The sequence below is a fragment of the Mytilus trossulus genome, chromosome 5 (assembly GCF_036588685.1).
Source record: "Mytilus trossulus isolate FHL-02 chromosome 5, PNRI_Mtr1.1.1.hap1, whole genome shotgun sequence".
NCBI classification, from domain to species: Eukaryota; Metazoa; Mollusca; class Bivalvia; order Mytilida; family Mytilidae; genus Mytilus; species Mytilus trossulus.
The window spans coordinates 59,901,616-59,973,704 of record NC_086377.1 but is presented as its reverse complement, the minus strand read 5'-3'; the positions used below and the strand labels follow the sequence as shown (position 1 = coordinate 59,973,704).

At 32.2% G+C, this 72,089-nt stretch overlaps 1 protein-coding gene and 2 long non-coding RNA genes across 3 annotated transcripts; 2 read left to right on the top strand and 1 right to left on the bottom strand.

The window, feature by feature from the left end:
• Nucleotides 1-33,708: 33,708 nt before the first annotated feature.
• On the top strand, nt 33,709-52,164 carry LOC134719766 (growth hormone secretagogue receptor type 1-like). The gene is made up of 3 exons (XM_063582724.1): nt 33,709-33,808; nt 48,649-48,717; nt 51,144-52,164. Exons 2-3 carry the CDS (start codon nt 48,678-48,680, stop codon nt 52,109-52,111), a joined length of 1,008 nt encoding a protein of 335 aa, XP_063438794.1. The 5' UTR covers nt 33,709-33,808; nt 48,649-48,677; the 3' UTR covers nt 52,112-52,164.
• Nucleotides 52,165-53,097: 933 nt separating this feature from the next.
• On the bottom strand, nt 53,098-57,231 carry LOC134719765 (uncharacterized). Its single transcript, XR_010107694.1, has 3 exons — nt 57,214-57,231; nt 55,145-55,232; nt 53,098-53,586 (listed from the first exon to the last, which is right to left on the bottom strand). It is a non-coding gene; the product is annotated as an uncharacterized LOC134719765 (long non-coding RNA).
• A 6,365-nt stretch (nt 57,232-63,596) lies between these two features.
• LOC134719764 (uncharacterized) lies at nt 63,597-68,449 on the top strand. The gene is made up of 3 exons (XR_010107693.1): nt 63,597-63,691; nt 66,510-66,706; nt 68,120-68,449. It is a non-coding gene; the product is annotated as an uncharacterized LOC134719764 (long non-coding RNA).
• Nucleotides 68,450-72,089: the final 3,640 nt, after the last annotated feature.

Sequence of the window (72,089 nt, the reverse complement as noted above, 5' to 3'; positions counted from 1 at the left end):
AGAGAACGGCAAGATAATAAAAGAATACCGACCCTCGTTAATATAAAACAAATAACTGCTCCTCTTTTTCATTAATGACATAGATTTGCAGCTTTAGTGTCTGAGCAAAGGCATTGCTACGGAAGCCGGTTAATGTCAGGGTTGAGTTTTATATTTAAGTGGTTTTAACGACTTAGCTAAGTTGTTATAACGACTTCGTTAAGTTGTTAAAACGACTTTAAAGCTAACTAAATATTACTAGTATGTTATATACATATCCATTTTCATGGATCTACAATCTGTCGATACCTGTAACTTGGCATTGCACGAGGTCATGTTTTTCTCTGGCTGTTTATGACGTCTTTACACTAAATCCATTGTATGTTGGATGTGTACGGATTGATTGTTTAGTCTAAGAGGCATGATTTTTTTATTAGTTGTTAGTGGCTTTGAACTAGCTGTCAGATAACTGCGAGTACTCTCAGATCTGTTTATTGTGTCTTTTTGTGTCGGGATGTATAAGTACCCGGCCACGTCCACTTGTATTTTTTGTCTATCTGATGAGTTAAGCCTTTTTCAACTGACTTTTATAGTTCGTTCTTATGTTGTACTGGTATACCACTGTCCCAGGTTAGAGGACGGGTTGGTATCCCGCTAACATGTTTAACCCCGCCACATTATTTATGTAAGTGCCTGTCCCAAGTCAGGAGCCTGTAATTCAGTGGTTGTCGTTTGTTTATGTGCTACATATTTGTTTTTCGTTCATTTTTTTTACATAAATAAGGCCGTTAGTTTTCTCGTTTGAATTGTTTTACATTGTCTTATCGGGGCCTTTTATAGCTGACTATGCGGTATGGGCTTTGCTCATTGTTGAAGACCGTACGGTGACCTATAGTTGTTAATGTTTGTGTCAATTTGGTCTTTTGTAGATAGTTGTATCTTTGGCAATCATACCACATGTTCTTTTTTATATTAGCATATTCATCTTGTTATAACAACTTAGCTTATTTGTTTTAACGAATAAGCTTACTTGCTTAAACGACATAGCTAACTTGTTAAAACAACTTAGCTAACTTGTTTAAACCACTTAGCTAACTTGTTCAAACAACTTAGCTAAGTTGTTTAAACAACTTAGCTAAGTTGTTTAAACGACTTAGCTAATTTGTTATAACGACTAAGCTAATCTAACTCGTTATAACAAGTTAGCTAAGTTGTTTAAACAGTAAGCGTAGTTAACAAGTAAGCTAAGTTGTATAAACGAGCTAGCTTAGTCATTTAAACATCTTACCTAAGTTGCTTAAACGAGATAGGTAAGTTGTTTAAACGACTTAGCTAAGTCGTTATAACGGGTAAGCTAAGTTGTTATAACAAGTTATATTAGCTAAGTCGTTATTACAAGTTAACTGAGTTGTTTAAACAAGTAAGCTAAGTTGTTAAAACAAGTTAGCAAAGTTGTTATAACCAGATAAATATGCTAAGTCGTTTAAACAAGTTAGCTAAGTCGTTATAAAGACTTAAAAATAAATCTCTACCCTGACACTAACCGGCTTCCGTACATTGCAATTGCCCAAATTTATAACTTCATTCGTAAAAAATCGTACTACTTTAACTGAAATTGAAACTTGAAATGGGGACTGTGTCAAAGAGACAACAAACAGCTCAACAAAAAGCAGACAACAGCTGAAGGTCGCCAATGGGTCTTCAATGCAGCGATAAACTGACGCACCCGAAGGCGTGCTTCAGCTAGCCCCTAAACAAAACATACTTTAGTAGTTTAGTCGCAATGGACATTAATATATACAAGAAACTAAAACTAAAAAGCATACAAGACTATCAAAGGCCGTAGCCTTCATTACATGTATACCAAATATTTCAAAATCGAGAGACCGACATTTGATTCTACCACATAATTACACTCATTTATTCGAAACATTTCAAAGTCTTACTTGCAATAGTGAATTAACATTTAAGTGCAAAAGTATAACCATTGCTTCCTATCATAACAAATTTATCATCACAGAATACAACTATCATAGTTATATATTAATATGTAAAGATATGAAACTATATGAGATCTGTTTTTATGTAATTGCATAATTTCATAATGAGAGACTTATGAGCTGCTTGAGGTAAATATAAAAAGTTAACGATTATTGGGCTAAGAGCAATAATACTTTTAATAGTAAATATACAGTCAGTAATTAAGGAAAGTGTTATAGAATATACAGTGAAACCTTGCTAAACCGAATCCTGCATAAACCGAAAACCTGTATAAACCAAACATGTTCTTAAGCACCGTAATATCAAATTGTATGCGTTGTGAACCTGATTTAACAGAACATCGACCAAAACCGAACAAAATCTGAAGTCCGAAGAGGGTTTGGTTTAAATAGGTTTCATTGTATTTCTCTTATGCTTTAGGGAAAGATGCCAAGTGCCGTGTTCCGAATAAGATATCGCGACAAATAATAATTTGATAATGAGAAACCTATAAATTATTAGACACTTGAGGTATATACAAACGTTTCCGATAATTAGGCTAAGAGCAATAACACTTTTGTGAATAAAAACTGTGAGTAATTAAGTAAAGAGTTATATACAATAAATATGTCTCTTGTGCATTAGAGGAAAATGCCAAATCGTTGTTCTAAAGATATATGGCAGGGAAAACATTCGCGCAAAATTTAGTACACGGGTGTATAAAAAAATTAATAAACTGGGCAGAAACGAGATTAATTGATTGATTGTTGGTTGCTTAATGTCCAGTGGCAGAAAAGAGAAGAACAGGTTAAAAGTGGTTCCCATCCCAAACACCTCGACTAACATTTGATTTCCATAAAATGATGACAAAATATTTACTTCAAAAAATTGACAAAAATGTAAAAAAAAAATCAAGAAATTTGAACTACACAATTTATAGGAACAATTTCATAGGGTATATAGCCATCTTGGCATACATTAATAATTATAACATATATTATGTGATTTAAACATTCCATGATCAGATTTTTAAAAAGTTGTCTCCCTTAGGTGATCTGTACCCCTTTAAATCAATATAATATCATATGAATCTTGCTTATATTCTAACAAGAACACTTAGTACTTTATTTTGGATATTTCAAAATGACATATGTTAAAATGTGTTGTTACTTATAACAGCTGTGTGTTATTACTTGTAATACCTCTTTTGACATTAGTATGTCAAAGACAATAGTAGTTAACTGCAGCTGCACACACTTGGTCGTAACAATAAATTTATATAAACATGTCAGCATCTACAAAGCCATGAAGAAATGACAAAGAATATATATTTAATTTGCACTTTGGTTCCATGAGATTTGTTACGTATTTTAGAGGTCAACACGTATGAGCTATCACAAGAAGACATGTGTTTGAAGGATGTTGGCTCCTTTTGTTTTTGAATTTCTACCAGTTATTCGGAATCTTCTGGTTTTATCTATAGAGTGCCGCTTACCACTACTGTTTTTTTCATACTTTTATTACGAACAGTTTTTTAAAGCATTTTTTGAAATAACTTCTAATTTTTGTTATTTTTTCATATTTTTTAAGAAAAAAGGTTGACAGTGTTAAAGGTAGAAAATGTGAAGAGAGAATTATTTCCCGCCAAATTTCATAGAATATATCTCGCAAGCACAGTGACCCTTCATATTGTTCTGCTTTTTAAATCCTAGCTTTGTTTATACACTATCAATAATTTTATAAACGTCTTTTTAAAAGCTTGCTATTTTGAAACAGAGTAGCGCACAATCCTTAGTTAACAATACCCAAAATAGGGGAAAAAATGTTACTTACAACATGTATAAAAATCCTGTTATGCTCAATTCTTATATAGTGACCTGGATTCGCGCAATTACAAATCACCACAGTATACTTTCCGACTTTTCATAATATATTCTCTATAAATTATTAACATTCAATAGAATACTAGTATGCACAAATTAAAACCTTACATATTCTAAACGTATATTCACAAACTAGTTAATATGTGTTTCTTTCTATGTGAGAAAAAAAACATACAAAACAGCCATTGTAAATTTTGTGCGTCCAAGGCGCTTTTCTGGATCTACCTACTAGATCAAGAATGATCAAAATAGAAAAAAAATGAAAGCCAATGATGATAGTCTACACTTTTGCAATCATTGAGTGCACGCAAAACAGAGATAAAATGTGTTGCTAAGAAGCTTAGAATGCATATATGAATTTAATAATTGATTTACAAGAGTTGTGTCCCTTAATTTATGTTTAAAATCGAATGTATGACCCATATGACCTACATGTAACAATATAGCACCTAGTATGTTCTATACTGTATTTCTGTCTTGTAAACAACATCTGCTTATCCACATTATTGTTTATTTGACCAATACGAACTAACAGTAAAATACATACATACATTCCTTTCTCAATTTTATTTTAAGTATGTTTTCATGTTTAACAACGTATGATTAAACTTATTATTGCATGCATGACCTATATGACCCAAAAATAAGTTACATGTGTGTATTTAGAATAACAATAAATAAAGGAATAGGTCAAAGAGACATCAACAATGCAAATAGAAAAATAAACAGTACAAGCCACAGATGGAATCGTCAATGAAACTAGAACATTCCACACCCGGAGGCGGGCTTGAACTGGCTCCTTAATAATAATGTACTTTAGTATACTGAAATATGGTTGTCACAAAAGGACAAAATTTAGTTGTGTCCAATAATCGATGTTTAAAATCGAATATTTGACACCCATATGACCTACACGTTACCGTAAAGCACCTATTTGATCTATAATGTATTTCCGTTTTCTTCGGACAACATCTGCTTACACATATTACCGCTTGTATGACCAATAATAACTAACAGTAAAATACGTATGTTTTCATGTTTTACAACGTATGATTAAACTCATTTGTGCATGCACGAACTATTTATGACAACTAAGCTAACTTGTTATAACGACTAAGTTAATTTAACTCGGTATAACAACTTAGCTAACTCGGTATAACAACTTAGCTAACTCGGTATAACGACTAAGCTAAGTCGTTTAAACAGCTTAGCTAAGTCGTTTAAACAGCTTAGATATCTCGTTAAAACAACTTTGCTAAGTTGTTAAAACGACTTAGCTAACTTGTTAAAACCACTTAGCTAACTTGTTCAAACAACTTAGCTAAGTTGTTTAAACAACTTAGCTAAGTTGTTTAAACGACTTAGCTAATTTGTTATAACGACTAAGCTAATCTAACTCGTTATAACAAGTTAGCTAAGTTGTTTAAACAGTAAGCGTAGTTAACAAGTAAGCTAAGTTGTATAAACGAGCTAGCTTAGTCATTTAAACATCTTACCTAAGTTGCTTAAACGAGATAGGTAAGTTGTTTAAACGACTTAGCTAAGTCGTTATAACGGGTAAGCTAAGTTGTTAAAACAAGTTATATTAGCTAAGTCGTTATTACAAGTTAACTGAGTTGTTTAAACAAGTAAGCTAAGTTGTTAAAACAAGTTAGCAAAGTTGTTATAACCAGATAAATATGCTAAGTCGTTTAAACAAGTTAGCTAAGTCGTTATAAAGACTTAAAAATAAATCTCTACCCTGACACTAACCGGCTTCCGTACATTGCAATTGCCCAAATTTATAACTTCATTCGTAAAAAATCGTACTACTTTAACTGAAATTGAAACTTGAAATGGGGACTGTGTCAAAGAGACAACAAACAGCTCACCAAAAAGCAGACAACAGCTGAAGGTCGCCAATGGGTCTTCAATGCAGCGATAAACTGACGCACCCGAAGGCGTGCTTCAGCTAGCCCCTAAACAAAACATACTTTAGTAGTTTAGTCGCAATGGACATTAATATATACAAGAAACTAAAACTAAAAAGCATACAAGACTATCAAAGGCCGTAGCCTTCATTACATGTATACCAAATATTTCAAAATCGAGAGACCGACATTTGATTCTACCACATAATTACACTCATTTATTCGAAACATTTCAAAGTCTTACTTGCAATAGTGAATTAACATTTAAGTGCAAAAGTATAACCATTGCTTCCTATCATAACAAATTTATCATCACAGAATACAATTATCATAGTTATATATTAATATGTAAAGATATGAAACTATATGAGATCTGTTTTTATGTAATTGCATAATTTCATAATGAGAGACTTATGAGCTGCTTGAGGTAAATATAAAAAGTTAACGATTATTGGGCTAAGAGCAATATACTTTTAATAGTAAATATACAGTCAGTAATTAAGGAAAGTGTTATAGAATATACAGTGAAACCTTGCTAAACCGAATCCTGCATAAACCGAAAACCTGTATAAACCAAACATGTTCTTAAGCACCGTAATATCAAATTGTATGCGTTGTGAACCTGATTTAACAGAACATCGACCAAAACCGAACAAAATCTGAAGTCCGAAGAGGGTTTGGTTTAAATAGGTTTCATTGTATTTCTCTTATGCTTTAGGGAAAGATGCCAAGTGCCGTGTTCCGAATAAGATATCGCGACAAATAATAATTTGATAATGAGAAACCTATAAATTATTAGACACTTGAGGTATATACTAACGTTTCCGATAATTAGGCTAAGAGCAATAACACTTTTGTGAATAAAAACTGTGAGTAATTAAGTAAAGAGTTATATACAATAAATATTTCTCTTGTGCATTAGAGGAAAATGCCAAATCGTTGTTCTAAAGATATATGGCGGGGAAAACATTCGCGCAAAATTTAGTACACGGGTGTATAAAAAAATTAATAAACTGGGCAGAAACGAGATTAATTGATTGATTGTTGGTTGCTTAATGTCCAGTGGCAGAAAAGAAAAGAACAGGTTAAAAGTGGTTCCCATCCCAAACACCTCGACTAACATTTGATTTCCATAAAATGATGACAAAATATTTACTTTAACAAATTGACAAAAATGTAAAAAAAAAAAATCAAGAAATTTGAACTACACAATTTATAGGAACAATTTCATAGGTTATATAGCCATCTTGGCATACATTAATAATTATAACATATATTATGTGATTTAAACATTCCATGATCAGATTTTTAAAAAGTTGTCTCCCTTAGGTGATCTGTACCCCTTTAAATCAATATAATATCATATGAATCTTGCTTATATTCTAACAAGAACACTTAGTACTTTATTTTGGCTATTTCAAAATGACATATGTTAAAATGTGTTGTTACTTATAACAGCTGTGTGTTATTACTTGTAATACCTCTTTTGACATTAGTATGTCAAAGACAATAGTAGTTAACTGCAGCTGCACACACTTGGTCGTAACAATAAATTTATATAAACATGTCAGCATCTACAAAGCCATGTAGAAATGACAAAGAATATATATTGAATTTGCACTTTGGTTCCATGAGATTTGTTACGTATTTTAGAGGTCAACACGTATGAGCTATCACAAGAAGACATGTGTTTGAAGGATGTTGGCTCCTTTTGTTTTTGAATTTCTACCAGTTATTCGGAATCTTCTGGTTTTATCTATAGAGTGCCGCTTACCACTACTGTTTTTTCATACTTTTATTACGAACAGTTTTTTAAAGCATTTTTTGAAATAACTTCTAATTTTTGTTATTTTTTCATATTTTTTAAGAAAAAAGGTTGACAGTGTTAAAGGTAGAAAATGTGAAGAGAAAATTATTTGCCGCCAAATTTCATAGAATATATCTCGCAAGCACACTGACCCTTCATATTGTTCTGTTTTTTAAAATCCTAGCTTTGTTTATACACTATCAATAATTTTATAAACGTCTTTTTAAAAGCTTGCTCTTTTGAAACAGAGTAGCGCACAATCCTTGGTTAACAATTATAATACCCAAAATAGGAAAACAAATGTTAATTACAACATGTATCAAAATCCTGTTATGCTCAATTCTCAAATAGTGACCTGGATTCGCGCAATTACAAATCAGCACAGTATACTTTCCGACTTTTCATAATATATTCTATATAAATTATTAACATTCAATACAATACTAGTATGCACAAATCAAAACCTTACACATTTAAAACGTATATTCACAGACTAGTTATGTGTTTCTTTCTATGTGAGAAAAAAAAAACAAATACAGAACAACCATTGTAAATTTCGTGCGTCCGATGCGCTTTTCTAGATCTACCTGCTACATCAAGAATGATCAAAATAGAAAAAAAATGAAAAAAAATGATGATAGTCTACACTTTTGCAATCATTGAGTGCACGCAAAACAGAGATAAAATGTGTTGCTAAGAAGCTTAGAATGCATATATGAATTTAATAATTGATTTACAAGAGTTGTGTCCCTTAATTTAGGTTTAAAACCCATATGACCTACATATAACAATATAGCACCTATATGTTTCATACTGTATTTCTGTCTTCTAAACAACATCTGCTTACCCACATAATTATTGTTTATTTGACCAATACGAACTAACAGTAAAATACATACATACATTCCTTTCTCAATTTTATTTTAAGTATGTTTTCATGTTTAACAACGTATGATTAAACTCATTATTGCATGCATGACCTATATGACCCAAAAATAAGTTACATGTGTGTATTTAGAATAACAATAAATAAAGGAATAGGTTAAAGAGACATAAACTATGCAAATAGAAAAATAAACAGTACAAGCCACAGATGGAATCGTCAATGAAACTAGAACATTCCACACCCGGAGGCGGGCTTGAACTGGCTCCTTAATAATAATGTACTTTAGTTTACTGAAATATGGTTGTCACAAAAGGACAAAATTTAGTTGTGTCCAATAATCGATGTTTAAAATCGAATATTTGACACCCATATGACCTACACGTTACCGTAAAGCACCTATTTGATCTATAATGTATTTCCGTTTTCTTCGGACAACATCTGCTTACACCCATTACCGCTTGTATGACCAATAATAACTAACAGTAAAATACGTATGTTTTCATGCTTTACAACGTATGATTAAACTCATTATTGTATGCTTGAACTATATGACCCAAAAACATGAATGCACACAACTGTATTTAAAATTATGAATTTACAACATATGCTTCAACTTATTCGTGCATGTATCTACCACCCATAAGACCTAGTATCTACGTAGAATTGAGATTAAAAATCGTGAATGTGCCAAAGAGACAACATCCCGCTCAAAACGTAGAAAACAGCCAAAGACCACCAATGCGTTTTCAACACCACGAGCAAATTTAAATCACAGAGGCATACTTCAGCTTGCTGCTAACAATATATTTCAACAAATCGCCCGACACATATTAAAATGAACCAAAATAAAAAAAAAAAAAAACAAACAAGACGAACTAAGGCCAGAGTTTCCTGACTTGAGATAGGGGGAAAATGTGGCGGGAATAAATAAGTTTTGAGAGATCTTAACACCCCCCCCCCCCCCCCCCTTATACTCTGTGGAATAAACAAACACAGCTATACGCAGAGTAAAATGGGTACATCGTAAGTTTATGTTGTAATATACTGTATTTTATTTTTATATACTTTTAGAGACGCTCTGGTATACAAAGGGGTAGGTTTGTGTGCATGAGAAACTTGTTTAATCCTACCACCATAGTATAACCCATTGCCAAGTCTGGTTATCTGGTCTATGTGTTGTTCGTTGTTGTTTGTTATAAAAAAAAATCGGTGAGTTGGTTGTAAGTGGAAGGTGTGTTTTCTTTTAACATTAAAACGTTAAATCTCACTTCAAATGTTTGCACCTGTCCTATGTCAGGAGTCGGATGTATAGTAGTTGTAGTCTGTTTATGTAGTTCATACGAGTTTCTCGTTTCTCGCAACATTATTTATGTAAGTGCCTGTCCCAAGTCAGGAAACTGTAATTCAGTGGTTTTCGTTTGTTTATGTGTCACATATGTGTGTTTCGTTAATTTTTTTACATTAATAAGGCCGTTAGTTTTCTCGTTTGAATTGTTTTACGTTGTCTTATCGGGGCCTTCTATAGCTGACTAAGCGGTATGGGCCTTGCTCATTGTTGAAGGCCGTACGATGACCTATAGTTGTTAATGTTTGTGTCATTTTGGTCTTTTGTGGATAGTTGTCTCATTGGCAATCATACCACATCTCCTTTTTTATATAGACCGTTGGTTTTCTTGTTTGGATGGTTTTACACTAGTATTTTTTGGGCCCTATATAGCTTGCTGTTCGGTGTGAGCCAATGCTCCGTGTTGAAATCCTAATGTATGGGATTAAAGCCCGGATGTACATGTATGTATGGGATTTAATTTGCACGGCTCGTGTGACCCTTTAACCCGAACTCCTACGTCGTTCGGGTTAATTAGGTTAAAAGCCGTGCAGATTAAATCCCATATTCCGACTTGCTTGGTCAATAACTATAACTTAATTGGCATGCAAAAGTTGAATATAATAGATTATTATTTCGTTTCCAAAAGGTTATACGCAAATATTAACCTTATAACATACTATTTTTGCCCTTCGACATAAACCCGTTTGACACATGAATGATTTACATGTAGCAGATTAACAAAATACAACTGAATCTGTGCGCATGTTAAGTTGTAAAATTGACGTAAAATATCATGTGTATAACCCTTTGATCTTAGCTTAGAAATGCATACATATTTTCAGTCAGTCAAACATTTCCACTTTGTTTTGAGTCTTAAATGTATTAAATGTATTAAATGTATTAAATGCTGTTGTTCAATACAGCTGTGCACACTTTAATGTTTCACTTAAACTGACTTGCATGCATTTTTTAACATTAATTTTTTTTACGAAACTAATCGGAAAATCAGCGAGAAATTTTAGTTTTATAGTATTAACTAATTTTATTTTTCATTTTTTTCTTATTTTCCACAAACGACATATTTCAAGAATTTGAGATAAAATATTATTTTCAACCCTTGTCATGCGGGCCGTTATATTACAGCCGTACATAGACCATCGTTATTTGGCACCAATGGCGCTCCATACATTTGGAGGTCATCTTAATGCCATTTAATTCGAAGTGTATGCGCGTTTTCTCATCTGACACTACTGATTGTCATGTTTCTCACTTTTAATATTCATTTGAGCTTAAACATGTTAAATACGAACTTCAAAAATTGAAATCGGACATTATTTTTTTTTTAGGGCTGGGCTTACCTTCAAGGTCTGAAACACGGAGTCATGAGGACTGAAACCTTGACAAATAATGTAAACCCGAAGGCATATAACAACTGATCGTTTCATTATTAAAATGTGCCCAGAAAACATCTACTTCCGGTTGCAAGTCTAGCTAAAGTTCAAAATCGGAAAAAAAATCGGATTTTTCTAAAATTTGGTGCATATGACCTTCTTTAAAATGATAGTTTCACTCCCACCTAACAACAGCTGTGATAAATGTGTTCACCGGGGTCCACTCTACATGGAAAATACAGTTGAATGCTTCTATTAGCTTCCCTTGGTCTCCCAGGTCGAGAAAAAGAACGAAAAAACGTCAAAATTGACGATTTTTGCACCTGAGGACAACTTTAACCCTGGGGAAAATTCCCGCCCACCCTTTTGAATTTATGCTTTTTTGTAAACTAATCCAGGGATGCAGAGCCAGACAGTGCCAAACATATATGAAATGGAAGTTAGGGCAATGACCTAAGCTCCCCATGTTTGTGTTTCCTATGACAAGCGATCAACGGCGGGATTGGAAAGTGAAATAACTAAGAAAAATCAGTTAAATGCTTTCTTTTAAACATATCAAAAATTAACTCAATCGAGGATCAAAGAAAAAAGGGCTTTTCATGTTACAACATGTTGATATAATGTTACTTTAAACAAAGTGTTGTTATATTATATAATACTGTACTTTATTGTACATAACATTGAGAATGGAAATGGGGAATGTATCAGAGAGACAACAAACCGACCATAGAAAAAACAACAGCAGAAGGTGACCAACAGGTCTTCAATGTAACGAGAAATTCCCGCACCCGGAGGCGTCTTTCAGCTGCCCCCTAAACAAATATTAACTAGTTCAGTAATAATGCATGTACTTGAAATGAAGTCTACACGTAGATAGTTCACCTTTTCCGGACAATTCTTAAAGTTTCAGACTTCTAGAGTTTCCTCTTATTCTTGAAGCCTGTGTAGTTGAGAAGCAATAAAATTATTACTCATTTTAAAATTTTGTTAAATTGTACGAGAGGCTATAATGATTCATACCCGGGAAAATACAGATGACGTAGTTAAATAAAACGAAAACAAGTTATAAGCTCGTGGATTCTTTTTTTAGAATTATTTTCAAAATTTTGAAATGTCAACTAATAATGCACTTGTAGTACTAAGACATGTTGTGTACATGAAGAAGGTGTAAAATTTTCGTCATCCTTTATTTCTTGATTCTTTTTAACCCAGATTTATGAACGTTGTTGTGCGTTTTTGTTTCGATTTTTGTCGGTTTATGGTCAGACCCTATATCTTCTAGAAGCTTTATTTTGATGTGTTGTTTGTCTTACGTCATAACTTCCCTTCAGTGATCAATTAAAAAAATAATGGCAAATGGCATTTAATACCGTTTTTCGTAATTTCAATATAATTAATAGCGTGTATTGCGATTCAGTTTCATAATTTTGGTTGCTAATCTTAAGGTAAAATCACCTATTTTTTACAGTTTCAAACTACAAAAACTTTCTTCTTTGAACATGTTGAAATTGCCCAAATACTAAACAGTAAAAAAAAGAGTTCTTTTTTTTCTTTTTCATTTTGAAAAAAATCAAAGTACAGTAAAACCTGACTTAACCTAACCCTTTCCTGACATGAGATGTTGTTCGGTTTCATCAGGTTCAAAATGCATAAAATGTGACATGATTGGTCTTCAGAACAAGTTTGGATTAGACAGGTTTCCGGTTTATTCAGGGTTCGGTTTAATCAGGTTTAACTGTACTTGTGAGTTTGAGGTTGCTTTAAATACAAAGGTATTACAATGTAGTAAGTAAAGTTTACTCGGTCAATATGTAGTTTCCTGTCTGTAAAACCGACATAAAACTTACGTTTTAATGGATCTTTATTTAATCTCACTTGTTGGTATTTCGTTGATCCGATTAGAACTGCGAAACTGCACGGAGTTAGAACATTATATACGTCAGAAAAGTTTAAGAGACTATCAAAATCCAAAAACGAAGGAAACCTAACCATACATGTAGCCATGCATTGTATTAAGAAATGAAAACCAGCTGTTACAATTCGCTTGGACAGAAACAGATTAAGCAATACGAGCATGACGCCAAAAACTTGGACAGAAACAGATTAAGTAATATGCCAGCTATGCTGGCACTTATGGTAGAAGCATCGTTTTGGGACAAAGAACGATAACTCTTGCTAGACGACCCATCTGAAAAGTTTCGTCACTCTCGTTAAATCTCGTACGATTATTTTTTTTTAATGGCTGCCATAATTCTCGTTTCAACGCGATCTTGAAAAAACGGGACGGATCGGAATAATTTCGATGTTAATTACGTCATGAATTTTTATTTGTTTGCAAAAACAAGAATTCAGAAATTTTGGTAACTTTTGTAGTTTATTTAAATTTTATCGTACCACGGAAATTACCGAAGTTAGGACAACAACATCTGACGCCATGTTTCGTCTGCTACAAGTCATTATCAGTGAGGTCAAATCAAGTCACCTAAATAATAACAGGTACTGCATTTAAAAGTCACAAAATCATAGTAAACGATAACATATTTAGTGTAAAAGTTCCGTCCAGTCATGGGAACACAGTAAAAAACTCTGCAAGTAATACATTTCGGATTTTTTTTTATAATGGCCATGCGGCATGCGGGGTAGACTCCAGTGCACCGGTTGTGGTTGACCATGACTACCTATGTTCACCTGCCACATAATTCCCCATACCAAAGAACAGTGATAATGACGTTGGTTATACTGTTGATCACGGTAAGTCATGAAACCCACAGACTAATTCAAAACTAATGATTACCCCCCCCCCCCCCATAATTCACAATCTGTCTGGTTGTTTTTTTTAAGTTGGTTAAAAAACTAACAATAAATGTGCAATTTGGGTACTCTCATGTTAGCAACTTCACAGCTACAAATTTATTTTCATAACTTCCTTTGGCAAACTCTCAACAAATCTTTTCAATGATTATGTCACATAGATCCCTTTATAACTCAAAATTAAATTGGTGACCGTGCAACTATATTGTAAACAAGAATATTCTAAAAAATAAGCACAAAATAAACTTTTGTCTGGTTCATAGAAAAAGTTGGTGAAAAAAACTCACAATATAGATGCAATTTGTGTACTTTCATGTTAGCAACTTCACAACAGAACTGCAAATTTATTTTGTATGACCAAAACAAACAAAAAAGTACAAACTTAAAGGCAATAAAATGCTTTGCCATGCACAGCCTGATACGACCGCATATGTATATTGAGCATATAAGGGAGTCAACATCAAAAGATCAATGAAGGATAAAAAACTGAATTCAAATAGTTTGGGGGTGGGGGGTTAAACTTGCTGCAAGTTTTGTTTAACCTACATTGATTTTACATATATTCATATGGGTCAATCAATTTTTACCAAATTAAGTTAAGAGGGGGGATGGGGGGTCAGTAAATAAAACTATTTTTACCAAATTAAGTTAAGAGGGGGGATGGGGGGTCAGTAAATAAAACTATCTGAATTAAGTTTTTTATCCTACATTAAACTTTTGATGTTGTCCCTAAATACCACAATTTTTTTTGTCAGTTGAAATCAAACATGTTTTAATTTTGGATCCTTTAAACTTCAATATGGACTAATTTGAAAACAGGTAGCAGGTAGACCCAAATATTTCTATTCAGCAGAAGTCTCTAACTACATATCTCCTTAATTTCATATGATAATAAGTCCTACAAAAATATTGAAAATGTGTACATTTAATTTTTCTTGTAGCTTCTCATGTGAAAGCAGTACCTTTTTGGTCACTATTTATGTGTTGCGTCTAAATAAGAATTGTAACAGTTCATAGTGACCGAACAGGTTAAACAAATACTTCTGAAGAAACCGAAAAAGAAGACAACTTGAAACAGCACCAGCCATGCCAGTATACATGTACATGTATGTATGAATAAAAACTCAGATCAGAATAGCATGGACAATACAGGGGCGGATCCAGCAATTTTTAAAAAGGGGGGGTTCCCAACACAGGACAAAGGGGGGAGGGGGGCCCATTCAAATGCATTGATTGGCCAAAAAAAGGGGGGTTCTGACCCCTGGAACCCCCCTTTCAATTTCAATACAACATGTTAGTTATATGTCCTTGTGAATATATCTTGAGGAAAGTTATCAATAAATCTGCAGATAATGCAATTTTATCAAGAGTTTTGTACATTTTCTGTTATAATTTTCATACAATCAGTGAAACATTTAAACAGGCTAAACTAAATCTTTATTGCTGAAAGTGTCAAACAATGACAAGTGTTTTATTTACCACTCATGTGTTTTTGTGAGAGAAAAAAATCTTGTGCAATATTTGGAATTAAAGGGAAAGAAGATCCTTTTTGCCTCGCACTGGCGCATGTCAATTGTGAATATATACTTACCAAATATATTTTCTTTATCTTGATACTCACAGAGACATTATCAAGAAGTACATATCATAGGAAAAATACACAAATTACAGATAAAATATTAAAAACACCCTATTTTAAGTGCATCTCCTGCCAAATCAGTATTTGTTGTATCTATATATATACTAGATAAGTATAATCAATGTAAATAAGGTAACTTTTGGAAGAAAATCCCAAAATAAAAAAATAAAATACCCCCAATAATAATGTACCATAACCCCAAAATCAATTCTAATCTTCCTTTTGTGTATTGAACCTCCTAGTGAAATTTCATGGAGATCCATTATCTTATACTCAAGTTATTGTCTAAAACCAAATGTGTCTTCTTGAAAACAACTATGACATGATTAAAAGCATTACTGGAAAGCAAATTTTTGCCATGCTTGTATTTCCCATTTCCATTCTCAATTTTATTTTGCTGTCATATAAGAACTTGAAAAGTAAGCTACATCATGTACATGTATAAACAAAAACAAATATATGCAAGAAAGGGCATAAAACCATATTGGGCTGTAGTTTTTTATTCTTAGTTTTACGAACCCTTCTACCCTAATTTTTGCCAAATAGGAAAAAAAATAAAATTAAAAATATTGATTTTTATTTTTTTTTCTCCTCCGACCCAGTGTTTTTCATGCAAAAAAAGTTCATAACTGCATGAAAGAATCTAAATTTATGCTCTTGGTGATTTAGTAAGCTGTTGCACATGGATTTTCAATTCAAACTTTGTCAAGAAAAGAAAAAATAGTTGTTACACTAGTAGAAAATCTCCTGGTGAAATAAAAAAAAATAATTTTGATATTGACGGTTGGTATTAAAAAAAAAATCAGCAGCAGCAGTTTTTTTTGTTTTTTTTTTCGTCCACCTACCCATTGTTTTTTTTCAAAAAATTTCGTAAAACTAAAAATATAATAACTATGGCCTAAAACCGACTCAGAATTTAATAGTACATGATATTTATGTAGAACTCACAAACTTGAGATGATCAGAAATACAAATGGTTTTTATTCGAGTCAGATTTTTATTACCCAAACCCTTCAGCGATATCAATTAAAATTATTTAGTCAAAATTTAACACTAGTATTAAGGTTTATCATAACAGTCAAATTGGCAAATATGACCTTAATAATAATTATCACCTAAAAAAATACTGTGTACAAACTGACATATGTGCGGTTTGGGAAGATTTTTATGTTTTTAGATATATAAAAGTTAAATTTATTTTGCATACCTGATAGATAAAATCATTTTTGGTAAAGATCTGGATTCAAAATAATTTTTTTGTCCTATGCTTGAACAGATTTTTTATTCATCAATTTTGGAATCAGAATATTTTTTCAGGAAAAATAGCATAACCCCTCATGCCTTTTCAAGTTCTATGTTTGTTCCCTAAACATTTTCCATCTGAACTTTCTTTTAAACATAAACAATACGTTAATGTAGCCTTCGACATTCGTTCTGAACATGCATCAAATATTTGCCACTGGATGTTAAACAACAAACAACCATCAATACATAGGACATTGTCTTAGTATAAAGCTGGCATTTAAGGTAACGCCTTCCTCATATTACGAGCATGACGCCAAAAACGATTTGCGTTAATCTTTTTGTGAAGTACCTCCTTTCCGTCATCTTTTCTGTAAGATCTAAATGGTTCTATTGTAGTTTTATTATACATGTAGCGTATAATTGATTACCGATGCATAATGTATGTGAAACATGGAAACGCTTCAAACCAATAATGGGCGCAATCAACACTTTTAATATTACAACAAGAAGCTTTCGATTCTTAAAACTAAATTCATAATATATATATGCTACATCAATAAAATTGCGAGCAATACCACGAGGTTTGTTTGTCTCCTATGCATTGTAGTGACATGGTCACGGGGAACACGTGCAGTCTTGATATGTTGAAGGACGCCTCCGGGTGCGGGAATTTCTCGCTTCATTGAAGACCTGTTGGTGACCTTCTGCTGTTGTTTTTTATTTGGGCGGGTTGTTGTCTCTTTGACACATTCCCCATTTCCATTCTCAATTTTATTAATTTGATTCAGAAATACATTTTGGGATGACTCGTGACTGCGTACAGCCAATTAAAATTACGGAAACTTATGAATTAATGTATATCCGTGATGCAATAATCAAATGGCATGCAATAACCATTATTTTCCTATATTTGTGACTTGAAAAACAATGACGACAGTCTAAATATTTTATTGTCATGTTATTTTGATATAAGCTTCTAAGTACACTTAGTGCGTACAATGCGTAAATTCGGGTTTAAACAGACTGTTTGTCGCAAATTAAGTGCCTTACTTTACATCTAACGAAATCACGTGGTGTAACGACGCGTCACTGACGATTGAAGCAATTGGCACGTGTGGTGTCATTAAGATCTATTTAAAACAACTGATAAACAAATGATGGCTTCAAATGATAAAGCAAATTGCTCATTATATTAATGGGAATGACACCACTCATACCTAATCTATTGCTTAGTTTATTTGTTAATTTCAAGCACTCATAGATAGTGTTTCCATATTTCAAATTTCATGTAAAATGCGGGTGTTCTGAAACATTCTGAACAGTCAGAACACATCTAGTTACGGACACAAGAGTACTGGTTCCTAGAAGTTTGGTAAAACCGTATATGTACTACAAAAACAGGTACATCCGATATGAACATCGTGAACAATATACCATTATAATAATTAAATATTTCATTTGTCATTTTTCAAAAGAAACTTATGTTATGAAAATAAGGAGATTGGGTATGAAACAACTATTGTATCCACCAAATTTTAAATGAAGTGGATGTAAGCAGTTTTAGTACGGCCTTCAAAAATGAGAAAACCCCATACTGTATAATCGGCTTAAAGGGCCCTAACATGAAAAATATAAAACAATTCAATTGCGAAAAAAAACTATTTATGTAATTTGTATATAAATCCCATAGCCAACAAAAATGACTTTCCACATCTATTTGTATTTGTATTTTTCTCTTTCAATTTTGTTTATACTTTGTGTTATTTTGTATATATTTTTTCATTTTGTTTCTATGATGATGATGATGCTGCTGTATGTGTATTTGTATGTATGCTTGGATCGTGTGGCTGCCCACTGCTTTAACTTATTTGCTATACTGAACCCAAATGGGTAACAGTATAGAAGACTACAGGGCAGCCATAGGTTCATTTCATATGACAAGAAAAAAGACTTTTAAATTTTTCGACTTTCGGTCAAGTTCATATTACGAAATATTGATAAACAACTTACGCTGTACTTGTTTAATCTTCTCACTTTTTCTTCTACAATCAGTAAATCCAAACATCGACATAGTTTTTCTGTTTTTTGTACTTCACTTAATCCTAATTATAGGGAATATTGAAACAAATCCTGGTCCTTGTGAAATGAAGGAATCGAATACACCTTTAACGGTCAATGAAAAAACTATTTCTATATGCACTTTAAATATCCGTAGTATAAGGAATAAACTAAAGTTTTTAGACAATTTCAGCGATGAATTTGATATTTTAACTCTCACAGAGACTCACCTAGATCCAAATATATGCGACAAAGACATCGAACTTAATTCATTTTCAAACAAAATCATCAGAAAAGATCGTAACAATTTTGGCGGCGGCCTTCTCATTTATGTTAAAGACGATATTGGTATTCTCCGTAGAAATGATCTTGAAAATCAATCAGATGAAACTCTCTGGGTTGAAATCCGTGCGAAAGGTCAAACATTCTTACTCTGCAATACCTATCGACCTCCCGAATCGAACGACGGTCATTATTGGACACGCTTAAATCATGCAATAGGATTGGCTTATCAATTCAATGAAAATATTGTAATTACGGGTGATTTGAACAGTGATTTATTCAAGGCGCAAAACAACAAATTAATTGAAATCTTAAATATATTTAATTTACGAAATGTTATTGATAAACCAACTCGAGTGACAAATCACAGTAGCACACTACTTGATCCCATTATTTTAAGTGACACTTTGTCGTACTTTATCTCAGATGTTTTACCAACGCCTTCTAATATAAGTGACCACGATGCGCCAATAATTTTTCTCGAGTGTCCGACAACTATTACACGTTCGTATAAAAGAGAAATTTGGATATATGAAAAAGTTGACAAAGTTAAATTCTCAGAAAAAATGGACGACGTAGACTGGAATGCACTGCTTCCTGATAATAAAGACGTGGATGAACTATCTGGAATATTTACTGAAACATTCTTAAATATCGCGAGGGAGTGCATTCCCACTAAATTAGTTACTATACGTAGTTCTGATAAACCATGGTTTAATGGTGAATTAAAACGAGAAATTCGAAAACGAGACCGTTTTAGAAAATATGCCCTGAAATTTAAAAGAGAATCGGATATTGCGAAGTACAAGAAACAGAGAAACAGAGTTAACAATTTAAAAAAACTTGCCAAGGAAAGATTTGAAACTAATTTAGATAACCTTATATTGAGTAATGCCCCAAATTCAAAAAACTATTGGAAAATAATGAAAATGTTGATAAAGTCGAATAAGAGTTCAAATAATATTCCTCCTCTACAAAACATAATAAAAGATGAGGAGTTCAGTGACATAGTTTATGAAGATAGCGAGAAGTGTGACTTATTGAACAAATACTTTGGTTTGATATCTAAACTAGAGGAAGAAAATGTTCCCATTCCAGAGTTTAAAGAAAAAACCAATACTTATATTCAAAATTTATACATAAATCAAAATGAAATAATTGATATTATTAAAACTATTGATCCGAATAAGGCATCAGGACCAGATTTGATTAGTCACAGAATGCTGAAAATTTGCCCTAAGAAAGTGGCGGTTCCTTTACAAATAATATTAAATAAATCCCTCCAACAATGTAAGTATCCTTCTAGCTGGAAGATTGCAAATGTTATTGCTATTTTTAAAAAAGGTGATTCGTCATTACCTTCAAACTATAGACCAATTTCGTTAATAAGCTGTGTAGGTAAAATCATGGAACGAATTGTCTTTAAACATGTATATAATCATTTACATATGAATAAATTAATTTATGAATATCAGTCTGGATTTTTGCCAAAAAATTCAACTGTACATCAGCTATTAGAAATGTATAATTGTATTCTTAACTCACTAGAAAAGAAGGAAATAAATTGTTTTGTCTTTTGTGATTTTTCGAGAGCTTTTGACAAGGTTTGGCATAGAGGACTCTTGCATAAAATGAAAGCTTACGGAATACATGGTAATCTACTTAACTGGTTTGAGAGTTATCTTTGTGATAGGCAACAAAAAGTTGTGATTAATACATCATCATCCTCATTTTGCAGTCTTTCAGCTGGAGTACCCCAAGGCTCAGTACTTGGTCCCTTATTATTCATAATATATATAAATGACATTGCAGAGAAACTCACATCTCTAACTAGACTCTATGCGGATGACACTTCGTTTAATTACTCGGGGAACGACCAAGAGCAAATAAAAACTGTTATTGATCGTGACCTCGAAGAGCTAAACGAGTGGTCACGGAGGTGGCTAATGTCTTTTAATCCAGACAAAACAGAAATAATGATTTTTTCAAATAAAGATGCACCCGTTTTAAAATTCTGCTTAAATGATAAAGAAATCCCTATAACAAAATGTCACAAACACCTTGGGGTAACGTTTTGCTCTGATGCTCGGTGGAACAGTCATATAGACAATCTGATTATCAGTGTTACGAAACATCTAAATATCCTGAGAAAACTCAAGTATCAGCTTTGTAGGAAAAACTTAGAAAAACTCTATTTAGTATTTATAAGACCAATTTTTGAATATGCAACTGAAGTTTGGGATAATTGCGGGATAGGATATGTTAATAAACTTGAAAGTTTGCAGCTAGAAGCTGCTAGAATAGTTACTGGTTTGCCTATATTTACAAAATCTGAAATTCTGTATGAGGAAATTGGGTGGGAAACTTTAGCTGACAGGAGGAAAAGACGAAAATTACAAATGTTTTATAACATTCAACATAACCAAGCTCCGGATTATCTATGCAAACTTGTTCCACCTAGTGTACAGAGCACAACTACATATCCCTTGAGAAATGGCAATGACATCATTGTTCCTTTTTGTAGATTATCTCTTACTAAAGAATCTTTTATACCATCAACTATTAACCTATGAAATCATACCGATTTGTCCCTTCGAAAATCAGACTCTATAGCAAAGTTTAAAATTCAATTAAAAAGGTTAAATACCACAAATAAAGATGTACCAAGGCACTTTCTATATGGACCGAGGAAACTAAATATGATTTTAACACAATTCAGATGCTACTCATCTTTCTTAAACTATGACTTGTTTAGAGTCAATATAATTGCTGATCCATCTTGCTTTTGTGGATGTAACATTGAGACTGTACACCATTTCCTTTTCGACTGCTCTTTATATAAACACCAGAGAGAAATTCTGATGAATAATCTAAGATGGCTTCCTGATGACCTTATATTAAATGTTAAGTTACTTACATCTGGTAATCCGAATCTCTCGTATGAACAAAATGTGAATATATTCAAACACATATTCGAATTTATCAAAAGGTCTGAGAGATTTCTTGTTATGTAGAAAATGTATTTACGGTAAATTCACGTCATCATCATCATCATCATCATCATCAACGTTTTCAATGTTTACATCTACTTCTGTTTCATTTGTTTTTCTCAATTGATAGACTCGTAAAATATTGTTTATTTTGATATTGCATGCTCATATTAATATTGTATTGTAAATTATTGTCATTCGGAGCGGACTTCATAAGTATGGCTTACTTGTGTCCAATCCATTTTACTTTGAGTAAATAAAATATGTTTAAACTAAAAAAAAACTAACTTAATTTATAACAAAACAATTCATGAAAATCAAATATGACAGAAATGAACCAACGGCATCCCAGTCTTAACTATAGACTCCCGACTTGGGATATGTACACATTAAAGAATGTGGCGGGGCTAAAAACATTTTGAAGGCGCCATTATTCCCGTTTCATGGGATAGTGGTGTTATGGTACAACATAGTACATGTATCACACAATCGAAAACAGTTGTTAAGGTCTTCACTTATCTGATGAATATATAGCAGAAAAACATCGAATATATGCCTTTGAGCGTTCCTGATAAAGGTCAATCCAAAAAAGCGCTTCGGAAGTATCAACTTATTAAGCGTGTTGTTAGCATTTTTTTTCTCTAACAAAACCACAGAATGGACGTGGAAGAATATTAATAAATCCATGGAAACAAAAAGACAAGTACAATCTGAGAGAACTCAAAGTTACTAATAGCTATTTCAAAGCTAGTAAAAACTAATGAGAGTCAATGTATTTAAAACTAAAATATCAATCAGTACACGCCCAATGGGTTTAGTGTAAAGACGTCATTAACAGTCAGAGATAAACATGACCAAGATAAGGTTATCGACAGAATGTAGTACTGTGAATTGGGAGATAACTGTATTGTATTTTAAGCTCCGACGGCATCAATTGGGGATTTGATGGTCGCAAATTAAGTTTACTGGCGACGCGGAGCTTATAATACAATATTGTTATCTCCATTCTAATGAAACTGACAGAAAACAACGTTAAAACATGTATTTAAAATCTGTCATATGCCGTCTGCGTTTGCGCAAACATCCCATAGCATCAATTGTCAATTGATGCCATGTAAATAAGTGACGTTATCCAATCAAAACGAACGTTACAAACGTTGTTGCATTAAAATGTGAATTTGCGTATAACACTATTCGTTTATAGTGTTGTTTTACTGTACTGATACATTTGACACAATCAATATTTATATCAATAAAACAAATGATTCAAAGACCTAGTAACTGTGCTGAATTGGTAACCTTTTATAATATTATATTTATTTAAAAAATCGATAAGTTTACCCGGATAGTATATAAATTTCTGGGCTTGGTAAACAACATCACCGTTGATTAACTAGTTTTCCCTAGGCGAGTGCTGAAAGCTTTCAATTGATACCAAATGTATTCAAACACACAGTAGTGTGATACTAAAGAAAGCCAAAGGGGCAAAACATTCTAAATTCGTAAAGTGTCAGTTTGTAACGTGTAACTGTGGAATTTCAAAATTCTTAATTCGTAGATTGTCAATTTGTGCTTAAAAAATTCGTATATTTGAAAATCTGTATTTGCAACTTTGTAACTTTGAGGTTTTTTATTTGCGACTTTGCAATTCATTCATTCATCGTTAAAACTTTGTGATCAAAATTTAACCCACTGAAGCGTATTGAGGCATCGGACTTCAGTGTATTTATTGAATTGCCCAGACCACCGTAATTTAGCGAGTCAAACAATCGAATTTAAGCGTCGACCATCACACTTTTAGCGTGGCCATGGCGTTTGCACTTCAGAGTCCTCCATATATATATATAACAAAATATTGTATTATATTATATTCAATTTTCAATGCCGTTTTGGTATATAGTTAAGTATTATACATTAAACGATTGACTATTATCATTTTTCTCTGCTCATATAATCTGTTTTGCAAAGTACAAACATTATATAAAAGATTTGTATCTTCATTACTCAAAAGCCAAATAAATTAAAAAACAAAAATCATATTAGACCGTTGGTTTTCCCGTTTGAATGGTTTTACACTAGTAATTTGGGGGCCCTTTATAGCTTGTTGTTCGGTGTGAGCCAAGGCTCCGTGTTAAAGGCCGTACTTTAACCTATAATGGTTTACTTTTTAAATTGTTATTTGGATGGAGAGTTGTCTCATTGGCACTCACACCACATCTTCCTATATCTATATATAACAATTTGCTTCTTGCATTAAAAGAAGGTACAGTACTTTAATTCTATTCCAAAATTTTAAAAGTGATATTATAATAATAAGGAATAATAATGAGGGTCAACCCATTTCTCCTATCATATATTTAGTCAAATATTTTTGTTCAAGATCAATAATTGCCTGAATTTTCCAGCTCAGTCTTATATTGCATGTACATGTATATAGGAACTTTTGACGTTGTCATATATTATGTCTGACATTTCCGATAAAGTAACAGTCATGTTATTACAAATTTGGAAAATTGAAACATTCCAGCGACATATCTGTATAAACCTTAAAAAAAAGGAAGTTACATATCACCTTTAATGTGAGGTCACCAATACAATAGCCATACATTTTTAGGGGCCAGCTGAAGCATGCCTCCGGTGCGTTTTTTCTCTCTGCATCAAAGAATCATTGGTTGCCTTCGGCTGTTATCTGCTCTTTGGTCGGTTTGTTGTCTCTTTACGACATTCCCCATTTCCATTCTCTATTTTAATTCTATTCCATTCTCAATTTTATTCCATTTTCAATCTTAATTTTATTCCTTTCTCAATTTTAACTTTATTCCATTCTCAATTTTGTGTATTCAAAATACCTCTATGTTAGACAAAGTTCCTGTATATATATGCAATGTATAAAAAAAAATGAATGAAAACATGGGTCTATGGGTCACAGACACCCCCGCTTGTGCACTCCTACCTACAAATGTAGGCTGTAGTAGAACTAAACAAGAAGTTGCCAATTAAGTAACTGCTTTTCCTTGGTTGAACTAGTCACTTAAAACGAGTAAAGGTTTATGGTCAGGTTACACCTTGTACAATTAAAGGTTCCTTTCACAATTAATATATATATATATATATTTACATGGAACAAAGTATTGCCACAACAAATTGAAATTAGAAAAAAACACTCTTATTTTTTTTGTATATAATTTGTTAAAATAGAACTAGTTAAACATTTTTTAAATATCACCTGAGTTTGATCAATAATTATCAACTCGATAAGTTCTTAACTGCACATGCAGCTACTGTACTCGTAAACAGCAAAACAGGTGTTTTTGTCCTAATTGTTTAATACACTTTAAATAACCAAGTTTATAAAGTTGTGTGATTGACACCTTGTAATGGGTCCGCCACAACTCTTAACCGCAGCAAGATGGCAGATTATCATTATGAGAGAAGCAGGAATGTCGCTGTGACAACCGAACGTATTGTTGGTCATCACTAGTCCACTATTGGTCATTTTGAGAGAAAAATCAGGCAATAAACGATGTTAAAGACTATCCGAGATCAAAAAAGACCCCCTATGTCATCTGCTAGGGAAAATCAAGCATAATGAAGCTCGGTCAGAAAGAAACCCATTGCATACAATACAATCCTCAAATGAGAGTGGTGGGCATACATGAGCCTTTTAACAAAAATTGTTCGAGATCGACTCACCGCTACTGGTCAAGACCTTTTCGGGGACCTTTGCTTACGAACAGACCTTATCCTTTTCCAATGTAGTGCAGAGCTCGCCAAAGATAGAAATGAGCATCGTGGAGGAAGATCCATTGTCCCAATGGAATTCGGTTTATCTTCCTTGGCCAGATCGTAGCCCGGATTTGAACCATATCGAGCATATATGGGACACTTTTGGGAGTAATGTGCGTGAAAGGACACCCCAGTCCAAATACGTGATGCAATAAACAATGCCCTTCATCAGAAATGGTTGGTGCTACCATAGCAACAAATTAGTCGATTTATAGCAGGAACCAGAAGACGTTAAGTTGAGATTAACCGTTTGAATTGAGGCTGCGCACAAAGTACTAATTCTTTGGCGTATAACTGTCAACCATGATGTGAACAATCATCTTAAGATCAATTTTGAAATGTCTGACATTGTAAAGTTCGACTACAGTAAAAGTTGTAAAATGCAGTTTTTTGTACAAAAAACACTTCATTTTTGTTATTAAAATTGTCGTTAGATAAATCATTTGTTTTCAAACATTTTTTTTATTCGTTAAAATGCCAATATAATCATACCTATGTTTCAATATTATTTTACAAATATTTTATTATATTCCATCCAAAATAAAGGTGTTGAAATACTTTTATCCATGTGTATAGAATTGAAAGAAATATAATTTTCTCTAGATCTTAATCAAATATAAAACTGTGATCTTTAGCTTACCTTGTATTCAATTGAAAGCGAGCTCTGACTTTTTAATGCAGAATAATCCAGTAAGACTCAATTTTTCTGACTGTAGACTGAATCACAAAACACATATTATACCTAATCAATATGTAAACAATACAAATGTTCATTGCACAGCTGCCAATCAAGCCTATTACTTCACCGGGATCGTTTTTTTTTTTGGAGTGCAAATTACTTTTCCGTTTACAAATAAGCTGCATCCATTGGAAGTAATATGCGTAATGGGTTATGCTAAATTAATACTTTCAAATGAATACGTTAAATATGGCCCTTTAATAACTATCAAAGTAACCTATTGGTAAAATGATTAAAACAACTTATATGCACATATGTTCATAAGTCTGTTTAAATCAATACAATTTTGTAACAACAGGTTTAGACATATTTAACGACCGAGTAATTAATTCAGCAAACAATCTCATAATATTTAAAAAATGTAAAATATGTCTACATCTTAACGAACGAGTATATCTATTCATCTTACCTCCTGTACATTTCTAGGAATGTGATTGGTTAAAAGCGCCCTCGTAGAGACCGTATATATTTCATATTAGGTCAGTATGGAGGCGGGGCTTATCTCATACACGATTAGTTGCTCGTTGCTCATCTGGTGTTTACTGTATTGGTGTTGGTATCTAATGCGTCGGACTTTACGTTTCCAGCTATGGACCATAATCTCCAGCACTAAAATTCTTACCCACTGCACTTGACTTTTCACCACATTATCTTGATCTTTTGTAACCAGCAATGGCTTCACAATTTCATGTTAAGCAATTTCACCATATCCTCAGTGAAATAGTTTACTTCTGCATCGATGGACATCATATCTACAGCGCACGGCTTTATATCTCCGTCGCTTGTAATTATACCAAAAGCGTTGTCCAGAACTAACATTTCAAACACTGAGCTTCATATATGCAGCGTCATAACTTACATCTACTGCGGGCGTTTTTATAAAACATATTTAGCTGGTGGCTTTTCATCCCCAGCACTGGACTTTAAACCTTCAGCACAAACAATTTATATCTTCAGTAATATTAATTTTTATCTTAATCGCTTAAGTTTACATTTTTAGTGCTAAACTTTTTATTTTCAGCGCTAAGACATTTTTATAAAATCTCTGACGCTGTGCTTTAATTCTACATCATTGGGACTTACATTTCAAACACTGAACTTAGAATCTGCAGTGCTAGACCTTAAACCAACAGCGGTCGTTTTTATATATAATAGTTCATATTCAGCGATGAATGTAATATTTTCAGCGAAAGTCGCGATACCTCAAACGCTAGATTCTTTAGCTTAAGCAGGTGGCTTTTCATCTTCAGCGCTACTAGACTTTACACCTTTAGCTCAAAGACTTTATATTTTCAGTAATAGTTTTTTTCTTTATCTTAATCTTTATAGTCTAAGTGCTAAACTCTTTTATTTTCAGCGCAAATACATGTTTATAACATCTCTGGTGCTGGGTTTTATTTCTACAGCGTTGGGACTTACATTTCAAACACTGAACTTAGAATATGCAGCGCATTATTTAAAGACAATATATCTTAAGTGCGTGGCTTTTCATCTCCAGTGCTATATATTAAATCTTCAGCTAAAAACGTTCGGGTTATACATGTACAATTTATCTGAGGGTGTCAAGCTCTTAAATTGTACATCTACAGCGGTCAACTTCATAGATATAAAAACTGTATATCAAGTTTCATCTTCAGCGATAATCGTAACATTTTTAGCGCAAGTCCTTTCATCTCAAGCACTTAACAATATATCTTCAGCGCGTGGATTTTCATCTCTAGTGCTAGTTAGACTTTATAAAAATCTTCATCCCAAAGTATTTTTGTCTTCAGCGAAAGAGTTGACATCTTCTTCGCTAGATTTGCCCTCTTCAGCGCTAGATTTAACCTCCTCGTCGCTATATTTGACCTCTTCAGCGCTAGATTTGACCTCTTCAGCCCTAAGCTACATGTATACATTTGTACATCTTCAGCGCGTGGCATGAAAATAACGAACTTTATGACTCAACTTGATGTCGTTATATGAATAGGATACATGGTACATGTGCATACAATAGCACACTGTGGATTCATTCATTTTCGTGGATAACAATTTTCGTGGATTGAAGAAAAACTTCCTTTTTCCTGGATATTATATTTTGTGTTTTTCAAAAAGACTGCATTTAATCTTACAGCAATTTGCAACTCGTTGAATATTTAAATTATCGGTTTTCTTGTCCCTATGAAATCAACGAAAATTGGTATCCAACGAAAAATAATGAATCCACAGCATTTTGCAAATCGTTGAATATCTAAATTATCGGTTTTCTTGTCCCTACGAAATCAACGAAAATTGGTATCCAACGCATAAAAATGAATTCACAGCATTTTAATTTATTAATTTATTAATTTATTAATATATCTTCAGATATCGACATGTTTACATGTATGCATCTGCTCATACTACAAGCTGTCAAAAGGAATTTTACTGACTAATGTTTTTGTTTTTTTGACTATGAATAACATGTAAAATGTATAAAGTTATTTGTATCTATTTTTAAGTCATTATTGATGATAAAAAAAAACATCATCAAATAAAAAAAAATATGCGCTAAGATATAAATATTTTATGAGTGACGGAGGGAGCGTAGGTTCCTCTTTTGATTGACAAACACTACAAGCAAAATCCATTTCCGCCAAAGCAGCTGGTGAAAAAAGTCTAAGATTATATTCCATAAATGGTAAGTGATTTTTTTTCTCATTCTCCAATTAGAAGATGAATAAAACGCATCTCAATTTTTGTTCTTCAATTAGAAGATAAAAAAATACATGTCACCTTAACGTACTTTTGATTTTGCGATCTGTAAAGTTGCTTTTGTATTGAGTTGTTATACATATGAAAAAGATTCATTTTTATTTAACAGTTTAAATTTTACCCTTCAAAATTAAAATAAAATTAACATTTTCAATCGGCTGTCTCATTGCTCGCCATTACAATGTAAATCCTGCCGAACAACTTTTTATTTCTTTTTAAATTGCTCTCATTCTTAATTATATAATACTTGTTTACATCTAATATTTGCCACTGGGTGTTAACGAAACACCAATTGAAGAATTTATCAAATTTACTACAATGTAGTTGTTCATAAAATATAAAAGTAATGTCTTCACTCGCTATAGATGTCACCTGCTTATCGTCTGCTACCCCCGCGGATAGCATTTGGCAGAAGTATTTGCATGGATCGATATAGATAAGATTTATTACGTACATTTCTAAAATTTTCCGTTTGGGAAATACATGTACGAAGAAATTTTAATTCCCATACCTTTTAAGCAAAATTTACCTCAGCTACATGTAGATTTTATATTCTGTTTGGGCTCTTTTGATCATATAGATACTGGAAGATGTGGTATGAGTGCCAATGAGACAATTCTCCATCCAAATAATAATTTATAAAAGTAAACCATTATAGGTCCATGTACGCGGCCTTCAACACGGAGCCTTGCCTCACACCGATCAAAGCTATAAAGGGCCCCAAAATTATGTTTGTTTTTGAACGTTACCCAATTTAGCGCTTTTAACTTAATTAATTTCAAAAGGGGTACTCTTATTTATTAGTTGAGATCCGCGCCAAAAAAATCGACAAAGTAACAGACGTATGTTATCATAATACAATGTATGCTGATTTCTGAAAATAAAATATTTCTCAAGTTTTATAAATGCTATTATACACTTAAGTAATTATATTCAATAAACTTTCTTTTCTAAATATTGCCACCAACTATTATACTCCGTACAAGAAAACCAAATGACCTAAATAATTATTACAATTACCCCATAAAACAGATCGTTCCAAGTAGGCTAACAAGACAAGACGCCTTGTGGATCTTTTAATTTTTTATCTCACCTAAATCTTAATCGAATTTTTCAAGAAACGCATAAGGAATTGTAAATAAAAGCAATAAAACTGACAAAATAACCGTTATTGTCAATTTCTAACTCTGTAATATCATTGCATGATATGGTTTGCATAATCTAAGCAGATGGAAAGTGTCTAAGATAAGAACAAACACGGGAACTGACTTTCCGTAGATAAAATATCAGCGAACACGTCGTACTCGGCCATTTTTTTGTGAAATTCGCATTAAATTGCTTTTTAATAGATAAAATATCTGCGGAGGAATCTCATTTATACAATTAACGTGCAAATATGCCGAACACGTACTCGGTCGGTTTCTGTGAAATTCGCGTTAAATTGCTTTTCCTTAGATAAAATATCAACGGAGACTAACGTGCAAATACACTGAAGAGTATTCGGTTTGTGTGAAACACTTCGTATAATTGCTGTTTTTCAATTTTTGTTGTCATTTCTAAGAGTTGTATATGTTTGGTGTGTGCTCTCCAGCAGAAAAATCCGTGTTCAAATGGGGCGATGATTTGATTGTGCTGGATAAACAGAACCACAGCCATACACTTTCTGTAGGAATTGGACGTTATATGCTGTGCAAGCAATTGCCATCGTACATGTATATTGACCTATGCGCACTTCATGTCAGAAAACAATCGTTGAAACATCTTTGTTAGGGGTCCTAATGTGTCCTTTGCAAAGCAACATGTCTTTTCTCTTTCTAATGACAATCTATTTATTTTTTGCCTTTTCACCTGCGAATCAACCCGCTTTGCCAAAACATCCTATTCGATTAGGTATTTTAGATCTGAATATTTATGAAATGTTTGCAAGGCAGTAGACGTTTTTCAATCAATAAATCTATAACAAAATTTTATTATGTACAACATGTAAAAAACGCCTGAATGTAAACTGTAATGTAAGGTAACACTTGGGTTTTAAAGCCTCGGTTCCGTGTCAGATTATTGTTACCGTCTATTACCTGGATCTATCTTTCAAAAGTTATAAGTAAGACATCATGAACTATTAGATTTTAGTCAGAAACTACTTTTCCCTTTTCTCTCTGTCGAAATATCAGCAAGTTTCTTTTTTTCTACATAGGACAGGAGTACTATGGAAACCTTTTAGAAAATGCCTTGTTAATTTTTGGGGGAAATTTACAGAATTTACCATTTAAAATAACTTGGGATTCAAATTGTACTTTAACAAAATTATGACACTATCTATATTTGCATCTCCCTCCGATGCTGTATTGGTAACAGTTGCATATCAAAAAGAGGGGGAGGGGTTCCGGATTTGAAACCCCCTTTTTTAGACGATCAATGCATTTGAATGGGGACATGAAGTTGGACCCCCATCCCCTCTTTGTCCTGGGTTAGGAACCCCCTTTATTAAATAAAATGGCTGGATCCTCCCTGTGTAATAATAACATTGAAAAGAATAACACTGACACCCATGCACTGACTGTTTATTTGGTGTCGTACATTCGTTTATTATTTATACTTCTGCAATATTTAATTTTTAATAAGATACAAGGTAATTTTTCATAAAAAAAAAATTAACTCTTGAACAATTTACATCATGGTTTCCAATAGATGTTCTAGGACACCAGCTGCGAGAAATAATGTTTCGATATGCCCCTTATATTGCGGCAAATTAATTTTTCGACATGCCCCTTGCGGTGTAGCAAATTAGTTTTGTTATTTTGTAATATTGTGTTACATAATAATCAACATGTAGGAAATTAATATAATTCGGGTTATCTTCAACTGAGAAAACACATTGATAGTGTGAGCATTATTTGACAATTAATTCTCATCTAATAGGCTACAATAGTTTGAAAATGTTGAAATAGTATTTTTTATGCGCCAATATTATACCGCTTATCGTTAACATGGTAAATATAGAGTCAAGTTGATTGAGCAACTTTTCTGTATTCGAGATAAATAGTTACATTGTAGATTAATTTGATCAAATATCAACGTAAAACATTACAAAAGCAGTATAGTAATCGTAGACATGAAATGAAACTGAAAATGGAAACAGGGAATGTGTCAAAAGAGTGAACAACCCAACAAAAGTCCAGAAAACAGCCGAAGACCACCAATGTGTCTTCAACACAGCGAGAAAATTGCGCAGCCGGAGGTTGGCTTCAGCTGACACCTTACAAATGTATACTAGATTAGCGGAAAATTGTACGTCACACTTAACTCTGAAACACACACCAACCAATCTAAATAGCACATAAGACTAACAAAGACGAGAGGCAGACACAACAACGCGCAAATTAAATGTAAACATACTACAGTGAAACCTGAATAAGCCGGAAACCTGTCTAATCTTAACTTGTTATGAAGACCAATCATGTCACATTTTATGCATTGTGAACCCTATGAAACCGAATACCTGCCAAAACCGAACAACACCCAATGACCCGAAAGGATTCGGTTTAGTCAGGTTTTCAAAATCTCAAAATAATTATTTAGTTTAATCTGGATTGCCCATGAAAGTCTCAAAGAAATTCCAATGGGTTCCATTTATGATACAGTCATAAAGTCTTACATTATTAAAATATAGTTACAAGAATAGGACATCATGATTTTGGCAAGTTCAAAACTAATTCTATTAAAATCATATTTGACGACGAAATTGACTAGATCATTTAACCAGTAACAGGCTATAATTTTTCTATCAAAATTGTTGCTTTCCTTTTTTGACAGAAATTTCTTTACATCCGATTTAAATTTTTTGTTGCGCTTTAAATCTTTTTTTTTTTTGCGATAGTTGGATCAATCCTACACATTCTTTACAGTTTTTAATGATTGATTGATTGTCTCGAAACGTCCCGATTTTAAAACAACTAAAATGAATTTAGAAATAAGTTTCAGAAACATACATGGGTTAATCCGACATATACCTATCTTATGTACATTTCACACCTGAAACGTATTCTTCACACACCAAATCTATATGACCTTATACCTTTGATCCGCGAATACAACAGGGTTATCCAAAAATGATAAAGAAAAGAAATGTTATCCAAAATTTGTAAGTATGTGAGAGTCTTTGAAGTTTAATTAAATTTGTTAATACTGAAATCTTATCAAAATGAAGGCAATACACAGAGAATGTGTTATCAGACTACTTTTAAGGTTCTGCGATAAGTAATCGATCAAGTATTTTTACAGTTCTATCAATGATCAAAATAAAAGAACAAGGATAGGATAATTGAAGAATTTCAATTATTTATTTGGAAAAGTTGACTGAAGGTATGTTTCATTTATTTATTATTTTTTTTTATTAGAAAACTACGTTTTTAAGAATTATATTTTATTTTGTTTTCTTCTTCGTTATTAGTTTTTTTCTAGTACGAAGAAACTTTTAAGGATTGTGATTATACTTGAAGATTTTCAATTATTTATTCAGGAAAGTTAACAAGAGGTATAATGATACTGATTGTTGTATTTAATATTTAAGTATATTGTTAACCTTTAAAAGGCTTTTTTTTTATCAGTTCTAGGTTTGCTGTCCTTTATGAAGTTGGATATAAGTATGTTTCTTTTATTTTTATCATTTTTTAAAACTACTTTTTCGAGATTTTCGTTCGCTCCGTGATTGTTTTTAATGTTAAGTTGTTAAACACCATAGAATCTGCTGATAGTTCTTTCAATCTTATACAATGAAAGAAAAAAACTAAATCAACTAACAATTTATTTTTCTATTTCGTAATAACCGTATGTCGAAAATTGTATTTTTACTTATTATTAGATATAGGAAGATGTGGTGTGAGTGCCAATGAGACAACTCTCCATCAATATAACAGTTGCCGTTTTATTACCGTTATTTTTGTAAAAAGAAAATTAAGAAAACTATCTTTGTAAACATATTGTTGAAGGCCGTACGGTGAACTATATAGTTGTTAATTTCTGGGTTTGGTCTCTTGTGGAGAGTTGTCTCATTGGCAATCATACAACATCTTCTTGTTTTATATTGAAATATATTGTTGTGTTTTTTGTTAGGAGATAAATGAAAATACCCCGCAATAAGACTTACAAAAGAAGCAAGGAAAAATTCTGTTATAGCTGTCCTTCGTCAAAGATTGTCTACCAGATATTTTATGATACATTTATAATACAAATACCTTGAAGCCGAATAAAATATCTGCTGCATTGTATGCCATCGAATTAAGAGGCATTTTTTCCACAATTGTTTACCGAAGCTTAATTGTTCTTTCATGTAAAAAAGTGGTGATTTCTAGAGCAAATATAATAATAAAGAGATGCGGTTTGAATGTCAATGAGACAACTCTTCACTAGAATCCAAATGACGTTGAAGAAAGTTTTTGCTTTGTGTTTTTCCTGCTTTTGATGCTGTTTATTTAAAATGTTTAATTACGCGATGGGATATTTTCACAAATTTTTCATCAAAATTCAAGGAGACTAATCTCTCGAAGAAATATTCCAAACAGGCTTATTTAACAACAGTTAAAAAAAAGTGCTGGAACTTAAGATTCTTTCGTCTATTGTCCTTCAGAGAAATTTACAATCATAGAACTGATTAAAAGATTGAAAAAAGCTTAACGTCAAGTGGCAAATATCGCATGCATTTTCAGGTCGAGAACCAATCAAATGTTAAAATACAACTATAGGTAGTTTTTGTAACAAAAGATTTCCTGTGAATTTTTACTGCCACCGGCAAATTAGGTTAAACAATCATTATGTCGTAGCTATAATTCCATTTTATTTTCACGAATAGGACTACCGAATTAGACAGTTTACCGGGTTTGTACTAAAATGAGCGGTACGACGGCTGTCACATGTGGAGCAGGATATGTTTACCCTTCTAAAACACCTGAAACCATCCCCGGTTTTGGTGGGGTTCGTGTTGCTGAGTCTTTAATTTGAATTTAAGACTTACAAAGACCAGGGTCTCTTGACTTGAGACAGGCGCAAAATTGCAGCGGGGTAGTGCTTGTTTATTTAGATCTCAACGCGCCCCGTATACCTCTAGCCAATGTGGAAAAAACAAATACACAACAATACGCACAGTTAAACTCAGTGTAAGAGAAGTCCGAGTTTGGTGTCAGAATATGAAACAAAAGAAAATAAAGAAAATGACAATAATACATAAATAATAACAGACTGCTATCAGTTACTGACATGCCAGCTCCCATCCTCAATTAAACTGAGTGAAAGATTATGTCTTCTTTATATGAATATCAGGCACAATCCCTCTCATAAGGGGTTAAGTATTATACCATCGTGAAATATATGAGAAGAACTTAACCCGTGTCATGCCAACAACTGGTTTTAGAATAAATGTGTTTAATTCCGATGCAAAGTTTAAGACCTTATAAGTAAATCTATATTAAAACCAAAAACTGCAATCTTTAATGACCTGACAACATTATCGTAACTATATCCCTCCTTCTAAGTCTGTTTAATGGTTATGTGAGCGTTTGAGGTGAATACTGACATTTTTGTGATTTGTAAAGAATATTGCCATAAAAGATTGAATATGAAATTCCTGAACGTATGCACAATTGTTTGAAAAGTGCAAATTTAACAAAGACTAATAGGGGAAATCAATTGTGGTATTACACGTATAGGAATATGTGGTATGTGTGCCAACTAGACAACTATCCATCCAAGTCACAATTAATAAAAGTAAACACTATTATAGAATAAGGTACGGTCTTCAACATGGAGCCTTGGCTCACACCGAACAGTAAGCTATAAAGGCCCCCCCAAAAAACTAGTAGCATGGATAACTTTGGATATAAAGTTTGTCTATATCTTTATAAAAAGTGTTTACAACCCAGGTGTGAAATGTAAAAAGAAATAGAATACATATGTGACCGTGACATTAAACATATTAAGTTCGATACACGAAGGAAAACTCAAAAACGTCTGTACCTAAAAGTAGACATTAAAAACACCGTGATTCGTATATATGTTACAAGGTCATTTTGATAGAAAACCTATAATAAAACTCCGATTATAACACGATTAAAAAGTATACATAAAGATAAATGCGTGCAGAATACTTTTAGAATTATTTCACATAATTTTACACCGCGGAACTCACAGACATGTTCATTTTTATCTTACACGATGCACAGCATATTGCTGACTTTGCAATTTAAATTTTACAGTAGGAAATGAATATCAATTTAAGAAAAAGTGTTGAGATAGAAATATTTTCAATAGTATATAGTTTGTCTGATTTGTTTCCCTCCAGGAGTTTAAAGTAGTGGAAATTGAAATTAAATAATGACTGTTTTCAGACTAGAATTCTAATCTTAGCAGGTTGCTACCTTCAAAAGGAAATTGAGAACACGGCTGTGCATTAGAATTAAACTTAAAATCACACTGTTCCAGAATAGATAGCACTAGTGCTAATAATTAGAAAACTATTTCCATCGTTTGTAGACATAAACATGACATTATTCCATTTACAGTTGTAGAAAATAGGTCAGTGGAAATTGAAAACGTGTTTTATATTTGTCATTTTTAAAATATTCATGATTTAAATTAGTATTCCTTCAATTTTTGTGTTCGTGTACATATCATCCTTTTGCTGCATTTTAAACAAATGGGACTTCGGATGAAAACGAAAACAACAGCTTTCAGAACTGACACAATTGAGTTTCCATAAGGTTTCTGGTCACTTCACGAGAAACAAACGTTTGCTCATCCCTCATTAGTGTCATTTCTACGCCCTATTTTTACATCGCGATGACCTTGAGGTCATTTCGATGTATTGCTATCGTCTAGATTACCATTATGTAAATTAGTTTTGGGTTTGTGACCGATCTATATTCATGATAAACACGCGTACATAAACGAGCTCACCATAAAATTCCTTATCCTTTGATATAAAAACATCTGTTCAATGAAAACTGATAAAATATGTGTGTATACAACATAAACTAATAATATAAAAATGTTTTGTAGTTAGAAAAAATCATTAATAACATCAATGCACCGTTATTGAAAAATTGTGTAAGGGCATGCGGAAAAATATCTCAAAGAACGTTTCGCGACAATACCGGCAATGACTGGTAGCTCTGTAATTGGTTTTGCGGGAAAATATGAATGCCTTCTCGTATCCAATCTTTTAGAAAATCGAATGTTTACATAAAAGTGACCACCACTCACTTGCATTTAACTATTATTAGAATAGTAGAATAGAATGATATACAAATGAATGGAAATCATATATAAATATAACTGTTATTTGAATATGATATAACAAGAAATTAGTGTATACTGATTTGTATCACTTCAATATATTAGTTATTACGGTGAAGTTGAATTTCCTGTCATTTACTCATCATCCACGAACGAACTTGTTGTCTCAGAAAAAAAATTAATCTCTGTACATTAATCTCAGTTTCAGATAAAGAGATATGTGATTTTTTTCTGAGACAAGTGCTCAAGACCATCCATAAGAACTTGTGGTCATCCGATGTTCAGTACTTCAGTACTTTGATTAATGGATCTAGTAAATGTCAAGCGTATCTTACAAACGCAAGCTGTGTTAAAATGTATCTATTGGTGGTCAATTGTTCATGGTCATTTGGTTGCCACAAATTCATACCAAGTACATTGTACTTGAAAACTGGCATTGCAGGTCATAACGTATCGGCATTTAGGAGAGAGGACCAAGTCTAAGTTCAGAACAACGTGTACTTTCTTTTCAACAACTAGTATTACCCATTTGAATATCGGCCGAACGTTACTGTTGAACATGTCCAATTGGCAATTGATATACTAGTACTAGTAATGTGCACATCTATCCAGAAAGTTAACCAAGGTGTGGAATCCTTTACCCTAGGTATCGTAAGAGAAGTGAAATTCGTCACGTCTAAGTCTTTCCGGTCTTTTACCACCACTCGCTCAGAATCTTCTCTCACATTTTTTTTCACTCCTGTAATATTTAAATTGAAACACTCCAAAGTGACGTTGGAACATCTAGTGATAAATCATATAAGAGTAAATAATTTTATAAATTCGATTGTGAAAGGCCATAGTGTATTTCATTATTAAATTAATCAAGATATATTTGATCCATTTAAACCATCCTCAATTCATCATATACAGAAACATTTGAATATAACATATATTCCTTTTCAAGAAATCAATTTGTTTAATCAAGGAAATTAAAGTACATTCGAAAACAACTTTTTTTTTAGGGATGAGTAGAATAGTTTGTCACTTTATAATGTATTTTTTTTTATGCATGTGTTTTATGGTCCGAGTACAAATATAGTCCTTAGTGTGGACAGTGTGTTACTTGCCAATGTTTGTTATACCACTTTCAAATTTATTTCTCCATGTTTTATGCCTCACATTGCAAGTTGGGGGGTGAAATGACACTGTAAAAAAATTTGGGTCATAAATATTAATGTAAAGTAGTAATTAAGTCCAGCTGAAAAAGGTAAAAAATTACATATATGTAGCACTTCGGAAGCTGTCAAAAGATTTCAAGACCCCCTCAACATACAATTGTCCATATTTTGAGTTAGCGCTGATGAAGTTTTCTATAATTTTGATATAATTTGTCCCAAAAGTAGTACAACACACTGTAAAAATATTAGTAGCGCAGGTGGGATTTTTTTAATTTTCATTTATTGTCTAAAAGAAATGCACTACGAAATAACTGTGTACTCGGACCATATGTACTTTTTGTGTTCCGACTGATAAACTGAATACATTTTCATTTCCAAAAAGAGTATGACAAATAGTCCATTTGCCAATTACCGATTTGATTCTATTGTTACACACTTTTTAAACAAATTACTTCCCTTTGTCAATCGTAGGCTGGTTCCATACCGGACAAGAATCCCTTTTGCCAATGCAAAGCATGCTGAATTGAAATTGATGTATCTGCGGTTTAACTATTTTTTCATGAATTTTTTTTTCTGATGTTGTAAGTATTGAGCTAAACAACAAATTAATGTAATTAAAAGATTTTAAAACCTTATAACTTACTCACATTACGCACAGGTAAATTTGCTCTGTCTCCATTGTAAATAAATAAAAATAATGTCCGTCATAAGGGAGACAACCAAATTAGGGATCTCTTACTAATTACCGGGTCAATTACGGGAATTGGCAAATAGCCTATTGAAAACTATTGTTCCTTTGACAACCAGCTGATTTTGGTTTGTGTTCGACCATAATTATTCTCTGTGATTAAAAAACAAGACATACAGCAAAAAAAAAACCAACAACACCACAACAACAACCATCAAACGAAACATAAGTTAAACAAAATGTCTTCCCACCAGGACATGCGCACTATTCTGACTCCGAAACAACCGGTCCTTGATCATAATCAAAAACACTGTGAAGCGGATATGCAGCAAATACAAATTCGCAATAAATAAAAACATCTGCAAGTCTGTCAAGCAGCTGGTAATTTGATAGATCTTACAGAAAATAAAAACTATTTTGATAATGGATTGTTAAGGTGTCATTATCTAAAATAATGAAATGTATGTGATATAATTATCCAGGACCTTAAGCAGCTATATCGCCAGATCTTCAACAATGAACAAATCTCCTACCGTTTTATTATGTAAAACAAAAAAATAATGTATGGTTGTCTAAGATATAACAATATATATCCTGGAAAGTCCTAAATGACGAAGAAATGAATTAAGCAGCTACAGAAAAACACCCAGTCTTCAACAATGAGCAAATTTCACACCAAAACATTATATAAAATAAGGTATGAAATATAGTTGCTAATGATGTAACTATCCAGAACCTTAAGCTACTAAAGTTCATTGCCCGGTCTCCAACAATGAGCAAATCTCACACCGTTTCATTATGTAAAATAAGGAAATATGTGGTTGTCCCAAAGACAGTCTAAATGAGGTAGAAATGATTTAAGCATTTTAAGTCATCTTCGGGTCTTCAACAATAAAAAAAATCTCATACCGAATAGTCAGCTATAATAGAGATGTACGAAACCCTGTTAGTGCCTAGACGTTTTATCGATAGCACTGGACCTACATTTCCAGCGGGGGACTTAAAAGGTGTTATCCCTTAACCAAAATAGATCAAATTGTTGACTGAGCACCCTACTTTTTATTGTGATTCAGAATTCAACTTTGTTTTTAAACTAGTGTCGTCTTATTTATTTCAGTTAATTATTCAGATTTCTGATGTATGGTATATATAGCTGAGACACATGTATCTACATTTGTAATTGACGTGCATACATGTATCTCGACTTTAAGCTGTTGTACAGCTCGCCATAGCAATTTCTTCTTTAATTCTTTTTTAACATGGTGGTCTGAAAGGGGTCTTTTATGTCTACTCTATATTTTTAGATCGTTTTTCTATTTTCGTTATACGTTTTTCTCATTTTTCTCAAACTTTTATATTATCAAATCCTCCTACATGTACCTTCCCCCTCCCCCCCCCCCCCCCCCCCGAGCCTTTGGTCATTATTCCTTTTCCTTCATTTAATTATTCTTTATCTCTTTTCTGTACCCTGACCCACTAAAAGACTATGTAAAACTGAAATAAAATTTACAAATTATGTTCATGAATGATTAAGCTCAATCCTATACTATATAAAATAGTCATTTTCTAGATATATCAGCTCTCTTTTGATAGTTTATATTAGATTTTTAAAATCCAAATATTTTTGAATCTGGCATTCTGAAAAATGCTGTAATTTATTGAATTCGTATGCGTTTCAATCACAAAAGGATTTTACCATACTTTTATTTAACTGGAAAATATTACATTTACCACGTAAATCAACGTAACAAAAGCCGGTATTTATTAAAACTAATAATAATTTTAAATATTGAATTTTTCCATCGTAAAAGTGACACAATTTAATATCATTGAAGAAAATTTATCGAAAGGTCAATTAATATGCAACACTCTGTAAAGTTTTATTATTAAAATAAATTGAATTGAAAAGACAACGATTTTTATGACGTCACGAAAGTGCTAGTTCTTTGCTTCACTATATTTATCCCTTTTAACATTATAGATCATATACGCAACACTCTTTGTAAAATTTTATTATTAAAAATAAATTGAATTGAAAGACAACAATTTTTATGACGTCATCGAAAAGTGCGATCTTTGTCTTCACTATATTTATCCCTTTTAACATTATAGATTCGTAAGAAAATGCATTTCTTTATTAACAATTTGTGTTATCTTATGATTTTATTGAAATATCGACCCAGTAATGTTAGCGACACGCTTAGTCTAGCATTTATGATTGATGGGTCCTGTACGCTAAAAATCCAGTCAGATAAATAGCCTCGCTTTCGATATAAGATGGTCTTGTGGGGGTCATCAAATTCTATATTCTTTAAATTTTTAAGTAATTTTCTCTAATCCAAATAAACTGTCCATTCTTCTATATATATTATATTTCAGCACGTTATTTTTCTCTATTTATTATTTTTTTGCCTGATTTTCGCAATTGTTTTCGCTTTATTTTGCAAGCTTTCTTATTGTTTTCTATTCTTAGAAACTCATCCAGATCCTTCTAGAAGAATAATGAGCATTGAAAGTACTCGTATTTGCTATATTTTCAATTTATCTTCGGGTCTTTAATGTTCTTAGTATATATTGTAGGTGGTTTTGACACTTTGGTGATGAATTTGACCCAAAATTAATTAATTGACTCGTTAAAGCGGTTAGAATACGAACGACAACTCTGATTTTGTTTCGCTATTGCAATAGAAAATAAAGAATATAAGCTGAACTATGACATTTTTTAATAGAATTTCCCTTAACGCGGGAGTCCGACCTGGTGTTAGCGATCCTGTACATATGTATGTACAGATATACAAATAAGTAGATGTGGTAGAATTGCCGAAAAGCATCTCCAACCAGTGGCGGATTCAGAACTTTGCATAAGGGGGCGCTGGCTGGCCTAATGGAGGGACCCGCTCCAGTCATACTTCAGTGATTACCTATTTAATCAAGCCCCCCCCCCCCCCCCCCCAGCCCCCTGGATCTGATAAACGCCTATGTCCACCAATAATGGTAAAACAAGTAGGTGAATAGCAAGAGGTCATTGTTACTAAGGTCTTTAAAATGAGTATACAATAATTATTTTTTAAAACTCGAACTTCAACTCTAAAGCGAAATAAAACTCAGAACTCCAACTCAAACTTTAGGTCGATGCTTAGCAATAATTCATCAATCAAGGATAGTTTGTCTGTTTAAAATAAGCCAAAGATGTCCGATTGTCTTACATTGTCATTTGTTGGCCTTTTATAGCTGTTTATGTGGTATGGGCTTTGCTCATTGTTGAAGGCCGTACGGTGACCTAAAGTTGTTAATTTCTGTGTCATTTTGGTCTCTTGTTAACAGTTGTCTCATTGGCAATCATACCACATCTTCTTTTTTATATATACCCATTTGATAAAGTCTTTAAATATCTTATGTTATTAGATTTAACTACTGAATACAGTGAAACCTGATTAAACCGAACCCTGAATAAACCGGAAACCTGTCTAATCCAAACTTGTTTTGAAGACCAATCATATCACATTTTATGCATTGTGATCCTGATGAAACCGAATACCTGTCAAAACCGAACAACATCTTATGTCCCGAAAGGGTTCGGGTTCGGTTTAGTCAGGTTTTACTGTACAATCTAAACTGAAAACAATTTTATCGCAGCACTCAAATAATGACACATCTTTATCATTAACAAAGTCATCTAAATAACATCTTTATAGAATTATCTTGTTTGACAACACGGTACATAAATAGTCCATAAATACCGTTTTATCAGAACAAACAAATTATAATTATTGATTATTAACTAATCAGATTCTGACACAAAATTTATTGCAGCATTTACGTAATGAATGATGTAAAAAAATCAGCATTGTGCAATATTGTAAATACTATTTTATCAGAACAAACAAATTATTATTGATTATTGACCAATCAGATTCTGACACAACATTTACTGCAGCACCTACTACGCACTAAATGATGTAATATTGTAAATTATGAAGAACTGTTTACGCAAAACTATCCCTATAAAATGACACAATCGTTTATTTACTTGAATAATTATTAAAAAATCTACAGATAATTTAAGGGACGTTTACATTTACGTGGGTCAGAATGGGGGAATGGGGTATCAGAATAGAATATTAGGGGAAAATTATTAAAGATATTTTTTTACTAAAATTGAACCCAAAACAATAATGAATAGTGAGAAACCATTTTCTTTAATATAAAGAATACAGAAAAATTAATAAAAATAAAGGGGCCAGCTGAAGGAAGCCTCCGGGTGCGGGAATTTCTCGCTACATTGAAGACCTGTTGGTGACCTGCTGCTGTTGTTTTTTTCTTTGGTCGGGTGCTTGTCTCTTTGACACATTCCCCATTTCCATTCTCAATTTTATAAAAAAAATACAGAAAAAATGATAAAAGATTTATAACGAATACAGAAAAAAGGATAAAAGATTTATAAAGAATACAGAAAAAAGGATAAAAGATTTATAAAGAATACAGAAAAATAGCATTAGTAAAGATCGACAGAATACATTTTAGGAACCCTCATCCATACCCTCACGTACAGATGACGCAGTTAGTGTAATAAATATATTGTCTTATGGCGACATCAATGTGTTTTTGACTTGTGTCTTCAGATTGCGCAACATTAATGAGAGTCGAAATATACATATCTCAAAAGTCAAAGACATGGCTCAAAAACGTTCTTTCGTTTTTTTTTTATATTGTTTAAGAATTCAAATGAATATTTTTCTCTAATAGTACACGGTAGTATAAATTTATAAGGCATAGATTAGATCCGAGTTATTTCGTAGTACATTACTTTTAGACAAGAAATGAAAATTAAAAAAATCGACCTCCGCTTTCTTAACTTAATATTTTAAAGTGTATTGTACTATTTTTGGGACAAATTGTATCAAAATTATAGAATACTTCTTCGGCTCCAACTTAAATGTGGAACATTTTGTGTTAAGGGGGTCTTGGAATCTTTTTACAGCTTCAGAAGTGCTAATTTTTAACCTTTTTTAGCTGGACCAAATCACTACTTAACTTTAAATCACTTGACCCATTTTTTTTACTGTGTAACTTCACCCCAGTCCCCTCTGCTTTCTATTAGAAGCATACAACATAAAAAATTTTTTTTTAAAGGGGCGTTCAACAACAAAAAATTGGCAAATAACATACTGTCCACATAAGTGACTATATTCGTCAAAGGACGATAACTGTGTACTCATGACCATATTTTTGCTTGAATGTGCACAGAATATATATGTCCATGGTGATTTGCCTATACACACATACAGTGTGATTTGTTGGGAACATGGCTATGAATCGCCATCAAGGTGGCTTATAGCAACATCGATATTTGAAACAAATAGTATATTTGTAAAAAGATATTATAGGAAGATGTGGTGTAAGTGCCAATGAGACAACTCTCCATCCAAATAACAATATTATATTGAAGTTAACCATTATAGGTCAATGTACCGCCTTCAACACATAGCCTTGGCTCACAACGAAGAACAAGCTATGACGGGTCCCACAATTACTAGTGTAAAACCATTCAAACGGGAAAACTAACGGTCTAATCTACATGTATATAAAAACGAGAAACGAGAAACACGTACAAATTACATATTAAACAAAGGACAACTACTGTACATCAGATTCCTGACTTAGGACAGGTGCAAACATTTGCAAGATTAAACGTTTTAATAGTACCAAATCTTCTCCCTTTTTCTGAACAATAGTATAACATCACAACATACAAAAAAACACGATAAAAGCAGCTTAAAAAAATAAATTATAAAAATAAAAAAATAAATCATATTTTGTATATAATCATACTTTTCGTGTGGTATGATACCAAAATAATCCGAAATTTTATTTGCTTGAGAGGTGAAGTGATTGAAAAGCCAGAAGAAAATCGTTACTTTTTTTTTATCTCACTAAATTTATTAGAGAAAAAAAATGCTTTGGTAGACGTATTTTTAAAAATTGATATGCGTGTGTCTCATTTTCTAGTTGCTTCGTATAATTATGCAAATCGTTACATATTCTGAAATAATATCCAATGTATCAAAAAGAAATGATTAAAATCCATTACCGTGAATTATAAATTCTAAAGGGAGCGGCAGGAAGATGCCGTCATTATTTAATCTAAACCTTAAAAATCAATGAAATTAAACGCAGAAGTGAGTCTGATGATTAAGACCGATTTGCTGCCGACAAGCGGTTTGACAGTTATATTGAATTTTATGATTTATAAAGTTTCGTATTTTTCTAATTAACGAGTCGTTCATCATTTTATTGATGAACTACATTTTTAACGGAATAATTTTATTCAAAACAAAGGCTGGTATCTATGTCTCTGGTTTATTTACTAGAGGAAGTATTTTTCCATACTATCATAGCAATAAATTATTAAACGTGTTGTTTTCCATTTTTACATCTTCCCGGTGCCGATACCTCTGCTGGTGGGCTATCAGTCCCCGAGGGTATCACCATCTCAGTAGTCAGTACTTCGGTACTGACATGATTTAACAAACTATACTAAAATAGATATAGGAAGATGTGGTGTGAGTGCCAATGAGACAACTCTCCATCCAAATAATAATTTAAAAAGTAAACCATTATAGGTTAAAGTACGGCCTTCAACACGGAGCCTTGGCTCACACCGAACAACAAGCTATAAAGGGCCCCAAAATTACTAGTGTTATTGAAAGACGTATTTCAAATAAAATCAAGTAAGTAGGACCACCCGGGGAGGGGGGGGATCGGTGGGGGGCTGGGTGGGTACCTTCGATATTTTTTTGGTAGGGGTGTGCCATTTTTGCCTCAAAAAACGTACCCATTTTAATATAACATTCACTGAAATTCAGTACCTATAGTTATATAAATAAGAAAGAATGACCTATACTTATATACAATATTTAAAATATGACCCATGCTTGTATAAGCACTACATCATCATCACTTATAATTCACAAATATACCAGCTACCCATAAGTTTTTATATGAATTGACATCGTGTGGCGCACATATATCTTATCGTTATATATTCTCAATAGCATATTTATATATGATATGTAGATCATAGTACCCCAAATCAATATACAGTTATCAAACGTAAATGCATTTTAATATAGGATGTCATTAAAAAGTAGGGTCATTATAATATAAAATCTCGCAAAATTATGACCCATATTTTTGGCACATTCCCGTATACCCAATAATAGGAAGTTACCCCCCCCCCCCCCCCCCCCCCCCCCGTGAGTAGGACAGTAAATAATATCCAAGGGCAAGACTCGTCAACAATGCAACAATATGTGTACATGTACTTTTATATATTATTCCATTTGCTGTTTAATCAAACACACTTTTTAATCTTTCATTTTTGATGAATTAAAAATGTATCATTCGGGCTTTCAAAATACTTTATTATGCATTACTATTTGTACATTATATGTAATTAATTATGCAGTTTTATTGAATAAAACGCTAATTTTCATCTTTTATTTTTTGATAAATTAAAAATGTATCACTCGGGCTTTCAAAATACTACTTTATGCATTACTATTTGTACATTATATATAATTAATTATGCAGTTTCATTGAATAAAACGCTAATTTTCATCTTTCATTTTTGATGAATTAAAAATGTATCACTCGGGCTTTCAAAATACTTCATTATGCATTACTATTTGTACATTATATGTAATTAATTATGCAGTTTTATTGAATAAAACGCTAATTTTCATCTTTTATTTTTTGATAAATTAAAAATGTATCACTCGGGCTTTCAAAATACTTCATTATGCATTACTATTTGTACATTATATGTAATTAATTATGCAGTTTTATTGAATAAAACGCTAATTTTCATCTTTCATTTTTGATGAATTAAAAATGTATCAGGTTGCATTAATTTCTCCATTATCTGTGTTGCTTTATACGAAACAATCTTCAAAAATATTGCAATTTGTTGTTTTCGTATTTAAATTTATAATTAAAGAGACGTCGTATAGATATTTTGTATTGTTTGGGATCAGCACAGTTTCTTTAATTAAAATCTGTCTACATCTATGAATCTATTTTAATACCTCACGCCTTTATTTTTCTACTGTCACTGTTTTCTTATAATTATATCTTGGATCATATAACAAACATACGGACAATAACACATAGATTGCTATGGCCAGGAACAGTCGAATAGTCTGGTTTAATAAACTTTTTATTTTTTTACATTGAAACGACCTTCTTTACGTGACCTGTTTTAAAAAAAATCAGAACAGGAGCAAAACAAAATAAACAGGAGGACAATGACTTACAGGTTGTTTTTACCAGGAGTAGTCGAAAAGTCTGTGTTGTAAATTACTTTTTTTAGAATATATGACAAAGTCTGGTTTACTAAACTTTGTTTTTATATTTTACGAATTTGAGTTTTCTTAGATTCATTAACAAAAAAGTTTCTTTAATACTGCACAACGTATTTGAGAAATCGCGTTTTCAGAACAAAACCATTTTGCGGTAAAACATAGATATTCTAAGTCAAACTTAAAACTTTTATTTATTTGTAGATACTCAAATTGTTGTTATAAATATACTAACTCACATTAAATCGTGACATCACAAATATAATATCGTGATTGATTGTTGGTTGAATTAAACGTCCCGTGGCAAATATTTCATGCATTTATAGAACGATATTACAAACATGCCTCTGAGTACATCTTTAAAATTAAAAAAAACAAGCTTTATATACTCAATAGAAATTGATAGTGACTGTATTTACACATATAGCTAATTGATATATGTCAAATCGAAACATAAACTTGTAACATAAAATGTTAGAACGGAATCAATTAGGTAAACGAATCAAAATAAGTTCCGTGAGATTCGTTTGTGTTGGTCAAACACATTTTGTCACAACTCGGCCGATTCCACCGATTAAGAAGAGGGTACTTAGCGGATTCGCCCGAGGATTGCCGAATGGGTGAAACAAACTGGACGTGTCAGGCAGGATAAACCATGTTTTCCTGGGTTTTGATTATAAATGTCTTACAATCTGTTTTGATTTTCAGATTGATACAAGCAGTTAACAGCAGTGGCTATGGAGTCGAATGGTACTAACCAAACATTATTTGCAGTCGGTAAGTCACGCTAAGACCACAGAGGTGGTTATATTTTCAATGGTGTTAAACTGATAATCGTAACTGGAATTACGACGATCCCAATATGGCGACGGCATAAATAGGTAAAAATATGATAAAGTATTGGTATAGAAAAACCTTGTAACTGAGTAAATCGTGACAACAACGGGCTACATTTGAGAAAAATGACTGAAAAGATTTTACCCTTTCTGCCGTCGCCATATTGGGATCGTCGTAATTCTAGATACGATTATCAGTTTAACACTAGTGATGTTATTGTGCATTAGATACTTGGTTGAAACGGCTAGTACATTTTTTTGATACTTTTCTTCTAGACGAGGGTCTAAATTTGGAGGAAAAGAATATAATGCGATTCGTTTCGATAGTTTCACTACTAGACTAGTATTCCTTTTTGTTTGTTTGAACTATTTTGTATCCATTATATTTTAGCGCCCCGTTATTCTCTTTTTTTTTCTTCATCATTTTGGTTTATTTTCTATATTCTTTCTTTTTGTGCTCTTTGTTCTGTATATTATTTTTTGTCTATATTATTCTCTGTTATGAAAACCCCATCCAAACCCTCAAGTATCGGACCTAGCTATTTACTATTCAGCATTTGTGATTTGCGTGAAAACAAGGGGTTAGACTGATATTATTTTTGATGCGATTTATTTTCTAACAAAGAGAGATAATCCAATCTGAACTATGTTCAATATATGAAAAGGAGATGTGGTATGATTGTTATTAAGCCAAGAGACCAAAATGACACAAAGAATTAACAACTATTATAGGTCACATTCCGGTCTTCAACAATGAGCAAAGCCCAAAAGGGCATACCGCATAGTCGGCTATGAAAGGCTCCTACATAACATTGTAAAACAATTCAAACGAGATAATCAACGGCCTAATGTATGTACAATAAATGAACGAAAAACAGCAATTTAAAATGATTATTCGTTAGATACGAAAGGGAAAAGTTTATAAAAGAGTGACGAAAGATACAAGAGGGACAGTCAAACTCATAGATCGAAAATAAACTGACAACGATATGGCTAAAAATAATTAGACAAACAGACAAATAAAATTACAGAAGATACAACAGAGATCATAAGTTATGTGGTTCTGCCAAGTAACCATTGATTATAATATATTAATACCAGCTATCAAAGACATAACTTTTTAAATTATGGATGTTCTCTCCTCTTGGTTTTAAATTGTTGCCTAATATTCGGAATCCTCTGGTTTTATCCATGTAGTGCTATTAAAATATTTTACCACTAACTCATACTTTTCTTTCCATAATTTAATTACATATAGTTTGAAATATCATCTTTGAAAATCATATAAAATCCTTGTTATTTTGTGAAAGAAAAGAAGGTGCCGATGTAAAAAATATGAAAAATCTGGAGAGACTTTTTTCCCGCCAAATTGTCAACGGCTTATATCTCGGAAATGAGCAGAGCACACGAACCCTGAGCTCTATTAGTGTCTGCCTTTTTTGGTTGCTTTTTTTACTTCTTTCTCATAAAAATCTTGAAACAGAGCATATGAAAAAATAAAGTTGGAACCTTGCTTTATCTATATCACCTAACGCACAGACTACAAAAATGAACAATGCTTGTGATATCAGATACACCATAAACAATATCGATCTACTGTCAATATTACACGACCAATCCTGTGTGACGGAATTGCTTCCCTTAGAACATGTAGTAGATACTTAGTCAGCCGCAAGCAGTTGAGTTAAGGAAGTAATTCTATAGCTCAGCCGGTTAACGCGCTGCCTAGAAACCTAGAATCCTAGAGGTCCCGGTTTCGAGTCCCGGTGGAGACAAAGAGGACTTTCTAAGATGATTCATGCTCTCCGGTTACATTGGCGCCAAATTAAATAACTCATGGTGGTTAGAGAGGAATTCTAGCTATACTAGTATGTTTGTGTGAATCTCATAATGGTATTAGGTAGGGGAATTGTGACGGGATTGCTTCCATTAGAACATGTGGAAGATACTTAGTCAGCAGTAAGCGGTTTAGCTAAGGAAGTACGTCTTAAGCTCAGTCGGTTAACGCGCTCCCTAGTAACACAGAGGTCCCTGGTTCGAGTCCCGCTAGAGACAAGATGATTTTGTAAGATCAATCATGCTCTCCGGTACACATGTTTCACTTTGTTTTCCAGATAAATCTTCAACAAATAGTTATGTAATTTGATTGATTAATTGGTTAAGGTAACTTGTTGCGGGGAAGCGCACACAAGCTATCATGTCTCTATATGGGTTTATTGGAAATATATATAATATCCCATTTTCAAATGTCAGTACAGACTATTTTTTTCTTGTGAGAAATAACACATTCAAAGCTATTAAATGTACCAATAGACATATCCATTCTTAAACTGTTGTGCTTTGATCTGAAAGTTTTGTATATTACAGGGCAATATCCAGGACGATGGGGATTTTGGACACAGCAGATTTTAACACCGATTATAGTCGTTGTTGGAATTGCTGGAAATCTTGCGTCGTTTTTATTGATGAAGACAAAGTCATTCCGAAAGAAATCTTACAGTCACTTCCTGTGTGCGCTGGCAGTATTCGACAGCCTATGTTTAATAAATCGGCAAATAACATTGATTCATGAGATGATGGTTGACAATGAAAAAGATGGCGTCTTTACGTATTACAGCGACCTCTCGTGTCAAATGTTTAGCTTTTACGAACACGTGTGTTACCTAATGTCCTCTTGGCTTATTGTTGGAATGGCGGCTGAGCGAGTTGTAGCCATGTGTTTTCCATTTAAAAAGACATTGATCAGAACTCAAACAGGGGCTATAGTGACAATAATATCAACATTCGTGGTCATGTGTTTCACCCAAATATTCCGTTTTATCATGATGAAAAATATCGGGGGAGTGTGCCAAGGCGATACATATGAACACATAGAGTACATCAAACTTCATATTTATTTTTACCAACTAACACTAGTACTCTGTCTTCCTTTTTTACTGGTTCTCGTATGTAATACGTCAGTCATGTACCAGATATACCGCGTGCGAAAAGCAGCCGTCAAATCAAGGTCACGTGTTGTAATGAGATCTCACAAATCAACGCTAATGTTATTAGCCATCGCATTCACATACCTCATTACCATGTTACCATTGGTGTTAATATCATTTATTTGGATGGTTGCCATGGAAAACGCAGACGTATCAATGGTTATCTCCCTTTATCCTATTCAACAGTGCGTGTCCGTTATTTCCTATTGTAACTATGGTGTCAACTTTTTCATTTATATTTTATCTGGTCGATCTTTCCGATTGGAATTAAGACGTATCTTCTTGAAGGAACAACTTCAAACCACGTCAGCTACGAGAACTAGAGAGGAATTTTTGCGACTGCAATGAGATATAGAATTTTAAAATGTTTGACTTTTTTAACGAACTGCTAAACTAACATATGTAGGAAATGTTGTCGTTTATGTACCTTGGCGTGATAGCCTATGTTGTGGTATGAACACTGGACACTTTTAATTTGCAAAACACTCATTTGCAAATCCGCCGCCGCCTCAAACAAAAGCTACAATATCATGTATATAACCAAAATGTGCGGAATTACATGGGATTCAATTATTTCATTGGTTTTCTACTGTTTCTTTCATATTTATTTTGCAATTTGAATTATAAAAACATGGGATTTTCAATATCCCATGGGACAGGGCAAAATCCCATGGGATTGACCATTATCCCATGGGATTTTTTTTGGTCCCATGGGATAATTGCAGTCCCATGGGATATTTGTTGTCCCATGGGACAAAAAAAATCCCATGGGATTTTTATTATCCCATGGGATTTTCAATATCCCATGGGACAAAATAAAATCCTATGGGATTAAAATTATATATAAATATTAAGTTATGTGTATGTTACAATGAATGCTGTTTGGTAGTAAAATGTTTTAAATGTATACAAGTTTTTTTTTACTATATATTTTGTATATATATTTTTTTTTTAAATTTTGTCACATACATATGTACATGTTTTTTATTTGTTTATATGACAATAAAGATTATTCTTATTCTGGAATGTATAATAATATTTACAGTCAAAGAATAAAGTCCTTTCACTGAAACAAAATGATGAAATGTCTAAATAAATGAAAAAATATTGTTTTGGAATCTTTGTCTTGTTTATTCCATTATGAAAAATAGAACTGAAAAAATATTTTATATTCTGACTGAATAGTTTACTCTTTTCATGCGGTAAGATTTTCTTTGTTATAGTTTCATTGCAATACTTGTATACACAAACAATTTAAATTATATATACCTTTGTGGTGTACATAATAGTATGCTTATATTTGCAAATTTATAATATAAACACTTTTTGTTAAAGTTTTTGTTTTCTTTATTCACAACTTGCTATGTACAAATATTCTGTCCACTATATAAGAGTGAAGTCAATAAATAATTTCATTCACTAGAATATTCCTGTAATTCTTAGACAAAACATTTTTTCAATCTGTTCTTCAAAGATATTCCTCTGTACATCTTTATTGAATGGAGAGATTCAAATGAGAAAACAAAGCAAGTTTAGTTGGACAACAACATTCTAATATTTTGTTCATTGGTTCCATCTTTCAATTGATAATTACATTGTTGTATTTATATGATCAAGTTCTTGTGCATCAATGATCGTGATGATATGACTCCTTTTTGTTTATTGTCATCATGTTGAAATTTCCTCTTTCAAATAAATGTAGGAAAAAACACGTTCCATTTCAAATTAATAAAAAAGTCGCACTATGGAGAAAAATATCAGCTTTAAGTTTTCTGTTCAGTATTGATCTGTGAATGATGACCATGAAAATCAAGATGTCTGACCTACAAATACACAAACTCAAAAATTATCAGTGAAGAGATCAATAAAATGGCTACCGGTATTTATCATGTTTATGATTATTATGATAAACTTTCATATGAATATATTCAAGTACTAAATTACAGAAATCGCTCAACTTTTATAAAAGTTTAGTTAAAGTACAGCTTAATTAAAAATTATAATAAACAAGAATTCGTCCAAAATACACGAATGCCCCACTCGCACTATCATTTTCCATGTTCAATGGACCATGAAATTGGATAAAAAATATAATTAGGCATTAAAATTAGAAAGATAATATCATAAGGAACATGTGTACTAAGTTGCAAGTTGATTGGACTTCACCTTCATCAAAAACTACCTTGACCAAAAACTTTAACCTGAAACACGCACTTTCATTTTCTATATTCAGTGGACCGTGAAATTGGGGTCAAAAGTTTAATTTGGTTTAAAAATTAGAAAGATCATATCATAAGGAACATGTGTACTTAGTTTCAAGTTGATTGGATTTCAACTTCATCAAAAACTACCTTGACCAAAAACTTTAACCTGAAGCGGGACAGATGGACGAACAGACAGACGAACGAACAGACGGACGAAAGGACACACAGACCAGAAAACATAATGCCCCTCTACTATCGTAGGTGGGGCATAAAAATAAAGGCCACCGATGAGTTAAAAAAGATATTACATTTCAAATGCCAAAAAATGGCATTTTTGCACCAAAGGGAGATAATTTGGAGCTTTTTGAATGATATATACATTTTAAAAGTCAACTGGGGCCAAACCGAATTGATTGTTTTGAATGATTTGGTGTGCCATACAATAAAGTTATAAATAAAATGAGTTATGAAAAAAAATATCAATTTTTTTTCTGAAATTGTTATACCCTAGAGCCTCCTTAAACGTCATTTGATCTCTATTGGAGAAATGTCTCATTGGAAATCAGACTGCTAAGTGTTTCTTATTTTTATATCAACCCAGCCATATTATACCTGTCCAATATCAGGAGCTTGTACATAGTTCAGTGGTTGATGTTGGTTCATATCCATCATTTTTATTTTTCATAATTTTTTGTTTTTATAAATTAGTCTGGTATATTTGACGTTTGAATTGATGCTCTGTTTCAAATTTGGTTAGTGTTGTCTTTTATAGATTACTATAACATATATAGGGTATGGGTTTTCTCATTACTTACACATGTTACAGGTCATCAATGGCCTCTAATACTGTAAATTCACAAATTATTGGGAGTTTTTTTATTATTGCGAATAATGCGACTGAGTTGTAAACGCAATAATTAAAACTCGCATTTTGTAATATTTTAACTGAATTAAGCATGACTTTTCTCAAAATCGTAAAAATTAAAATCGCATTCAAGACAAAATCGCAATAATAAATGCACGCAATAATTTCTGAATTAACAGTAAGTAATTACAATGGTTACATCCACTAAATTGAACTCTGATGGATAGTTTTCTCATTCATCATACCACATCTTATTTTAATAAATATTTAATCATTATTCACGGACAAAAGCTTTTATAACAGTGGACTTACCATTTAGGCTTTGTTGACCTCTGTAAATCTTATTTTGTTGATAATATCTTCTGTTTATAGTTTCCCCTTTATCTTTAATGTTCTTGCCCTACACATAAAAGGGTAAACATCATTTAATGACAAAAATAACTACTATATATATCATAATTAGTAGGCAACTGAAAATTTTGCCTTATTTGTTTATAACATCAACTTACCGTACTCATCATTCTTGCTGTTCAATATCATGAATATTATCATTATTCTATGAATCAGAGGTCACAGTAAAATTAACCTTGGCAGGCAGACATCTTTTTTTATATGATACCTTGTAGTCATTCCAGACAACAACAAGTAGACCTATGCTTAGAAAAACTGATAACATGGATAAAATGACAAAACCAAGAAAACTTATCATTGACCAAAGAACAATAAAATGCGGTCATGGTTTATATATATGAATCTGCCATTCAGACATGCACAAGGGGCCTTATTGCTTACAGTATCCGTAAAAAAGACCAAAGCACAAAAACTAAACATTTTCAAAGTTCCTTATACCCTGCCATTTTGTTATGGATGTGGCTGTTCCAAGTCAGGATCCTATAATTCAGTGATTGTTGTTTGTTTATGTGAAACATATCTGTTTTTTATTTTTTTTGTACATAAATTAGGTTGTTAGTTTTCAACTTTCAACTTGGTTATCATGTGTAAATTCATACAAGTGTTTGGAAAACAGGAAGTTGTGGAGTGATGAATCTGAAAATGCATCACACAGTATAGCTGACTTATTTATTAAACCCTAACACCAAATTTCAGAAATCCTTCTATTGTAGTTCCTGAGGAAAATGGGACGAAAAATATTCATTGGACGGACTGACTGATGCAAGGATGGATGGACAGACAGGGGTAAAACAGTATACCCCTTTTTTAAAGTGGGGTATAATTTAAATACGGGGGTATAAAAACCCTTGCAAGATGTCAAAACAAAAAGAAGTAACCTAATTCTTACTTGTTAGGGGTTATTTATTTATTGTCGGTTATACATATAACAATACAACATAAGCTCTGTAGAGCTTTTATCCGACATACATACATGACAAGCACAATACATTTGTACATGAAACATAAAGCTCATCAATGAGATAGTAGTCTCAGATAGAGGGAGATGGGGTCAACCAAACTCCCCTATTCAATCTGAATGTAGGACAGAAAGTCACATTTAAAAAGTCACACACTGTCACAGGACAAAAAGTCACAATTTAGTTTTGAGATTATTTTTCTTTGAACAAGAAAACACTCTTTTTGTATTTTTCTTGAAGTTTTATACATGAACATGATGTAGCAACTTTGTAATTAAAATTTGTTAAAAACAAATAAATCAGTGCTTTAGGTTTGCGCACATTACCATTACATTTGCACACAAAAATCACTACGTACAATGTGTGCAGCTTTTGATTACATTTGCACGCATTTTTTTACATGTAAAAATAAAAAAAAGATATGGTATGATTGCCTTTTACAGTTGACTATGCGGTATGGGCTTTACCTCGGCTTTGCTCATTGTTGAAGGCTGTATGGTGACCTATGGTTGTTAATGTCTGTGTCATTTTGGTCTCTTGTGGACAGGTGTCTTATTGGCAATCATACACCTTTTTTTTATTGGCTCATTGTTGAAGGTCATAAAGACCTATAGTTGTTAATGTCTGTGTATTTTGGTCTCTTGTGGACAGTTGTCTGATTGGCAATCATACCACGACGTCTTCTTTTTTATATTATGAACAATTTCCTTAAATTAAAAAAGAATATATGTAATAAAAAGAAGATATTTCAAAATCTTTTTTCGTTTACATTCAAACAATTGTCAACAAATTGTTTGTGACTTTTTGTCCTATCAACTTTGTTACTTTATGTCGGAGTCTGACATGTGTCTGACTTTCTGTCCTGTGACTTTTTGTCGGAATGTCCTGTGACTTTCTGTTCGAGTTTACCTTCCATCTTTTAAAATCAGTGAATAATTGTTTTTGCAGAAGTCCGGGGAATGTTAAAAGATCTTAAAAAATCACATGTGCAAATTAAGAGTCAACACTTACACAGGGACTACACATTACACAATACTTTTTCATAATGTCAGCAAAAAAGGATCACTGGTGACAGGGGAGTGTAACCGATCCAGAATCAGATAAGATTTCCCCGGTACGTCTAAACACCGCTCAGGAGGACCTCCTGAGTGCACACATGCAGGGCATACAAAGTGCACTCATGACAGACCCTATATAGTCGTCGCATCTGCACACATGATGGATGTATATATTCGTTATAGATCGTTATACACTTCTCATTTTAGAGTTAGATTTGAAAGTAACGGCCGGGGAACCTCTTAAGATTTTAAAATAATAATGCTACTAAAAATCTATTATTTCCCCCAATTTTCGCAATTTTTTCGCTATAATTATTAAATCTTTAGGCGACTGTGCTTTTAGTGAATATAAATGATGACGAGGGCCTCACGAATAAATATAAATATGAAATATACTGGAACATCGATTAGCATAGATCGAGCTGAAGAGTAAACTTCTACATAAATCTCGAAGTTATTTATGCCGGATAATATAGACTGTGCTCCTGAATAAAGTTGTTAAATACATTAATTTTTGTTTTTTTTACTTCTACAAGAAATTTGATTCAAATGCTAATTACGCACCATTTGCTGAGCAGAGAATCATTCTAAGCCAGGAACAGTCTATACTAACTGATAACAGTAAGAATAGAAAGTCTCTGTAAAAAGGCAGTCAAATCCTAACAGAACTGTAACTTAATGATACATGTACATCAGGTTCCAGCACCTCACCAAGCACCCTTGCCTTGAATACTGAGATGGCAAACTGGTGTGTGTCAGTATTTTGATATATAATTTTACAACGATCCTTAAAAAATAACCAAACAAACGTTGAATCAAACGATATGAACCTACGCAGTTTTATCTAAATCTTTGTTAAAATACGATTTTAAATTGTTCAATTCTTTCTAATTCATAATTTTGTCAAAGTCTACTTTTTAAAGTTTTAAATTTTAAAGAAAAAATGTATATTCCATTTTGATTTGAAGAAAATCTGTTTGAACTGTGATGACATGGTGTTGCAAAGCTGATTACAGGTAACTAACATACAGTAATTTTCCATTACGACAGTGCGCGCCGTGTATTCTCGGGTGTGTATAACGTATAGTTTTCTAGAGAACATCCTGTCTACGTGTAATACAGATTGAAGACATTATACAACATTTCTTTTGTTAAATGTGATAAGGTATCTTGTGTCCATTCCCTATTTCAACACCAATAATTTTTCGACGAGAAAAAAAAAAAAAAAATTATATGAAATTAAGAAGAAAAGTAGCAAATATAATATATAAACTTCAGTAATTACGCATTGAGTAAACATAATATCAATATTGCATGAACAAATCCGTGAGAAAACGTATACATGTTTGAATTAAGATGTGTTTAAAAAGACCTATTGGCTTTATTTCACACTAGGACCTAAGATAAGGAGTGTTTCCAACCCCCGAAACCCTCCCCCTGGATCCGCCACTGATACCTAGTATGCATATGATTAAGAACAGCTTTAAATATATGCATATAAAATAATGGTACGTCTAAAAACCGTTCAGGATCTCTTGGTTGCACACAGGTCATGTATATATAATAGAGAGAGTTCAGGGTATACATTCGATTGATAACTTATTTTATAATTTTGTAATTTTTGTTTTGGTAAATTCAGAGACATATAATACATGTATTGAGACATATATAATACACGTACATATAATACATGCGTCTCTGAAAAAATCAAACCATCTTTAAAGAAGTTATTTTAGTTTGAATCGACTGTCTTTTGCATTAGGATTCCAAAACGTTAATGTTATTTACAAATGCCAAAACCTGCAAATATATTTTAGGCAGAAAGAAACATTTATATTCGGTGAATTTTACACTAAACGTTTTCTTAATTTGTTTTAAAATATTAAAAAGTACATGTACATCGTTTTTTCCAGATTTGTATAGTAACTGGTTTAATTAAGTCCACTTGATGAAATTTAAATTGCGAGACGCTAATTAATTAACTATCTTTCTATCGGCATGCGCCGTTATTTGGGATACGTCACGGATGACCGATGGTCATATCCATACGATATACCAATCATCATTTGAATTTGGTCGATTGATCTTTAATAATTAGGACTAATTGGTGATGACAGAGAATATGTCGCTGGTGATGGTTAAAAACATATAGAAGTTAACTTTGCAAAAAAAAATGTTCCCTTGGAAAAAATTACGACAATATATGAATATGCTAAATATTTTCCGATAAATAATTAAAGACGTTTAGAAATAAAAAAAATTCACAAGTTATTTCATTTTGAAAACGTTGAAAATGTAGATATTATTAAGTGTACAATGTGGGCCGCTTGGATATCAACTTGTGAAACCCTGCTTAATTAGGGTTTGTCTACTTTCGTCTTTTTATATTGCCAAACATTCTATAATCAAGGATTTGTACACGGCATTGTTATAATATAATGAATCTCATCGCCAATATCACCATAATTACATGAAGAACAGATACAATATTGTCCTAAAGAGTTTGACATCTGTTGAGTCGAAACTGAGGTACCAAATCTATAAAAAGAATCACTATTTTAGTCGAATTTAAACTGTATATATTCTTTTTTAAAAACTCCTGAAATAATTTAACATTATCTATAGAGAGCTTACATATGCAAATCTTTTTAGAAGTATGTGAGCGTAAATAAAATTTGTTTATTATCCCCCCCCCCCCTTTTTTTCCTTTTTATAAAATTTAATTGTAAACGATTTTCTTTCTTTATTTGTGTTTGCTCATTAACTGGGGTTCACGCTGTTAAAAAACAAAAATGTCTCCTTGTGTATAACTTATTGATACAAAAAACAAAATTTAAGCCGCCAGAAGAATAACGGTACGCCTAAACACCGCTTGAAGGACCTCCTGATTGCACTAATGACACATATACGAAGTGCACTCAGGACCCTTTTAAGTCATCGTACACATGATGGATGCATATATTCGTTATACGCTTCTTATTTTAAAGGTAAATTTGGTAGAATTTGAAATCGAACTTTTATAGATATGTTAATTCTTATAAAATAATGAGGGCACGTTTCACTGATTACACAACTACTGAGCCATGAACTATCCAATCAACAAAATTGATTTGATTATCTTTATTGTTGTTTATAGATTGTGTTGTTAGAACAGTGTGACCATGCCGGAAGTAATATTGTGACGTTTAAAATGAATATCACGATGTTTTAAGATTTTCGTATTTTATTAAAATTTCGTTCCATAAATTTTTAAGTTTTATTCAAAATTTAAATATCCTGTCCTGGACCAGTAATTAATTCTTTGTACGATTTTGAAAAGGGAAATACATGTTCATACTTTTAAAGAATTTATATTAATTAAAGTTTTGTATATGGAATCCGTTCTTAACTGTAAAAGCCGTACTTTTCAAACAATCAAACTAATATACATGTATTTAGATGTTATTTCTCATTTTTATCGAACTTGTCCAGGAATTTTATTTTTGAGTAATACGAATGTTTTAAGAAATCCGCATTTAATAAGGTTTTTTTTCTCAAATTAAAGTCGTTTTTGTCCAGTTTCACAAGCCTGAAACGAATTTCAATGTGAACATAAATTCTGAAAATGAACTTGTCTCCGTTTTCGTCTCCTTTTTTTTTTTTTTGAAATTATGATATTTTGGGTATAATTATTTCTAAACAATATGTAAGTTAGATTGTAGTAAGATTCAATTAAAAATTAAATTATTATTTTTTTGTTACAGCGAGAAAGTCTTTTTCGAAGACAGTCATTGACACGAAATCCGTTCAAACCACAACTAAGTCTTCGTGCACAGATTTCCTTTAAGGTTAAACCGAACATTGTACATACTTGTCTTCTCTTGTATAATGTTATGTTGAGAATAAAGATATACAAATTCAATAAAATTTCAATTGATATTGTGTTTGTTTAAAAACTTGATTTAGAGAGAGAGAGAGAGAGAGAGAGAAAAGAATCACACTGAAAAACAAAAATCGAACTTGTTACAGAAAAAAACGCAACTATAAAATAATTTTCTTTATTCGTGAACTGCAAAACACAACAAATTAATTTACCCGTCATCATGAAAAATAAACTGAAAAAGTACATCGATTGAGATATTTTATTTTTTCTATATATGCAAATTCATGTTAAACATGTTAAAGGTAAAACTGAACTAACAATACAATTCCTAAAAAAATTCATGGCTCATTAGTTGTGTAATCAGTGACACGCGCCCTCATTATTTTATAAGAATTAACATATCTACCTAAGTTCGATTCAGGCGGGGATCCAGAGGGGGGGGGGGGGTTCCGGGGGTTGGAACCCCCCTTGTTTTGGCCGATCAATGCATTTGAATGGGGACATGTAGTTGACCCCCCCCTCCATTTTGTCCTGGGTTAGGACCCCCCTTTTTAAAATGGCTGGATCCGCCCCTGCGATTTCAAATTCTACCAAAATTTAACTCTAAAATAAGAAGCGTATAACGAATATAAACATCCATCATGTGTGCAGATACGATGACGGTAATGGGTCCTGAGTGCACTCAGGAGGTCCTGAGCGGTTGTTAAGACGTATCCGAAGAATAAATCATTTCCTGAACCTAAAATACATTTAACTGTAATTAAAGAAAATTCGCCTAAAATATTCTCTCATATATTTAGACAATTGTAAAATAATTAATTCAACGACTTTCCGTCTGTTTACTTATGTTATATTTCCTATTTTGCGAATTTCTTCGTTTTTACCAGGTAATTCATATTTAATATTTTAAAGCATTCTTTTTATGAAAATTACATTTCACATTTACTTTTAATTAAGTTTGATTTATTTAGTTCTATTAATTTAAAATGAGCGTTTTTAGTTTATTACATTACGATTACATAGATGATTTTTTAAGTGAAACATACAGTAAACATTAAATTCCGTAAATGTTATGTATTTCATTTATTTTCATTAATACATGCAAATTTGTTTACAGGAGATTTGTGAATTTGAAGCATAATTTATTCGTAGTAAAGTTTAATTCTGTTATTTGGTTATATTTAATATTCAACGAAGTTTAGAGAAATCTTTGTGTGTCACTTTGGTTTACCTTGACAACGCAACAGAACATAGAGAAAATATTTGTTGTTTCGTGTATATTGAAATCGTACCGATGCAGGATTGATCTCCAGAACAGAATATTTGCGTATTACGTAATAGCAAGAAACATTTAATATATTACAGCTGGACATTATCTACGTATGATGAACTATAAATATTGTGAAATATATTGTATGCATTTATTTGAAATTGTATTATAGAGTTGCCATGAGATCTCAGTTGTAATAAAATATAGTTATTTTGGAATTCTTCGTTTTTACCAGGCCAGCTAAAGTCCAGACGACATAGGCTGAAAGTCAAGTACGACACTTATACTTTTCTTGTTCAGTTTTTGTTTATACCCATAATAGATGAAGTATTTTTTTTTGGAAAATTTACAACTAGATGAACGGAATAAGTACTTTTTTTAGGAAAATTTACAACTCAAATTTTCAAAAACAAAATTCTACACTTTTTACCTGGATTTTTTTTTCTGTCTCGAAGCCGTAACCGGTGACCCCGTATCAAACATAGCGACCAACACCTCACATGACGTATTCTCGATGTTGAGGTATTGACAATATACAATCAAATTTATCAATATACAGCAAGTAAGTAATTTGGTGTTGAATGCCAGTAGATCAGAATTTATTAATTGAACTTTACCTGTTTAAGGGGCACTAGCTGCCAAATTCACGTTCTTCATCGATTTTAATAAAATTCACATAACGTGCATATAGTGTTGAAGTGTTTATTAAAATGTGACGCACAATCCTGGCTGATATGCATAAAACCATTATATTTCATGACACTGCATGAAAAAGAAATTGACTTATCGCATAATACAAGAACCAGAGACATAGATATTGAATCTAATATCTCTGTCAGAACTAAAAAATGAACTACCGTAAGTCCACATAAGAGGGTATGGATGTGAATTAACTGAATAGAGAACAAAGGACAAAGAAAAAAAGGAATAAAGAATAGTGAAAGAAAGAGAATAATGGAAAAAGTGTAAGTTATTAAAAATATGACTAAAAAAAAGACAGAAAAAAAGACACCCCCGCCGAGACGAGCCTTACATGCACTGTTATTTGACGCTGCCGAGTTATTTTGAGATTAAGACATGTATTAGTAGTCAGCCCGTAAAGCCTCTTGCACCAATTTGAGGATTACCCAAGATTAATTTTACGGCTGCTCATTTTATTTTGGCTTAGAAATAATCATAATTGACAAGTTTCCTTCCCCTGCACTTTCGATCCCACATGTAAATAGCACGGTGATTTCAAATAAGACATTGATACATTACAACACTTGCCGTCAGTATTTAAATATATTGATTAAGAAGGTATAGAAGATTAATGCACACTTATATCCACCACTGGCCTAAATAGTTAGTCCGCACACAACGAGGGTCATAAAAACCCAGTACTTTGAACACAGCCACCGGCATGGTGTGAATCTGAAAGCTTCCCACTATCCATTTCTACCAAAACTTTTGCCTTTCATTTATCAAAAATGATATATGTTGATATTAATGGTATACATGTTTAAGAATTATTGGTGAATTCAAACCATTCCTATTGTAAGTGATAAAACTAAATTTATATCAGGGTGATTGAAATGAGGGGAAAAAAAGGGGGGGGGGGTCAGGAGTTCAGGGCCCCCTGTTTGGGAAAAAAATTGGTTGATTATATATGGAATCACTGTGGCATGGCAGGAGCAGGCCCCTCTTACAGTCAGGGGTACTACTTGTACAAGTGTATTTTATTTACTTGAAGAAGTAAAAATAAATATACACATATAAGTAAATTTGTACGCTACTTATACAAGTGAATTTTATTTACTTGTATAGGTAAAAAAAAATGTTGGCTGAGTTATGTCCCTTAGACATTCAGATTTTTTTACTTGTAGAAGTAAAAAAGTCATCCTATCTTCTTTTATTGAAATCTTTGGATTTCTTTGCTGTAATAGAATTTTAAATTATCTGCTCTTTGCAGATGTCTTTACTAATCATTTCAGTGCAATTTCATGGACAATGAAAATCTCATTTGTCTGTTATCTTCAGAACACTGCTCATTTACAAGCCCACAAGGAGCAATTTTTGAAGGCCTTGCGCAAATACTTAAGATCTTTGCACAATCAGTTTCTTTGTTGAACTAATGAGATGAAACATTGAACTTTAATTAAAAAATTTGAGCAAACCTGGGAAAAATCATTAAAGGCATGATTTTACATCTCAAAACTTGAGGATTTTTGTTGGATTGTAAGAAAAATTTACTTATACAAGTAAATTTTTAAGAAAATGAAGGGGAGATTATTTAAACATTATTTATTTACTTATATATGTATTTTTTTTTTTACTTCTTCAAGTAAATAAAATACACTTGTACAAGTAGTACCCCTGACTGTCTTAGACAGTCGGTGGGCCCCCACTTATGAAAAATTCTGGATCCACTACTGTGGTCTTCAGTTGTATTATCTTTTTAAAAAAAAAATACACCTGTATAGTGTATATATATCTAAAGTGTAAATCAAGGGAAAATAATGTAAACTATCTGTGCATTGGGACCTATTAAAAACAAGAAATATACATAGGATAACAATCCACAATTTTTAAAAAAAATCACTGTTATATTTTTACTTTATTTTTTGTAAGCACCAATGCAATGTAACGTAATGTTACTGCAAATTTATTTCTTTTAAATTGTAAATAAGCCACGCATGCAACGGCATGTAATAGTCAAAGTTGTGACTGAGTGAGGAAATATGAAGATAGATAGATAGAGGTAATCCCCACCCCCTTCAATTTGAGAATATGCTTTTATCTTGTAAACGGTACAGATCCCCACCCCTAAATCATATAAATTCTTGAATGGGACAATAAAACAAATGAAATGAAATTAAAAGGAGGTCTTTGGGGGTTACCCCACCCTGTTCAATTTGAGAATGTGCTATTATCTTGTGAACGATCCAGATCCCCACCCCTAAACCATATATATTCTTGTCGGGGACAATAAAATTAATGAAATAAAATAAAAGGGAAGTCCCACCCCCTCTAGTTTGAAAACTTGTAAATGGTCAAGATCCCCACTCCTAAACCATATATATATATTCTTGTATAGAACAATAAAACAAATCAAATGAAATATAGGGAGAGTCCATGGGGGTCACTCCCACCCCTACATGTTTGAGAAATTTTTAAATGGTTGAGATCCCCAGTGGTTAGTTGAAAAAATTTCCAGATCCCTGATCCCCACCCTCAAACCATATATATTCTTGTATGAGACAATAAAACAAATCAAATGAATATAGGATCATCCCCTTTGTCTTGTGTTGGGAACCCCGGCTTTTTAAAATGGTTGGATCCGCCCCGGCATACCATCTAGCTAGCTATAAAGGCTTTAAAAATAAGAAATCAAACAAGGAAATTAGCAGTGTAGGCAACTGTTTTGAATTTAAAAAAAAAGCCTTTTACATATATATAACAATGTTAAATTTTTTGTGCATTTGTTTTTGCTTACCGTATTTTCAATAATGGACAAAATTGCATGATTGAATATTGTAATTTAAGAAAAATCAGCATACATGTTATAAAATGGGAAGTGGAAACTGGGAATTTGACAAAGAGACAACAACCCAATCGAAGAGCAGACAACGGCCGAAGGTCACCTATGGGTCTTCAATGCAGTGAGAAGATATCGGCACTGGTCTTCAGCTCATAAATATGTATCAGAAATGAAAATGAGATACAGCTTTCAGTTGTATTAATAAAAACCTCACAATAAGTTCTGAATATCAGAATATACAGTATTGCAAGATTCTCTCAAAATGTACACATAGAGCTGAAAAACTGTAAAATTAATCATGCTTATTTAACATTAAAGTCCATGGAGTCCATCTAAATATGCATACTCTCGTACAAAGGAATATAAGTATGCAATAGACATCAAGTTTTCAAAAATAAGAATGTCTATGCCATTAATTTACGACAAGATTTTCAATCAAGTAATAATTTCGGTTTGTTTAAATATTTTGGAGGTTACTATGACCTCCTTTTTGATGATGATATTTTCGTTTTAAAGTTGAGAAATTGTTTGTACCAACAAAAATAAAAACGCAAAGTCAATCTGGAATTATGTTTTTATCATTTTTTTTATTTTTAGGTTGTCAGCAAGATGAAATGGACAAGTATGCAGTTCAAAATTCAAAATGTGGATATGCTGAGGTTCAAGGTCTTACCTTTGCAGATTTTCATATTTTGCATGAATGAATTCAAAGGTTATATGATGGACGGCAGAGAAAGAAAAAAAAAACTTTTCAATAATCCTGCTCCTGGATAAATGTAAAACATCTTGTTTCGGTAAGTTTTATGCTCTGTTTTGACAGTGTTAGTGCATTCATCTGTCCAGTCTTTCCTCTAAATTGTATCCTCTTTTTTTTGGTGAGTGTTCGCCATGAATTTCAGTAAGTAACTTGTGGATTTACATGTATATACTCAAAATTTAGTACTAATATTAATGGGATTTTAGCATGACATCCTGCCAAATGCTTGTTAATCTTGTTTATGTTCCAGTACATACAAGTATTTGGACTGTACGCATACAGTCTGCCCAATTTTAAGAAGTTGGTCAAGTTTATTAGAAACAAATGTACAGTACAGATCAACATAACTGAAATCTTTGACTTTAATAGATTAATACAAAAAGTTTAATTGCAATTAAAATAAAAACACAGGTTTGGTTGAGCTGGTACCAGACAGTACAAGTATACTTAAATGGTCTGACTGTACACATATGGTGGGACTGTAAGTTCTGGACCGTAAACGTAAGATTCAAATACTGATATGGTCTGGAACATTTATCATTGTTTATATATGTCTTAAAATTAATATCAAACACATTGGTGTTTTTGAACTTGGTAATAAGTTATTTGATAGAACTATAATGTTTTGGGATATCAAAATCAAAAATATCCCATTTTTACTTTTAATAAAGAAGAAGATTATTGATGTATGTATAAATGTATATTAAAATGAGACAGCAAGCCAACAACACAAAAAATAAGGATGAAACATACATAATTGTTTTGTATCAATGTTATAATTTCCAATATGTTCAAAGAGTTCAAGGTATTTTTTCATTGAAATAAAACACAAATTGAAATCTGTCAGAACTTCAAAAGCTTAAAGAAATATTGTTTCTGTTGTCTACATTTTGTAATATTGCAAATTCTTGTGAATAATCATGATAATGGAATGTTATTATAGTTGTCAGTTTTAACATTGATCTTTATACTGTAAATTCATAAATTATTGCATGCATTTATTATTGCGATTCTGTCATTTTAGACTAAAATGCGATTTTAAAAAATCCTGTTTAATCCATATAAAATATTTCATAATGCGAGTTTAAATTATTGCGTTTACAACTCCGTTGCATTTTTCGCAATAAAAAAAAACTTGCATTAATTCTGAATTTACAGTATATATATTATGTATATTACTTGGGAAAATACCCAAATGTTATAAAGAAGAACAAATTAATTGATTGTTATATGGTATTAGAATAGGAAGATGTGGTATATTGCTAATTTGACTACCCTCCATCAGAGAACAAAGGATGTAGGCCGTAAGCAACTGATGACACTGGACAACCTTTAACAATTAGTAAAATCCATACCGCATAGCTATTTTATTGAAAATCATATTATTGCTACATGTATGCAAACAATTTTGTATAATACATTACTTTAGATTTTATTGGTTCTTTTTCAGAAGGATTGAAATTCACCACCTAGAATAAATGGAGAAAACATAAAAACAAGACCAGAATAAATTCAAAGACAAAAGTTGGATCAGTTATTATTTTCATCTCTCAGTCAATGATTTGAAGTTCTTTTAAATACAAAAAAATATTGAAACCACAATAATGTCAAAGTTCTGTGCTGAATGACCAAAAATTGGACTATACGGTTTATGCTGGATGATAAGAAACTATTAATGTTTTGTGTTGAGGGATATTGTGAAAAAAAATAGATTTACTTAAATAACTACTAGTACATGTAGTATTTTAAGCCTAACAATAAAGTTTTTATTGATTTCAAATGGGAAATAATTGTGTTTCAAGAAAGTATTCTATAATTCATGAATAAACATATATTGATACTTACATCATCTGCTTTGTTGTTTAAAAGTTTAGTTTTGAACACTTATAGAACAATATTCTAAATTAACGTTTCCCAAGAAAAAAAGATATTCAATTAAAAAGATTCATATTATAATAATTTACTACCAAATAGAATACATTGTAACATACACATTACTGCATATATATATCTATATATTTACAATTAGAATCCCATAGGATTTTAATTTGTCCCATGGGATATTAAAAATCCCATGGGATAATAAAAATCCCATGGTATTTTTTTTGTCCCATGGGACAACAAATATCCCATGGGACTACAATTATCCCATGGGACCAAAAAAAATCCCATGGGATTTAACCAAAATCCCATGGGATAATGGTCAATCCCATGGGATTTTGCCCTGTCCCATGGGATATTGAAAATCCCATGTTTTTATAATTCAAATTGCAAAATAAATATGAAAGAAACAGTAGAAAACCAATGAAATTATTGAATCCCATGTAATTCCGCACATTTTGGTCATATACATGATATTGTAACTTTTGTTTGAGGCGGCGGCGGATTTGCAAATGAGTGTTTTGCAAATTAAAAGTGTCCAGTGTTTATGGTCAAAGTATTGTATCTACAGTTAACACTACCCTAGCCACTCTGATGTTGTGGTAAGTTCGAATTCCAAAGGTGGTGATGTTTAATCAACTACAAATGGTCCAAGAGGCTGAATACAGTGCAGGCTGTGTTGCCTCGATGTCAAAGATACAGGGATCAGAGTCCCGCGGAATGAAGAACAAGATTTTGCAGATTTTTCATTGTTGGTCGGTGACGGAAGTATATTAATATGATATGAACATTTTCAGCCCTGTATACTAACGGGTTATTCGTCAGAGTACATTAGTCGTAAAGTTTTCTGATGTTAAGACGTACATAAATAAAAGATATTTACCATATACCTTTAATTTTTACTGTATGATAATAATCTGACACTTGAGTGAATCCATATTTTCCAAAATGGTGTTTAGCGTACTCATATGAAAAAAATTATCACATGCTTGATTTTCAACTACCGGTATTATCATGTGCCTTTCCGTAACGTTACCACATGGCATTCCTGTATTACTCTGCAAATTCCGGAAAATACACCACATTGATACGTTTTCAATAAAAACAAATAATTACAAAGTAAGTTACAAAACAATTAGAAGGCAAACAATTCTGGAAAATATATTATGCAAAATAGAAACAAACAAAAAACACAAACAAATGTTACAATAAATGCATTTTTCAAAGTGTCCAGCATAATTTAGAAAGTTACCTTACAAATATTGATCTTTCCAAACAGAGTGCATTATGTTTTATAGAATTTTGTTGTGTCGTCAACATAAAAATATATTATACTGTTGTTTTCTTCTCTTTTGAGAATACTATGATAGAAAGATTACATATTTGATGCATTACATTTGGCGTCCGACGTCCGTTAACTTTTCACTTATGGAACTTCTACATAAGAACTACTGAAAAGGTTCAATATATCCAAACTGTTATTTTCCCTATTGTTGAAGCTTATAATAAAAAGATTATAATATACCATTTTTCATATAAGATGTACAGAATCATCAGGCCTCGGTCAAAATCAGCACCCGAGTCGTCGTCTCTTTGGACTACTATATTAGACCGTGGGCTGTTCATACAAAATTCCATGTAATAAACTGATAACATATACACGTGTCATGTACAATTCTTTGTTTAAAACAAGGCACTCCTTTACTTTTGTTATACTCTGTATTTGGTCCGAGACCACAATTATTTCGTAGTGCATTTCTTTTAGAACATAAATGAAAATTCAAAAAATCCCACTTGTGCTTTCTCAAAGAAACTTTTACAGTGTGTTGTACTACTTTTGGGACAAATTATATAAAAATTATAGAAATCTTCATCGGCTCTAACTCAAAATATGGAACATTGTATGTTTTGGGCGTCTTAAAATCTTTTGACAGCTTTCGAAGTGCTAATTTTAAATCTTTTCAGCTGGACCAATCACTACTTTCCTTAAAAATGCTGGACCCAAATTTTTTTACAGAATAAATTCACCCCCTACTTGTAGTTTGAGGCATTAAACATGGAGAAATGAATTTGGAAGGGGTATAAAAATTAATGGCAAGTAACCCACTGTCAACACTAGGGACTATATTTGTGAACGAACAAAAAAAATCAAGGGACGACAATTGTGGTCTTGGACCTAACAAGGAGTTTCATAAAGAAAACAAACAAGTCATATGTTTATGTTTTATTCGACCGCTACTGATAATGATACGAGATAAAACGCGCATACAGCTACTTTTGCATAGGTACTATTTCTGTACTAAAAATCTGTAGTACTGGAAATTTACTTTTAATATTTAGTACTATTTCTTTACTTTAAAATTATTGTAATATTTAGGTACTTGTATTTTACAGTACTTGAATTGTACTTAATATTTTGGTAAAGAAATAGTACAATATTCCATGTTTGAAAATCATAATTTTAAGAGATTTTAAATAGAAAAACTTTCAAAATGCTAAAAAGGTAACGGGAGTAACAACAAATCTGTAGTACCTAAATTTCAAGTACAAATTAAGTACTGTAAAATACAGGTACCTAAATATTTAATACAATAATTTTACTGTAACAAAATAGTACTGAATATTAAAAGTAAATTTCCAGTACTACAGGTTTTTATTACAGAAATAGTACCTATGCAAAAGTGTGTCAATGGTATCTTTTATGAGTTGTTTTAAACATCACATATACATTGAAATAAGTCAATAATTCCATACCGCTTACGAAATAATGAATTTCAAATTTAAGTGTTATTTCTTATTTCAAATTATAATAGTTTGTATGTACTAGTATTATATCATTAAGATTATGAACAGGAATATATTTCGAAATTCTTCGAACACAGTTTATTTGCACTAAAATAAACTTTGTAAGTTTAGACATAATTTCCGATTTAGATAGATTTAGATCATTACATTTCCTTGAAAAGATGTTATACAATTTTCAATTATTTCCTTATTTAAAAAAAGAAGTATTGCCCACGTTTTCGCAATGATGAGACCATACATTTGCTTAATTATATTGGTAGCATTTGTTCGACTCTCTAGAAGTAGAATTTGTAAAACTAGTACTGAGAGGTAAGTCTATATATATATTATATATATATAAACATATATGCATTACAACTTGTAATTTCCCAACCCGTTTATAATAGATACTTGTTTTTTTATTTAACACGAGGGACGACATCGAAAGATCAATGTAGGATACAAACAAAAACTTAATCAAATAGTTTTGGGTTGAGGATTAACGTTGCTGCAAGTTTTGTTTATCCAAAATCAATTTAACATATATCCATACTGGTCAATACATTTTTTTTAACATTAAGTTAAGAGAGGGTGGGTGAGGGAAATACTATGTGAATAAAGTTTTTTTCTCCTACATTGTACATTGAACTTTTGAGGTCGTCTCTAATGAAGCCGCTATTATGGTGGCGTTAAACAGATAATTACAATTGATGTATCCTATTCACCCAAAACAAGGTTAACAAATGGATGTTCCT

Coding starts and splice junctions, on each gene's coding strand:
- LOC134719766 (XM_063582724.1), top strand. CDS start 48,678: ATGGAGTCGAATGGTACTAACCAAACATTATTTGCAGTCG. Junction 48,718..51,143: donor CCAAACATTATTTGCAGTCG/GTAAGTCACGCT, acceptor TGTATATTACAG/GGCAATATCCAGGACGATGG.